General features: G+C 39.9%; 1 protein-coding gene across 3 annotated transcripts; it reads right to left on the reverse strand.

Annotated features, from left to right (window-relative positions):
• Positions 1 to 7,730: 7,730 nt before the first annotated feature.
• LOC114260819 (disease resistance protein At4g27190-like) lies at positions 7,731 to 37,116 on the reverse strand. 3 transcript variants are annotated; one of them, XR_014339815.1, is made up of 4 exons: positions 36,939 to 37,074; positions 29,555 to 32,777; positions 8,406 to 8,500; positions 7,731 to 8,028 (listed from the first exon to the last, which is right to left on the reverse strand). XR_014339815.1 is itself a non-coding variant. In XM_082886902.1 (4 exons), the coding sequence occupies exons 2-3, from the start codon at positions 32,721 to 32,723 to the stop codon at positions 8,453 to 8,455; spliced, it is 3,222 nt and encodes a 1,073-aa protein (XP_082743028.1). In that variant the 5' UTR covers positions 32,724 to 32,725; positions 36,939 to 37,116; the 3' UTR covers positions 7,731 to 8,028; positions 8,406 to 8,452. The 3 variants fall into 3 exon arrangements, 2 of the variants coding, with proteins under 2 accessions (XP_082743028.1, XP_082743027.1); XM_082886902.1 differs by having other exon boundaries at positions 29,550 to 32,725; positions 36,939 to 37,116; XM_082886901.1 differs by having other exon boundaries at positions 29,550 to 32,777; positions 36,939 to 37,076.
• Between the last annotated feature and the right edge of the window lie 34,973 nt (positions 37,117 to 72,089).

Consider the following 72,089-nt stretch of genomic DNA (forward strand, 5'->3'; position numbering starts at 1 on the left):
AAATGTGAAAGTTGTGATTTTTGGGAGTTGATATTCAAAATATGGTATGTAGTCTTGAAATGACCAAGTCATTGAGAATTGTACAAAGTGGGGAAATGTTGCCACTCATTCATGAATTTAATTGAACATGTGACTATTTTGTGGTAAATAACATTGAAGAAGGGAAGAGGGGAAATGTGATTGTTGTAATATTATTGTTAAGACATTGATAATTATTGCATTACATACTCATGAAATGAATATTATACATTTTGAATTGAACTTGGAAACATTTATATTGAGAAATGAATATTTGAAACGAAAACTACGGTTATGTCTATGGGGTAAATACGTTGGTAAGTCCGGATAGGTGGTGTAGATGAAATTGATAAGTTGGCGTGAGTGTCTGGGGTGAAAGACCGAAAACACGCGCGGAAGAGGTACCACTTCCCTTCCGGTTAGCAACCGGTAAAGTGGGGTTATTGGTAGTGCTTGTTGAGCCTACTTGCAGACACTAACCTAGGGACTACCTGAGTCGTATTTACCACTCCTATTGAATAAAATTGTAAATGTCAGAATTGTTAGGATTTCAAACTATGGTTGAACTTGGTGACTTTCAAAAGGCATGTAAATGAAATTTTCTTTAAATTTGGCATTGCATGGCATTTGCATTTAGTATCAGAAATTTTGCATAAATGTATATGCTTTGTTAAGGATTCTCTACTGGGCTTTATGCTCACCCCTATGGGTTTTAGTGCAAGAAAGGACGTGGTGAACCCACCAAATTACTTGAGAGCACAAGGCTCTTTGTTGTGATTGTAAACTTTTGTAAGCCAAGGGCTAAACATGTATGGGTCCGAGAAACCATTTTGTGTAACAAGGCTATTGCCTTGGAAGATGTAAGCCCTTAAGGGCATTTTAATTACTTGAGACTAGATGCTTCACATGCTATAGATTCATGTGTTTTTCATACCATTAAATGTATATTCGCATGTGAAACTTTTGTATAAACTCGTTCATTAATCATGTAAAGATGGAAGGATTATCGTCATTATTCAGTAAATGTTAGTTGATGTGGTTGATTTATGTTGGTTTATTTTTGGGGCATCACAAGTTCCAAAAAGGCTGAGTGTGGAAATAGGACTATACTTTCTTATTCTTTCATGGAACCATGCCTCACCCTTGTTTGCTCACATGGCAAGTAGAAGGCTGAAGCTATGGCTTATGGTGGGTTATCCCATTGAACCTGGTGGGAGCTTGTTAGAAGTTTTCTTGGTGAGGAAGAGGGAGATAGGAATTAGTAAAAGTAGCAAACTCAGATAGTAAACAAATTCCATGGCGTAGGGATAGAGAGAGAGAGTATGGTATATTGGTGGAGGACTATACTTATGTGGGGGATTTTGAGGTGATAATATATATATATATATAGAGAGAGAGAGAGAGAGAAAGATTGGCCCTTGTTGTCTTTGTAGTTACAATCTTGCTTTGTCATTTTCTTTTTGTAGATACTTGTTGTCTTTGTAGTTACAATCTCGCTTTGTCATTTTCTTTTTGTAGATACTTCTTGTCTTTGTAGTTACAATCTTGCTTGTCATTTTCTTTTTGTTTTCTTTAGTTGATGATGTTGATATGAATACACATAGTCAATATTTGTTGGCATATAAGCTATATAATGGAGTTGCTTGGACATTTCCATAGTGATTAAAGCATTGCCTTGTAAAAAGGACATGCAATGTTTGTATGGGTGGCAAATGACAATAATGACACATTATCTTTTTATTGTCCGACAAGACGACAATTGTTGTCGTATGAAATTTTTTCCCTCACATCATCTCCTCATTTCACATCATCACTTTTTCACCTCTCACTACTTTCCCTCTCCCCATCATTTCTCTTTCTCACCCTTTTTTACACCAATGATTTTGATAATATAGGAATTTATGATAAAATGATGTTGTTCATCTTGGTCTTGTAGATTTTTGACTAAAAATTAGATTTTTCAAATTTTTTTTTTTTTTTTGGGTGCTTAATACATCCTTAAGCAATTAAAACTTCTTTCTGGTTTTTGTTTTTGGAGTCTTTGAAATTTAGTAAGGCTTGTTTAGGTCATAGGATAAGAAATAGGTTTTTTTTCTCTTGAAAATGTGAAGTCCTTGGGACATTTTGTCAAGAAAAAAAAATTGTGAGTCTTAAGATTTGTACTTGGTTGTTTTATAATTCAATTCTCCATTCACTAACGGTGAATGATTATAAGTGGGTTTTCATTCTATACCGTTGGTCCAAAGTAGAAACTTCATCTGGATTTTGAAGTTTTAAAAAACCTTTCTTAGTTGTGGTCTAAATAGAAGAGAGAAAGACAAATGATGGGAGGTGTTAAGTTTTTTTGTAATTGGCAATCCCTTTTGACAAAACTCCTTTTAGTTGTAATTTTATTCGCTCTTTTATTTCAATGAGGCTATGAGTGTTTAGATGCGAATCCAACCCGAATTGTGCCTCTATACAGAGGAGTTTATGATGTTGAGGCTTTGATGTTTGTCTCTTCGCTAACTATGTATGGGGATCGAGCTGTTTAAGCAAAAAGCAAAAATACAATCGAAGTTGTTTGATCGCTCGAGTGAAGAAAATGATCATCCAGTACTTTTGCAGAGCGCCTGAACTTTTGGGAAGAAAGTTTTACCACTCGAGCGGTGAAAGTTACACTCGAGCGGTCAGCCTATATGTTTTGCGCCACCTTTACTCACACCGCTTGAGCGGTCTGCGCAATCCTGTTTTCTATAAAGTGCGCCGTTCGATTTTTTACAATTCAAGCCATCCAAATTTCCAGAGAGGAAGAAAAAACAAAGTGTTTTATGTTCAAGGGTGCTTTATGAGTGTTTTCTTGATGATTTAAGAGTGATCAATGGATCCATGAAATTGATATCAACATCATCAAGCTATTTGTTTGGTTTATTTCATTTACACAAGAAAGAGTTGTTCTTCGGTAGATTCCAGAGAATTTGAGCCTGAAGCATTGGTGGATTCCGGAGTGGCTCATCGTCGTGGATTCGACATCGACGTTGTGGATTTAACGTTGGGCAAGACAATTCTGAAGTGAAGACAGTGGTAGAAGAGGCACATTGGGGTCAATTCAATTCGGGCGTGGATTCGCTAGGTAATTGAGGATACACTTATGTAATTTTTCTTTGTCTTCTTAGTGGATTGTTTTGTCACTTTGGCCCATCATTTTTTTTGTCAAAATTGGAGGCGCTCCGATTGTGGTTTTTTTCCATGTTAAATCGTTGTGTCGATTTGTCTTTGATTGTTTGATTAGAATTGTTATTCGTTGTTTAAAATTGAAACATAATCACAAATCAATAACTCGGGGATTTTAGGTTTTTTAGGAGAGGAAAGAGAGAGAGAGAGAGAGAAACTGTTGAAAAGAAGAGATGATGAAGAGAGAACAAGTAGAGAGAGAGTAAAAGGTGAATGATGGTTGAGCTAAACCCTGGAGGAGTAACCAGTTAGAGGAAAGGGTCTTAATTTATATTGAACAGATGCATCACATACAAGTTAAAACAAAAAGTATCATAGTATCTCATCCTTCCCTAAAATGGAACTTTCATGATGGAGCAAGAACTAGCATGAAAATCAATCTAGACCTAAAGCAAACTCGAGGGCTCTTGCTATTGACAGGAATGAACCTACTTCTCGAGACTAGATATGCTACTTGTTGATTGCATTGAGTATGTCGTCGTTAGTTAGGCTTAGTTTACTTTGTAAAGAATGCAAACAAAAATAGGTGGTACTATTAAGATTAAGTGGTTGTACAATAGAATGTTGTTGGCCTTGACCTTAGCTAATTTTTCAAAGTTGAACAACCTCTTTATAGAATTTGAACACCATCCCATTTCAACCAAAAATACAACCCTATCAAAGATATGTATCCTTCTTCCTTATAAGTGGAAATCCAATCCCGTTGTGTCTTTTTTGCATGAAAAGCATCCAGTAGATAATATGTAAGTATAGATATATACTTTGTGCCTTTTTTTTGACCTTTTTTGAAAGTTCATAGTTTTTCCTCCTAAAATGCGGCATCACTTGTACTACTTTACTAAATCAAGAGAAGTGCTTTTTAATAGTAGAGCTACAAGAAATTTCTTTCTTTAACTTAACCGAGGATGGTTACCAATGGAATGATCGTGAGATTGGTGGAACGCAAATTCCAGACAAGTATCTAGTTGTTGTCATCTAGAGTAGTATAATATGCAAATTCATTGGCCATGGCTAACATTTAAGAATTACTAGTATGATAGTATTAGGTTGAATATGTAATACCAAATGCTCACATTTGTTTACCACGGGATTATTACATCAATACAAATTGCTCATGTTTGTACTACACTAGTTCATCAGGATTAATATATGAAATTTCATATAAGACCTCATTACATAAAAGTTGATTTTATTGTTTACATATTGCAAAGGTAAAATTGTCTTTTGCCACACATTCTCATGGGACAAATTCATCCCACGGTATTCCTAATTCGCCCATTTTTGGGAATTTATTGTTTAATGGGATTGTTTATCCACGACTTTTTTTTCCTTGTTTTTTTTTTTTTTTTTTTTTTTTTGGGTGTGCAGCTAAACATGAATTATGCGGAACTCGTCAAATTACCAATCTAATCCCAACTCCTACTAGGGTTACAAAATAAGACCTTAATGTTGGTAGATCCCAAGTACGTCTTTGCATTGCAAATAGGAATAGTGTTCAAGAGGGATTCTCTATTATGATTGGTTCAGGGTCTACGTCAAGTTTTGTTTTGGCATGATTCATGGTTCGGTGATAAATCTTTGAAATATGAGTTTCCTAGACTATTCTTGTTTTTGTCTCAGAAATCTGTTATGGTCAATGATGTTTTTTTGTTCGATGGAAGATTGAACAAGTGGTGTTTGCAATTCAGGAGGAGTTTATTTGTTTGGGAGAATATCCTTTTGGATAATTTAATGAATAAACTTAATTTGCTTTGCTTGACTCTTGATATGAAGGATAAGCTGCAATGAAAGTGGGATAAAAATAATGGAACCTATTCGATTAGATCTTTTTATAATGCCTATGAAAATTTATGTTGTGGTTTTGAGGTTTCTCCTCGCAAGATGCATCTCTTTTTTGGAATAATCTTCGCCCCATTCAAAGTCAAAATATTTTGTTGGCAAACTATTCTAGGTAAAGTAGCCTCTCAAAATTTTTTTAGCTAATAGGGGTAATCCAAAATGAGTTTTAAGCGCTTTGTCCAATGTGTTTGAGATTTGTCAAATCTGTATACCATCTTTTGATTCACTGTTAGTTCGCTTGGGAACGTTGGTCCTGTTGTATAAACTGGTGTGGGTGGTGTCTGTTGGGTCTACCCTGTCTCTCTCCTTGATCTTTTTATGTGGTGGTTTGATCTCCCTTTCAGAACCTTGAGAAATGACTTTGGGTGACCCTTTTCTACATGGTTATCTGGTTAGCTCAAAATGCTACTGTCTTTAACCACTCAGAACAGCATGTTCATGACGTTATTATTCACCTAGTAAACTTGTGTTTTGCTCTTTGGGCTAAAGCTTGTTCTGGTATTGTCAATTACCCAGTGTCTACTATTATCAGCTACCATAACGGGATCAGGAAACTCAAACTGAAGCTTCTTTCAAATCCGCCTTGACAAACATTGAAGCGATAAGATGGTTGAGGTGCGAAGGGGGCATGTCTCTTTTTTATTGTTCTTGTTGTTGCTACTGATATGTTCTTTGATGTTGCTAGTGGTGTAGGGTGGTTGTTTTGCTGGCTAGGGAGGATTTGCTGGCTAAGGTGGTCTTGCTTTCATGAACAATATTTCTACCGCTATGGGAAGCCTTAAGTTATAAGTCAGTGTTGTTGCTTTTTAAGGCTAAGGGTTGTTCTTGATTTGGGAGTTTTGGGGAAGTTTTTCTGTTGCTCTTTTGAGTTGTGCAAGAATGAGTTTTGTTTTTGTTCTCTCTCTCTCTCTCTCTCTCTCTCTCTCTCTATTTTTGTTTTTGTTTGTTTGTTTTTGTTTTTGTTTTTGTTTTTGTTTTTTTTTTTTTTTTTTTTGCACTTCCCTATGCTTTATTGATGTATTTCATTTCTTGATTTATATCAATAAAGTGATTTTTTTGCCGATAATACGAAAGAAAGTGGAAGGCCATTATCATGTGCTTTTGGATGCTTCTTTGTGAACAAAACATGGAGTGAGGTGGATGCTTGCTACAATATATATATATATATATATACATATTTAAATTGGTAGCAGGGTAATACAGGAAGGGGAAGCTACATAACAGTAAACTCAAATTTAGACATTACATTTGGTAACTCATCTATTGGGCTAACCCTTAATGTTGCTTGTACAATAACCATATATATTTTGGTGGGTGGCAAGGCAAGACATGGTGGGTTGTACACGATGCTGGAGTTAGGAGTTTGAAGATGGACAACAATTGTCATTTTTCATGCTATCAAAATTTGATGTGTTCCACATATAGCTTGTTTATGGATTTAGTACGTGTCTTTTTTTCTTTTCTTTTTTTAAAAAAAAAATTCTCAATTTTTTGTGTTCCACATATATCTTGTTTGTGGGAGCCCTTTGGAAGATTTCTTGGTTAGGAGAAGGAAGATAAGTAATAAAATTTGCAAGCTCAGATAGCTGACAAATTCCATGCTAAGGAGACTTAGTTGTTGCCTTTGTAGTTACAAGCATGCTCACTAGGGTTTAACAGTTTGGTTTTGTTGGAGTTGGATAAAATTTGGCATTGAACTAAATCTTTTGCTTTTATTGATTGAGAACTAAAACTGAGCACATTATGATTCAATTTGCTTGGATATTTCTATAGTAACTGAGAACTTCCTTCCAAATAAGGCCTGCAATGTTTTCCTTAGTTGATGATGTTGATATATATGAATAAATGTTTGTTTGTCAATATTGGTTGGACTTGGACATGTAAACCATAAACTATATAGGAGTTGCTTGGACATTACCCGAGTGACTAAAACACTTCTTTCCAAAAGGGGCAAGCAATAGATTTTTATTTCTAAATGGAGATCCTATGTCTTCGTAATGTGTGTCATTTTCTATTTCCTCCATATCATTGGTCCTCATATTCACTTGAGATAAATATAAGAATCAATTGCTAAGGATTCATTGCTAAAGAAACATTCTTTCCCATATGTTTTTATAATCATCCTATGTTTTTGAAATGTTGCATAAGATAGTTCAACTATCTTTATGGAGGAATAACTTGTTACAAACCTCATTACAAGGCATAAGACACAATGTTAGAGTAGTAAATTAGACTCGAGCAAAAACTTTGCTCAATGTTTAAGTTCATATTTGAGGGAGAGATTGTTGGAACTTCTTGAAGTAAAATGGTCCCATATCGGAAGAAAAGTAAAAGAAAGGTCCTAATATATGTCGGATGGATTCACCCCATATATTTTTAAACCTTTAAGTGAATGTGTGTTTGAAATAACGTGTATTGATTCTAAGTATGGACACTTTAGATTCCCTAACATAAATCTAAGTACGGACTCATTGGATTCCGTAATATAAACTGCCTTCGAATGATTTACAAGCATTCAAGCAACAATTTGAATGAATTACAAGCTCTTCTTCACAAATTCAAGCAACAATTCATTGTTGTACTCTAAATTATTGCTAGTCAATCACATTTCAGTAAAGAGCAAATTGCAATTTTTTTTTTACCATAAATACAAACAAGCATGAAAACAAACATATAATATAGTTAATTGAGATAAATAATTTTGGATACAATCTCCATTACAATGCAGAGAAAGTAAAATTGCACACACTAGGTACTTTTTTTTCCCCTTTATTCACTTTTCAAATCTTTAGCACACATTAGGTAAACATACATTTATTTAGAGTAGTAGTTTTGATATTGCAAAGCAAGGCAATTATTTAGAAACACAAATCATAGGAAGCGTATGCCCTTACACAATAAAATCCTAAAGTAGACATCACATATAGGGAGCAGCTCAGCATTCTTTATGGTTGGCAACTGCAAAAAGAAAATGAAAACTCAATAATAATCTAGCAGTATATTTCTATAAAGGATAGAGATATCTGTATTTTTCTACATATGTTTGCTTTTTTATTTTTTATTTTCAGAAACAAAAAAAAAATGAAAATTTCAAAAACACCATCGTCTTCATATTGTTTTCATTTTTTCACAAAAAATAGCTTTTGAAATTTTGGAAATAACTTTTTGTTGTTACCTAAAAAAGGGGATAGGTTTTAGAAAAAAAATTCTGAAAAAACTACTCAAAAAAAATTTCACAAAACATGTTTATTTTTCTGTAATAGAAAATTCCTTTTAGATAAGAATTGTATTGTTTTTTGATATAGCTTGAGGTAAATCATGAATTGTCCACTTACTCATGAGAGTTATTCCTCATAAATTCATAATCTAGTTCACAATCTAATTAGGATTCAACTTGGATTTCATCTTCAAGAGTACCAGTCTGTCTTGCCTAAAAAAAAAAAGAAAAGAAAAAAATTAGGAAAGATTATGATAGGAAACATTCATAATGCAACAAGAAAAGATGTGAGAAACCTGATAATATTGTCTATGTAGATGGAAAATAAGATATTTAAACAACCTATGCATGCTTTCATAGGCTAACAAATCTATCAAGCGTATGTTGAATGGGCCTCAAAGAAAATATGCAGATTGAAAGGCCAATTAATTTTATTTATTCCTTATGTAGTAAAATTTATATTGAAAACTCACAACATTTTCAGATTACCTATTGATTGAATAAAGATCTTACGCAATGCACAAGGACCAAAAATTTCTATGAGAGAGATAGCAAGTATAGGCATTCTTCCCCCTCTTTCATTTTTTTGGAGAATAACACTTTCTATCATCACTCCAAGTCATGACTTCTATCACTTTTTGATTGATTGTATATAATTTTTCTTTTTGGCTCTTAAGAAAAATAAAATATTTAATATAAATATACATGTAGTGTAGCACAATTGACTAAATGACAACTCAATCATCATTAGGCCATTAAGGCGATCACCTAAGGTCTCACTTTTGGAATTCGACAAATTGAAACCAAAAAAAAATAATCCCTTCAAAAATCTAATATAAAGTTTATTAAGAGGCATAAAAACAAAAGGAAAAAAAATCCGTTGTTAGCATTTTCTTTTTTATTTAAGGAAGGCATTATCTCAATCCACTAGGTCTCTTCCATCTTTATCTAAAGGCCTAAAAAAAAATTCATTGTCCAAAGGTCCTTATACTACAATTTGATAAATAAAAAAAACTCCCAAACAAAAATAGAACTATTCAAATGGTTCATTGTAGGGAGCATTACCATATGAGTAGCTGCTACAATATTTAATAATTTATTGTCTCATTTTTTTTTAGATAGTCAAAGGCATTCGATAATAAAGACATAAATGAACATTCATTGTAAAAGGCCAATAAAAAGTAAAATTTCTTTATCCATCAACTTAACTTAACACTTAAAAATAAAAGTAAAACTCTATGCACGGAAGAGGACAATATGTTAAATTTTAACTAAATAATAAAAGAAAACAATAAATTTTACATTAAAAAGTGTAATCTATATAAAAAATGTTATTTGAGTGTAATAAAAGGCCTCTCTATGCACAAAATTCATGCACAATAATATACCTAAAAAAATAATGTGGTTAAGATTCAACTCTTATGTAGTAGAGTCCACATGTTGAATGAATTTCGACCATCTATTAAAATTTTTGAGCATTTTTAAGTGTACAAATTTTGTGTATGTAGTATTGCTCTAAATATAATTCAAAATTACTAGTATCTCTAATTATCTACAAACTAAATTATCATGAATTTTCATCTTAAAATTTATTCCGAAGCTGAAGTGTATTATGTAAATTTAAAATTAGTTGGCTATGAATCATACAAACACAATGAATATATATATATATAGTCCATTGATTTACTAGTTTATTAGTCAAGGACCAAATTTAATTTAATTTATTTTATCTTTTTTAAGAAAAACATTGCCTCATAATGTAAGTAATTACCTAATATATCTATACTATCTATCTATCTATACTATATATATAGGCAAAATGTAGTTATTATGTCAAACGTCTCCAAATGTTTATTCTTTAATTCTCATAATTTTGGAATAAATAAATAAATATGTGGTATTTTCCTTCACCTCCCTTCTCACTATTTAGGTCTTCTCACTCTCTTCTCTAATTGTTATATAAAAGATAAAAATAAAAAATTAAATAATATCTTTCCTTTTTAAGTATAGATATGTATATAGAAACTAACACATCTATCCCTGTATCATGTAAATTTAAATTTTTTTTAAAAAAAAAAAAAAACCCACAAATCCCACAACTCTTATTCCTAACTATTATATTTAAAAAAAAAATCCAGATAATATCTTTGTGGGTGTCTATCTAAAATCTCAATCCAAAATTTTTCAATTTTTACATTTTAAAAAAAAATTAGAAAATGCCATACTCAATTTCTATAGATCATACTTCATTTTACATATATATATATATATATATATATATATATGAAAATGGTCAAAAATAATAAATAAACAACTAGATAAGTGTTAGCATTTATCAGATAAATGTTTGCTTTTTAAAAAAATAAATAATTGATTTGTATTTAAAAAATATGTGATGTTAAAATTTTAAATTTAAATTTTCTATGATATCTTTAGCTCCTTATCTCTATCCAAAAATTAAATTTGAATTTAAATACTAAACCTCCAAAATACATTAGCTTTAAATTAAGTTTTTATATGAATTTGAACATCCACTAACAAAACCCAACATTGGAAACAAACCTTCAGCAACATCCTTTTTTTTTCCCCACATAACGCAGTCGTGCTCGTAAAAATTTCTTTAAGTTATTAATATTTTATATCTCCTAACTCCAAATTCCACATAATTTTTTTTTCATCTATATTCTATTGTATATTTTAATGATAGATCTTTTTAAGCTATAGCGATCCCGGTTTTTCCTTCTTTGTTTATTGTATTCCGGACTCGGTTCCGTGAATGTGTTGTTGTCGTATTCTCTTTTCCATCCTTTACTCTTTGTATTTGAGCCTTGGGTTGTGTTCGGCAGGTTTGGAACAGGTTGGTTGTGTTTAGAAACCAAAAGTTGATGCCCAGATTCTGGCCTTCACGCTAGAGCGGGGCTTTTGACGCTCGAGCGGGCGTTTTGACGCTTGAGCGTGATTTTCCATCTCCCAGTATTTTTCTCTGCAGGTCATCGGACGCTCGAGCGGGGCTTTAGACGCTCGAACGGGGACCATCGTCTGCAAAACTTCTGGAAGTATGCATCCGGCACTCGAGCGGCACTGTTGACACTCGAGCGTAAGTCGGTGTCTGACGCTCGAGCGAGGAATCCCATGCTCGAGGGGACCTGTTTGTATATCAGTCCAAATTTCGACTTTTTGGATCACTTTTTCGGTGCCTTTTCTCTCTCTAACTTTTTTAAACCTCCATTTGAGAGCTCCTCTCTCTAGATTTCAACTTCTCTCTAAGGTTTGATCTAGTTTGAGTGATCTTCCACCCTTGTCCCTTTGTAAAAAGTGTGGGGTTTGGCTTGCTCTTCATTTTGATCTGAAAATCTTGAAGTTTGGAGCACTTTGGAAATTCTTCATCATCTCCATTTGGTCTCATCTTTTGAGGTAGGGATAACTATTCATCTTTATGAGCTTTGACATAGATTTTGGGCATTTTGTATAGATGGTTTGGTTTGGGTGTTAGGGTTTGAGATTTGGAACATAGAGAAAGAGGGGTTTTGTCATTTTAACCCATACATGTGTATTTTGGGTCTTAAAATGAGATTAGTGATACTTATTGTTGATATTTAGACCATTGGGTCAATATTGGAAAAAATTGGAGAAATGTCATATTTGACTTTTGTTGGGTCATTAGTGTAATTAATGACTTTCATTGTGAAATATGAAATTAGGATAAAAATGATGAAATTGGCTTAATATGAGATTGAATGGTGGAATTGGATTTATAAATCGCTCACTTTTGAAAATGTTGAAAATTTATCTGTTGATGCATTTATTATCTGTTTAGAAATAATTGCTTTGGGCTATCGGTGGAGGATAGTCTTGATTGTTGTAGACACTGCATGACGATTTGGTGAATTAAAACTAATCAGTTGAATATGTCATTGAATATGACGATTAGAATAATACATCAAATATGTGTATTGATTGATCATGTATATGATAATTGTTTATATACATTGTGTTGTGTGGGAGGAGATAGGGGATGTACTCCACGGTTTGGGAGGAGATAAGGGATGGACTCCTAAACCAGATATTATTTGGGAGGAGATAGGGGATGGACTCCATTGATACAGCGAATCTGTGTATCATTTATGAAGTATGGAAGTGTTTTATTATGAGTTGTTATCTCATGTGAATTGTGAAGTATGGAAGTGTTTTATTATGGGTTATAATCTCATTTAAATTGTTGATATTGGAAAGGTTTCTGACATGAGCTGTAGTCTCATGGGAATTGTTTGGCCAGGTTCTAAGCCATGCTTATAAATCGAAGTTGTTAAGTAAAGGAAAACGGAATGAAACATGGACATATCTGTCATGGAATTGGATTGTGTTGTATGTTGGTTTCTAATAATTGAACATTTATCAAATGCAAATGTTTTAGTTATTGCTCACACTATGTTTAGCATATCTCTACTGGGCATTGGCTCACCCTATATGGGACATCATTTTCAGGTTCGAGTGATATGCCACCTCCAAGGACGTAGCTTGGGAGGCTTGAGGCTGATAGCTCTTTTTGGTTGTTCTCTGTTGTATATTACATGTATATCAAGCCATGGGCTTATTTTGTGTAAAGAGTTAGAACTCTACTTTTGTTGAACCCAAGTGTTGACTTGGAAAGTTGTAAGCCTATAGGGCATTTACTTTTGTTGTCAACGTGTAAAATCTTTTGTAAGAATACTCTGTTGAATGGCATTATGTTTTACTCTCTTAAGTTTATGGATATAATGAATGCATGATTTATGGGTTTATTTTGAGGGCGTTACAACTTGGTATCAGAGCGTACCGAGTTTGAATACTTTGGGTACGTGGGAAGTGGTTTGTACCACAATGGGTTTGTCTCGCTTGTTAGAGACTTAGATGTAATGTTATGTGCTTATGTGATAACATGTTTATGTGACTATATGGGTATGGGATTTAGTTTCTAGGATGTTGATTGGATCCTTGGGTTTCTGTGAGTCCTATTAGAAAAGCACTTGATCAATGCTGTTCCTAACTGGAACTCTAACAACGCCTCGGGACTGTCATTATCCGAAAATAAAATTCGTGAGTGCTTATGTGATTGTGTGCTTACGTGGACTGAATTACTGTTGTCCAATGCATTAGGACGCGGGTGAGTTAGCTTCAGTACATTTTTGATTGTGCTAATGTTCTTCGTTACCTTTATTAGGATGTCAGGACGACGACGTAGTGGTAGTCGAGGTAGGCCTAGGAGGCAGGAGGTGCCTATACCGGATGAGATTCCGGAGCACCAGGAGGGTGTTGGTCAGGCCAATGTGGCCGAGCCAGTAGGTCAGCAGGCCATAGGAGCCTTAGCCCGCGAGATGGCAGGAGCTTTGAGGGAATCCATGGACATTCTCAGATCTGAGAATCAAGTCCAGGCCCATGTTGCTGAGGCAGGGCTTTCGTTTCTAAAGAGGGAGTTCTTCCGGTCTAACCCGGACGAGTTTGTGGGTGATCCAAAAGAGCCACTTAAGGCTGATGAGTGGCTTGAACAAATGACAAAGACGTTTGAGATGCTTGGCATCAAAGGCGGGGCTTTGAAGGTGACCTTGGCGTCTTTCCAGCTGAAGGGAGACATGGGTCAGTGGTGGAAGTTCGTACGAGGTCGTATTTGTGGCACATGGGAGGCCTATGTAGATGCTTTCCAGGAGAAGTTTCTGTCTCCAGTTGTTAGGGAGAAGTTGAGGGACCAGTTTTGTCAGCTCAAGCAGCTGAGTATGCTAGTGGCCGAGTTTGAGGCCGCATTTACCAGTTTGTCTAGGTTTGCACCTGAGCTTGTGGCGTCTGAGGAGCGCCGTTGTCTTGAGTTCGAGAAGAAGCTGAGGCAGAGCTTAAGACTAGAGTTGCTGGGTCCATGACTCGGGAGTATGGACACCTTGTGGATGCCGCGGCGCATCTTGAGATTATCATGCAGGAAGAGGAGGAGAGAATAAGGGGCTCTAAAAGGAGTCAGGATGACCAGGGGGATGGTAGGAGGCAGAGGGGTTCTAACCCTCAGCAGTCCCAGGGTGCTTTTGCGAGATCTACTTTTCCAGTGCCGAGTGCAGGTTCTGGGAGAGGCAGCCAGGGAGACATTACTCGTTACAAATGTGGTCAGTTGGGCCACAAGTCTCCAGCTTGCCCGCAGAGAGGAGGAGGGCAGAGAGCAGCTTCATCTTCAGCTCGACCTCAGAGTCAGAGTCAGGGCAGAGGCCAGCCACTCTCTTGTTACCAGTGTGGTCAGGTGGGGCACCTGAAGAGGTACTGCCCGCAGTTGAGTGGCACATCGTTGCGTCTGGTTCGAGGCAGACGTAGAGTTTTCAGCCAGCACAGTCAGTTCAGGCCTCGAGGGCCAATCAGGGAGCTTCATCATCCCAGTCTGTGCAGCAGTCTTTTGCTCCGAGAGGTGAGCAGGTAGACCAGAGACCTTCTAGGCACGTGTATGCTGTTACCGCGCAGGATCTTGTACCGGCTCCATCTGTTGTGAGAGGTACCTTTTTGTTTTGCAACTCGGTTGCCAATGTGTTGATTGATACGGGTACATCCCATTCCTTTATATCTGCTGCATTTGCATCTGTTTTGGGGTTGGAGTTGGCGCAGTTAGCATCTCCTATTTGTGTTGTATCACCTGTTGGGGGTGAGTTGATTTTGAAACAAGGGTGTCGGGGCTGTGATATAGAGGTCGCCGACCGCCGGCTTCCATTTTCTTTTGTAGTTATGGCTATGTCGGGTTTTGATGTGATTTTGGGTATGGACTGGTTATCGTCATACCGGGCTGTTATTGATTGTTACCGCCAGAGGGTCACTGTATGTACCTTGAGCGGGGATTGTTTCCATTTCTTGGGGTATCGGGTTGGTAGTGTGTTGCCACCAGTGTATGATCCGCGAGGGTGGAGTGAGCTTAGTGGTCTCCTCGCTAGCTTTACGAGTAGTGAGTGTGATGAGACCCAGACTGTATTGCCGAGAGTAGTTTGTGAGTACTCGGACGTCTTTCCTGAGGACCTTGTTAGTTTGCCACCATACCGAGAGGTGGAGTTTTCTATTGATTTAGTGCCTGGCACGGCGCTGATTTCTATGGCACCTTATCGTTTTGCCCCAGCCGAGTTGAGTAAGTCGAAGATTCAACTCCAAGAGTTGCTAGATAAGGGTTTTGTCCGCCCTAGTGTTTCACCGTGGGGAGCACCGACCCTCTTTGCTAAAAAGAAAGATGGTGCCTTGAGACTTTGTATCGATTACCAGAAATTGAATCGGGCTATGGTTAAGAATAAGTACTCTATGCCTCGTATTGATGATTTATTTGACCAGTTGAAAGGGTCCCGTTGTTTCTCTAAGATAGACTTGAGATTGGGTTACCATCAATTGAGGGTCAAGGAGGAGGATATCCCGGAGACGGTATTCCGTACGCGATATGGCCACTATGAGTTTCTGGTGATGCCTTTTAGGCTCACCAATGCACCGGCAGTGTTTATGGACTTGATGAACCGGATCTTCCGTGAATTCTTAGATCGTTTCATGGTCGTTTTTGTGGACGACATTCTGATTTATTCACCTTCTGAGGAGGAGCACGAGGAACACTTGAGAGTAGTGCTTGAGTTGCTTAGAGCCCATAAGTTGTATGCTAAGTTTGGAAAGTGCGAGTTCTGGCTAAAAGAAGTTAAGTTCTTAGGCCATGTAGTCTCCGGGGAAGGGGTGTCTGTTGATACATCCAAGATTGAAGCAGTGCAAGATTGGGCACAGCCCAAGAGTGTTTTTGAGATCCGCAATTTTCTGGGATTAGCTGGGTATTACAGTCGGTTTGTGAAGGATTTCTCCAGACTAGCTTCGCCATTGACTAGATTGACGCGGAAAGGGGTCAAATTTGTGTGGAGTGAGACTTATGAAAAGTTGTTCCAAGAGCTGAAAGTTAGACTTACCACCGCTCCGGTTTTGATTATTCCGGAGAGAGGTTTGGGTTATGCGGTTTATTGTGATGCCTCACGAGAGGGTTTGGGTTGTGTGTTGATGCAAGAGGGGAAAGTGGTAGCCTATGGCTCGCGGCAATTGAAAATACACGAGAGGAATTACCCTACCCATGACCTAGAGCTAACAGCTGTGATTTTTGCCTTGAAGATTTGGAGGCACTACCTTTATGGTGAGAAATTCGAGGTGTTCTTGGATCATAAGAGTCTGAAGTATCTGTTTACCCAGAGAGACTTGAACTTGAGGCAGAGGAGGTGGATGGAGTTTATTGAGGATTACGATTTTGAGTTACACTATCACCCGGGAAAGGCCAATGTTGTGGTCAATGCCCTTAGTAGGAAATCCATTAGTGATGTAGCATGTATAGCCATCCGGGAGTGGGAGATGTTGGGTGCACTTGGCGAGTTCGATTTGCTTACGGGCGAATCTGTTGAGGCTGCGGCCTTGTTTTCTGTGATTGCGCAGCCTACACTTGTGAGTCGAGTGTTAGAGGCACAGAGAGGTGACCTTGAGATAGAATCCCTCCGAGAGAAGATCTCCAGTGGAAAGGTTGAGAAGGGTTTGACTGTATATCCCGACCTGAGTGTGAGATACCGAGACCGTCGATTTGTGCCGGAGTCTTGCCGAGAGGAGGTACTCCGAGAGTTTCACCATTCACGCCTTGCGGTGCATCCAGGAGGCACTAAGAGGTATCGTGATTTGGGTCGCCAGTTTTGGTGGCGGGGGATGAAGAAAGATGTGGCAGTGTTTGTGTCTAAGTGCCTTACTTGTCAGCAAGTGAAGGCTGAGCATTAGAGGCCAGCGGGTTTGTTGCAACCCTTGCCTATTGCCGAGTGAAAGTGGGAGCATGTCACTATGGACTTCGTTGTAGGTCTTTCGAGGACTCAACGGGGTAGTGATGCTATTTGGGTGGTTGTAGACCGCTTGACTAAGTCGGCGCACTTTATCCCTATGCGTGTGAGAGATTCGGCAGATCATCTTGCGACTTGTATATTCAGGACATAGTGAGGTTGCACGGGGTCCCAGTGTCGATCGTCTCAGATAGAGATCCACGTTTTACTGCTAGGTTGTGGCAAAGTTTACAAAGTGCCTTGGGCACTAGATTGACCTTTAGCACGGCCTATCATCCTCAAACTGACGGGCAGTCCGAGCGTACTATTCAGATCCTTGAGGATATGCTTCGAGGTTGTGTCCTTGACTTTAGTGGGTCGTAGGAGAGGCACTTGCCCTTGGTGGAGTTTGCCTACAACAACAGTTTCCAATCGAGTATTGGTATGGCACCGTTTGAGGCCTTGTATGGCCGACCGTGTAGGTCTCCAGTGTGTTGGGCCGAGGTGGGCGATGCACCTTTGTTGGGCCCGGAGTTGGTGCGGGAAACGATGGAGAAAGTTGAGCTTATCCGTAGGAGGCTTGTTACAACCCAGAGTCGCCAAAAGTGTTATGCCAACCGTAAGAGGAGGCCTTTGGCATTTGAAGTGGGTGATCACGTCTTTCTGAAAATATCACCTAAGCGGGTTTTGATGAGATTTAGGAAGAGTGGGAAGTTGTCCCCTCGATTTATAGGTCCCTTTGAGATCCATAAAAGGATTGGCGAGGCTGCCTACCGTTTAGCTTTACCGCCGCAGTTGTCCGAGGTACATGACATGTTTCATGTTAGTATGCTTCGGAAGTACGAGCCGAATCCATCGCATGTGTTGGATTAGACCGACTTAGAGGTTGATGAGGATGCCTCGTATGAGGAGAGACCGGTACGGGTCTTGGATGGACGAGAACAAGTCTTGCGAGACAAGACCATTCCCTTGGTAAAGGTTTTGTGAAAACATCACGGAGTGGAGGAAGCCACTTGGGAACGTAAATTGGAGGTCCGAGAGAAATATCCGGATCTATTTGTGGATGTTTGAGCACATGTTGTATATTTTGCTGTATTAAGAAACTTTAAGAGCATTGAATATGTCTTAAGTTGTAGAACATTGTAAATGTTTCGGTTTATGGAAATATTATGGAACTTGCCTTGAGATGGAAGTTTATTTTAACATTGCATATGTTAATTCTGTTTTAGAAATGCAAATATACTGTTGGCATTGAATATGTAATTGAATATGTGTTGAAAATGGTAAATTTCAAGGGAAAGCATGTTAATAATGCATGTTGTAGGTATGTTGTAATTTGCCCCTTGAGAAGGGGTGGAACGACCGGTAATGGGTCAAATTGTTGAGTATTGAATTGTAATATTGTTGAGAATTGAGAAAACTTGTTTTTTTGAAAACTTGTATCTAATTTCGGGGATGAAATTCTTTAAGGGGGGAAGGTTATAGCGATCCTGATTTTCCCTTCTTTGTTTGTTATATTCCGGACTCGGTTCCGTGAATGTGTTGTTGTCGTATTCTCTTTTCCATCCTTTACTCTTTGTATTTGAGCCTTGTGTTGTGTTGGGCAGGTTTGGAACAGGTTGGTTGTGTTTAGAAACCAAAAGTTGATGCCCAGATTTTGGCCTTCACACTCGAGCAGGGCTTTTGACGCTCGAGCGGGCCCTTATTGTTGCTTCTCTGCTCGAGCGGGCATTTTGACGCTCGAGCATGATTTTCATCTCCCAGTATTTTTCTCTGTAGGTCATCGGACGCTTGAGCGAGGCTTTGGACGCTTGAGTGGCGACCATCGTCTGGAAAACTTCTGGAAGTATGCATTCGGGGCTCGAGCGGCGCTTTTGACGCTATAGCGTAAGTCTGTGTCTGACGCTTAAGCGGGGAATCCTACGCTCAAGCGGACCTGTTTGTATATCAATCCGAATTTTGACTTTTTGGATCACTTTTTCAGTGCCATTTCTCTCTCTAACTTTTCAAAACCTCCATTAGAGAGCTCCTCTCTCTAGATTTCAACTTCTCTCTAAGGTTTGATCTAGTTTGAGTGATCTTCCACCCTTGTCCCTTTGTAAAAAGTGTGGGGTTTGGCTTGCTCTTCATTTTGATCCGAAAATCTTGAAGTTTGGAGCACTTTGGAAATTCTTCATCATCTCCATTTGGTCTCATCTTTTGAGGTAGGGATAACTACTCATCTTTATGAGCTTTGACATAGATTTTGGGCATTTTGTATAAATGGTTTGATTTGGGTGTTAGGGTTTGAGATTTGGAACATTGAGAAAGAGGGATTTTGTCATTTTAACCCATACATGTGTATTTTGGGTCTTAAAATGAAATTAGTGATATTTATTATTGATATTTAGACCATTGGGTCAATATTGGAAAAAATGGGAGAAATGCCATATTTGACTTTTGTTGGGTCATTAGTGTAATTAATGACTTTCATTGTGAAATATGAAATTAGGATGAAAATGATGAAATTGGCTTAATATGAGATTGAATGGTGGAGTTGGATTTATAAATCGCTCACTTTTGAAAATGTTGAAAATTTATCTGTTGATGCATTTATTATCTGTTTAGAAATAATTGCTTTGGGCTATCGGTGGAAGATAGTCTTGATTGTTGTAGACACTGCATGACGATTAGGTGAATTAAAACTAATCGGTTGAATATGTCATTGAATATGACGGTTAGAATAATACATCAAATATGTGTATTGATTGATCATGTATGTGATAATTGTTTATATACATTGTGTTGTGTGGGAGGAGATAAGGGATGTACTCCACGGTTTGGGAGGAGATAGGGGATGGACTCCTAAACCGGATATTATTTGGGAAGAGATAGGGGATGGACTCCATTGATACAGTGAATCTGTGATTCATTTGTGAAGTATGGAAGTGTTTTATTACGAGTTGTTATCTCATGTGAATTGTGAAGTATGGAAGTGTTTTATTATGGGTTATAATCTCATTTAAATTGTTGATATTGGAAAGGTTTCTGACATGAGCTGTAGTCTCATGGGAATTGTTTGGCCAGGTTCTGAGCCATGGTTATAAATCGAAATTCTTAAGTAAAGGAAAACGGAATGAAACATGGACATATCTGTCATGGAATTGGATTGTGTTGTATGTTGGTTTCTAATAATTGAACATTTATCAAATGCTAATGTTTTAGTTATTGCTCACACTATGTTTAGCATATCTCTACTGGGCGTTGGCTCACCCTATATAGGACATCATTTTCAAGTTCAGGTGATATGCCATCTCCAAGGACGTAGCTTGGGAGGCTTGAGGATGATAGCTCTTTTTGGTTGTTCTCTTTTGTATATTACATGTATATCAAGCCATGGGCTTATTTTGTGTAAAGAGTTAGAACTCTACTTTTGTTGAACCCAAGTGTTAACTTGGAAAGTTGTAAGCCTATAGGGCATTTACTTTTGTTGTCAACATGTAAAATGTTCTGTAAAAATACTCTGTTGAATGGCATTATGTTTTGCTCTCTTAAGTTTATGGATATAATGAATGCATGATTTATGGGTTTATTTTGAGGGCGTTACAACTTGGTATCAGAGCGTACCGGGTTTGAATACTTTGGGTACGTGGAAAGTGGTTAGTACCACAATGGGTTTGTATCGCTTGTTAGAGACATAGATGTAGTGTTATGTGCTTATGTGATAACATGTTTATGTGACTATATGGGTATGGGATTTAGTTTCTAGGATGTTGATTGGATCCTTGGGTTTCTGCGAGTCCTATTGGAAAAGCACTTGATCAATGTTGTTTCTAACTGGAACTCTAACAACGCCTCGGGACTGTCATTATCCGGAAATAAAATTCGTGAGTGCTTATGTGATTATGTGCTTACGTGGACTGAATTACTGTTGTCCAATGCATTAGGACGCGGGTGAGTTAGCTTCGGCACATTTGTGATTGTGCTAATGTTCTTCGTTACCTTTATTAGGATGTCAGGACGAGGACGTAGTGGTAGTCGAGGTTGGCCTAAGAGGCAGGAGGTGCCTATACTGGATGAGATTCCAGAGCACCAGGACGGTGTTGGTCAGGCCAATGTGGCCGAGCCAGTAGGTCAGCAGGCCATGGGAGCCTTAGCCCACGAGATGGTAGGAGCTTTGAGGGAATCCATGGACATTCTCAGAGCTGAGAATCAAGTCTAGGCCCATGTTGCTGAGGCAGGGCCTTCGTTTCTAAAGAGGGAGTTCTTCCGGTCTAACCCGGACGAGTTTGTGGGTGATCCGAAAGAGCCACTTAAGGTTGATGAGTGGCTTGAACAGATGACGAAGACGTTTGAGATGCTTGGCATCGAAGGCGGGGCTTTGAAGGTGACCTTGGAGTCTTTCCAGCTGAAGGGAGACGCGGGTCAGTAGTGGAAGTTCGTGCGAGGTCGTATTGGTGGCACATGGGAGGCCTATGTAGATGCTTTCCAGGAGAAGTTTCTGTCTCCAGCTGTTAGGGATAAGTTGAGGGACCAGTTTTGTCAGCTCAAGCAGCTGAGTATGCCAGTGGCCGAGTTTGAGGCCGCATTTACTAGTTTGTCTAGGTTTACACCTGAGCTTGTGGCGTTTGAGGAGCGCCGTTGTCTTGAGTTCGAGAAGAAGCTGAGGCACGGGCTTAAGACTAGAGTCGCTGGGTCCATGACTCGGGAGTATGGACGCCATGTGGATGCCGCGGCGCATCTTGAGATTATCATGCAGGAAAAGGAGGAGAGAATGGGGGGCTCCAAGAGGAGTCAGGATGACCAGGGGGATGGTAGGAGGCAGAGGGGTTCTAACCCTCAGCAGTCCCAGGGTGCTTTTACGAGATCTACCTGTCCAGTGCCGAGTGCAGGTTTTGAGAGAGGCAGCCAGGGAGACATTACTTGTTACAAATGTGGTCAGCTGGGCCACAAGTCTCCAGCTTGCCCGTAGAGAGGAGGAGGGCAGAGAGCAGCTTCATCTTCGGCTCAACCTCAGAGCCAGAGTCAGGGCAAAGGCCAGCCGCTCTCTTGTTACCAGTGTGCTCAGGTGGGGCACCTGAAGAGGTACTGCCCGCAGTTGAGTAGCACATCTGTTGCGTCTGGTTCGAGGCAGACGCAGAGTTTTCAGCCAACACAGTCAGTTCAGGCCTCGAGGGCCAATCAGGGAGCTTCATCGTCCCAGTCTGTGCAGCAGTCTTTTGCTCCGAGAGGTGAGCAGGTAGACCAGAGACCTTCTGGGCGCATGTATGCTGTTACCGCGCAGGATCTTGTACCGGCTCCATCTGTTGTGAGAGGTACCTTTTTGTTTTGTAACTCGGTTTCCAATGTGTTGATTGATATGAGTGCATCCCATTCCTTTATATCTGCTGCATTTGCATCTATTTTGGCGTTGGAGTTGGCGTAGTTAGCATCTCCTGTTTGTGTTGTATCACCTGTTGGGGGTGAGTTGATTTTGAAACAAGGGTGTGGGGGCTGTGATATAGAGGTCGCCGACCGTCGGCTTCCATATTCTTTTGTAGTTATGGCTATGTCGGGTTTTGATGTGATTTTGGATATGGACTGGTTATCGTCATACCGGGTTGTTATTAATTGTTACCGCCAGAGGGTCACTGTACGTACCTTAAGCGGGGATTGTTTCCATTTCTTGGGGTATCGGGTTGGTAGTTTGTTGCCACCAGTGTATGATCCGCGAGGGCAGAGTGAGCTTAATGGTCTCCTCGCTAGCTTTACGAGTAGTGAGTGTGATGAGACCCAGACTGTATTGCCGAGAGTAGTTTGTGAATACTCGGATGTCTTTCCTGAGGACCTTGTTAGTTTGCCACCACACTGAGAGGTGGAGTTTTCTATTGATTTAGTGCCTGGCACGGCGTCGATTTCTATGGCACCTTATCGTTTTGCCCCAGCCGAGTTGAGTAAGTTGAAGATTCAACTCCAGGAGTTGCTAGATAAGGGTTTTGTCCGCCCTAGTGTTTCACCGTGGGGAGCACCGGCCCTCTTTGCTAAAAAGAAAGATGGTGCCTTGAGACTTTGTATCGATTACCGAAAATTGAATCGGGCTACGGTTAAGAATAAGTACCCTGTGCCTCGTATTGATGATTTATTTGACCAGTTGAAAGGGTCTTGTTGTTTCTCTAAGATAGACTTCAGATCGGGTTACCATCAGTTGAAGGTCAGGGAGGAGGGTATCCCGAAGACGACATTCTATACGCGATATGGCCACTATGAGTTTCTGGTGATGCCTTTTGGGCTCACCAATGCACCAGCAGTGTTTATAGACTTGATGAACCGGATCTTCTGGGAATTCTTAGATCGTTTCGTGGCCGTTTTTGTGGACAACATTCTGATTTATTCACCTTCTGAGGAGGAGCACGAGGAACACTTGAGAGTGGTGCTTGAGTTGCTTAGAGCCCATAAGCTGTATGCTAAGTTTGGGAAATGTGAGTTCTAGCTAAGAGAAGTTAAATTCTTAGGCCATGTAGTCTTCGGGGAAGGGGTGTCTGTTGATACATCCAAGATTGAGGTAGTGCAAGATTGGGCACAGCCCAAGAGTGTTTTTGAAATCCGCAGTTTTCTGAGATTAGCTGGGTATTACAGCCGGTTTGTGAAGGATTTCTCCATACTAGCTTCGCCATAGACTAGATTGACGCAGAAATGGGTCAAATTTGTGAGGAGTGAGACTTGTGAAAAGTCGTTCCAAGAGTTGAAAGTTAGACTTACCACCACTCCGGTTTTGATTATTCTGGAGAGAGGTTTGGGTTATGCGGTTTGTTATGATGCCTCACGAGAGGGTTTGGGTTGTGTGTTGATGCAAGAGGGGAAAGTGGTAGCCTATGGCTCGCGGCAATTGAAAATACACGAGAGGAATTACCCTACCAATGACCTAGAGCTAGCAACTGTGATTTTTGCCTTGAAGATTTGGAGGCACTACCTTTATGGTGATAAATTCGAGGTGTTTTCGGATCATAAGAGTCTGAAGTATCTGTTTACTCAGAGAGACTTCAACTTGAGGCAGAGGAGGTGGATGGAATTTATTGAGGATTATGATTTCGACTGGCACTATCACCTGGGAAAGGCCAATGTTGTGGCCGATGCCCTTAGTAGGAAATCCATTAGTGATATAGCTTGTATAGCCATCCAGGAGTGGGAGATGTTGGGTGCACTTGGCGAGTTCAATTTGCTTCTGGGCTAATCTGTTGAGGCTGCGGCCTTTTTTCTGTGATTGCGCAGCCTGCACTTGTGAGTCAAGTGTTAGAGGCACAGAGAGGTGACCTTGAGGTAGAATCCCTCAGAGAGAAGATCTCCAATGGAAAGGTTGAGAAGAGTTTGACTGTGTATCCCGACCTGAGTGTGAGATACCGAGACCGTCTGTTTGTGCCGGAGTCTTGCTGAGAGGAGGTACTCCGAGAGTTTCACCATTCACGCCTTGCGGTGCATCCAGGAGGCACTAAGAGGTATCGTGATTTGGGTCGCCAGTTTTGGTGGCGGGGGATGAAGAAAGATGTGGCAGTGTTTGTGTCTAAGTGCCTTACTTGTCAGCAAGTGAAGGCCGAGCATCAGAGGCCAGCGGGTTTGTTGCAACCCTTGCCTAATGCCGAGTGGAAGTGGGAGCATCTCACTATGGACTTCGTTGTAGGTCTTCCAAGGACTCAACGGGGTAGTGATGCTATTTGGGTGGTTGTAGACTGGTTGACTAAGTCGGCGCACTTTATCCCTATGCGCGTGAGAGATTCAGCAGATCATCTTGCGACTTGTATATTCAGGACATAGTGAGGTTGCACGGGGTCCCAGTGTCGATCGTCTCAGATAGAGATCCACGTTTTATATTCAGGACATAGTGAGGTTGCACGGGGTCCCAGTGTCGATCGTCTCAGATAGAGATCCACGTTTTACTGCTAGGTTGTGGCAAAGTTTGCAGAGTGCCTTGGGCACTAGATTGACCTTTAGCACGGCCTATCATCCTCAGACTGACGGGCAGTCCGAGCGTACTATTCAGATCCTTGAGGATATGCTTCGAGGTTGTGTCCTTGACTTTAGTGGGTCGTGGGAGAGGCACTTGCCCTTGGTGGAGTTTGCCTACAACAACAGTTTCCAATCGAGTATTGGTATGGCACCGTTTGAGGCCTTGTATGGCCGACCGTGTAGGTCTCCAGTGTGTTGGGCCGAGGTGGGCGATGCACCTTTGTTGGGCCCGGAGTTGGTGCGGGAAACGACGGAGAAAGTTGAGCTTATCCGTAGGAGGCTTGTTACAGCCCAGAGTCGCCAAAAGTGTTATGCCAACCGTAGGAGGAGGCCTTTGGCATTTGAGGTGGGTAATCACGTCTTTCTAAAAATATCACCTAAGCGGGGTTTGATGAGATTTGGGAAGAGTGGGAAGTTGTCCCCTCGATTTGTAGGTCCATTTGAGATCCTGGAGAGGATTGGCGAGCTTGCCTACCGTTTAGCTTTACCGCCGCAGTTGTCCGGGGTACATGACATGTTTCATGTTAGTATGCTTCGGAAGTACGAGCCGGATCCATCGCATGTGTTGGATTGGACCGACTTAGAGGTTGATGAGGATGCCTGTATGAGGAGAGACTGGTACGGGTCTTGGATAGACGAGAACAAGTCTTGCGAGGCAAGACCATTCCCTTGGTAAATGTTTTGTGGAAACATCACGGAGTGGAGGAAACCACTTGGGAACATAAATTAGAGGTCCGAGAGAAATATCCAGATCTATTTGTGGATGTTTGAGCACATGTTGTATATTTTGCTATATTGATAAACTTTAAGAGCATTGAATATGTCTTAAGTTGTAGAACATTGTAAATGTTTCGGTTTATGGAAATATTATGGAACTTGCCTTGAGATGGAAGTTTATTTTAACATTGCATATGTTAATTCTGTTTTAGAAATGCAAATATACTGTTGGCATTGAATATGTAATTGAATATGGGTTGAAAATGGTAAATTTCAAGGGAAAGCATGTTAATAATGCATGTTGTAGATATGTTGTAATTTGCCCCTTGAGAAGGAGTGGAATGACCGGTAATGGGTCAAATTGTTGAGTATTGAATTGTAATATTATTGAGAATTGAGAAAACTTGTTTTTTCGAAAACTTGTGTCTAATTTCGGTGACGAAATTCTTTAAGGGGGGAAGGTTATAGCGATCCCGGTTTTCCCTTCTTTGTTTATTGTATTCCGGACTCGGTTCCGTGAATGTGTTGTTGTCGTATTCTCTTTTCCATCATTTACTCTTTGTATTTGAACCTTGGGTTGTGTTGGGTAGGTTTGGAACAGGTTGGTTGTGTTTAGAAACCAAAAATTGATGCCCATATTTTGGCCTTCATGCTCAAGCAGGGCTTTTGACGCTCGAGCGGGCCCTTGTTGTTGCTTTTCTGCTCGAGTGGGCGTTTTGACGCTCGAGCGTGATTTTCCATCTCCCAGTATTTTTCTCTGCAGGTCATCGGACGCTTGAACGGGGCTTTGGACGCTCGAGCGGGGACCATCGCCTGCAAAACTTCTGGAAGTATGCATTCGGCGCTCAAGCGGCGCTTTTGACGCTCGAGCGTAAGTCTGTGTCTGACGCTCGAGCGGGGAATCCTACGCTCGAGCGGACCTGTTTGTATATCAGTCCGAATTTTGACTTTTTAAATCACTTTTTCGGTGCCTTTTCTCTCTCTAACTTTTTAAAACCTCCATTAGAGAGCTCCTCTCTCTAGATTTCAACTTCTCTCTAAGGTTTGATCTAGTTTGAGTGATCTTCCACCCTTGTTCCTTTGTAAAAAGTGTGGGGTTTGGCTTGCTCTTCATTTTGATCCGAAAATCTTGAAGTTTGGAGCACTTTGGAAATTCTTCATCATCTCCATTTAGTCTCATCTTTTGAGGTTGGGATAACTACTCATCTTTATGAGCTTTGACATAGATTTTTGGCATTTTGTATAAATGGTTTGATTTGGGTGTTAGGGTTTGAGATTTGGAACATTGAGAAAGAGGGGTTTTGTCATTTTAACCCATACATGTGTATTTTGGGTCTTAAAATGAAATTAGTGATATTTATTGTTGATATTTAGACCATTGGGTCAATATTGGGAAAAATTGGGGAAATGCCGTATTTGAGTTTTGTTGGGTTATTAGTGTAATTAATGACTTTCATTGTGAAATATGAAATTGGGATGAAAATGATGAAATTGGCTTAATATGAGATTGAATGGTGGAGTTGGATTTATAAATCGCTCACTTTTGAAAATGTTGAAAATTTATCTGTTGATGCATTTATTATCTGTTTAGAAATAATTGCCTTGGGCTATCGGTGGAGGATAGTCTTGATTGATGTAGACACTGCATGACGATTTGGTGAATTAAAACTAATCGGTTGAATATGCCATTGAATATAACGGTTAGAATAATACATCAAATATGTATATTGATTGATCATGTATATGATAATTGTTTATATACATTGTGTTGTGTGGGAGGAGATAGGGGATGTACTCCACGGTTTGGGAGGAGATAGGAGATGGACTCCTAAACCGGATATTATTTGGGAGGAGATAGGGGATGGACTCCATTGATACAGCGAATCTGTGTATCATTTGTGAAGTATGGAAATGTTTTATTATGAGTTGTTATCTCGTGTGAATTGTGAAATATGAAAGTGTTTTATTATGGGTTATAATCTCATTTAAATTGTTGATATTAGAAAGGTTTCTGATATGAGCTGCAGTCTCATGGGAATTGTTTGGCCAGGTTCTGAGCCATGGTTATAAATCGAATTTGTTAAGTAAAGGAAAACGGAATGAAACATGGACATTTTTGTCATGGTATTGGATTGTGTTGTATGTTGGTTTATAATAATTGAACATTTATCAAATGCTAATGTTTTAGTTATTGCTCATACTATGTTTAGCATATCTCTATTGGGCGTTGACTCACCCTATATGGGACATCATTTTCAGGTTCAGGTGATATGTCACCTCCATGGACGTAACTTGGGAGGCTTAAGGCTGATAGCTCTTTTTGGTTGTTCTTTTTTGTATATTACATGTATATCAAGCTATGGGCTTATTTTGTGTAAAGAGTTAGAACTCTACTTTTGTTGAACCCAAGTGTTGACTTGGAAAGTTGTAAGCCTATAGGGCATTTACTTTTGTTGTCAACATGTAATATCTTTTGTAAGAATACTCTATTGAATGGCATTATGTTTTACTCTCTTAAGTTTATGGATGTAACGAATGTATGATTTATGGGTTTATTTTTAGAGCATTACATAAGCAATATGTTCATCTTCATATAAATTTACATACGGTCTATATAGTTTTACATAAAATCTACTTAGGTCTATAAACATTTTCAGTTTTTATTGATCTAATTATTAGTTCTATATGATAACTTAAAAATTCATTTCAATTATTGATTGCAATTATTAAATTGATATGTGTTTTTTTCTATACTTTTTTTTTTTGTTTTTATTCTCACTTTTGTTTATTCTATTGTTTATGTGAGAACTTCATTAATAAATTGTATGATATAAAAATTATAAATATTTAGTTTGAATAATTATTCATTCATATATATATATATATATATATATTTGGATCGGCGAAAATTAGTTGTTAGATATTATTCATATTGTTTAGCTTAAGTATGAGATATTATGGCTCATTTTATTAAATGATTAATTTTATATTAAGATATGTTTCTTTTTAATCTTATTTCCTTTCAAAAAAAAAGACTTGAGACTCCTTATGGAAAAAAATTGATTAACTAATAGTATCAATTTGGTTTCTATTGAATCATCCTTTAATCATGTTTGCTGAATTTAAAAATTAAAACAACTATCTTATAGATATAAGTAACACAATTTAATGGGATTATACATGACTACAATTCAATTATATCAATTAGCTAAATTTAAAAAATTAAAATTAAAAACATCTATTACATGGCGTAGAATCTAATTGGGTTAAATATTTTGATTGTAACTTAATCATAACTATTTATTAAAAAAAAATTGAGCATTAAAAATACTTTTCTTATAGTACTACAAATAAAAAAAAAATAAAAACATCTAATTTTTTTTTAGATAAATTAATTGGCATATGCGATCATGATCAATTGGGTTAGATATTTGACTATATCTCAATTATAACTATTTGATTATAAAAAATGTAATAAATATAAAAAAAATTAAAAGTTTTCCATAATCATTAAACTATTTACCATGTCGCCCAATGTACACTAAAAAAATTTCACACCACAACTAAAATCACATCTCTTTTTCTCTTTCAAATTTAAATATTTTTAATAAAATATTAAAAATAAAGAAAAATATAAATCAAAATTGTACAATAAATAAATACATATATATATTTTTTTTAATAGGTTTTATTATTTTTAATTTATAAATAAGATTTTGACTCTTCTGTGCATAGCACAGGTTTTATGTTACATATATGTTAAATGTGGTAAAATAGAGAAGTACCTTACGTGGCTTTGAAATGATATGGGTTTGCACAAACTTATTCAAGTCCATCCCCTGCAGCGGTATTGCGGATCCATCCAACTCAACTTTCTTCAGTTTTGGTGTGTTGCCGGAAGTAGTGACAGCGAAAGTCTTCATTTTGGGGCACTCTCTCACTGCAAGTATTTCCAAAGATGGCCATTCAAAAGGAAAGTCGTCTCCTCCTGTGCAGAAACCACTTAGGTTTGGAAGACCTGAAAGGTAGAGGTCTTCGAGACTTTTGAACACCATCTTGTAGTCCACTCTCTCTTCGTGCCCTTCATTTTGCTTCGCAGCAACAATTTCCTCCATTTCTTCACAGTTACTTACCCAAAGGAGTTCAAGTTGATGAAGAGCTTGAGCTATGGAAGGTTGGAAGACATATTTCAGTTTGCCACATGATTCGACAGTCATTATTCTTAGGTTGCAGAGTTGCACATGTTGACGACTGGAGCAGTTCAAACTAGAAAGCAACTTCATGCCTTCTCCTTCAGAACCAAAATCAAATACTTGTTCCAATTTCTTGCAACTTACTACCCGAAGCTCCTCCAAATGTTGTAGCCTTTGAAGCAAATTGAATGGAAGAATAGTAGATAGTTCAGGACATTCGTAAACTTCCAAACTTCTGAGCATTGGGAAGCACACCCAGCTGGAAGTAGTAAGTGCACTCGCTGCACATATCCCTTTGAAACTATCCAAACCAAAGAGTTGCAATTGTTCCAGGTTGCAAAACAATTGCAGATCACGTGGTTGTGCCTGTGATGAAATCCCCCATCCCTCTGTGTTGATCAAGTATTCCAATTGAGGACATTCTTCAATGTACAGATGTGTAGCTCTCTCCGACACCATCTTTGGCCATTTACTCCAATTAACCATGGGTCCAACCAAATTTCCAAGCCTCAAAAATTTTTGGGAATATTTTTCAATCATCAAAGAACGACTCATTTCTCCAATAAAAATAGCAAAACTTTCTAGCACAGGAAAAACAAAGTCCATGGGTATATCCGCAATGTTAGGTATGGAAATGATTAGCACTTTTAGGCGAGGCAAAGATCTTGGTACAGCAACTACTTCTACTGTAGGGTCAGGGTCTTCTACTGCAGCATCAGGGTCTTCGATCCTCAAAGATTTGATGTCAAGCAAGCACAACTCCTCCAAATGGGATAATGGCGATACCATTGCGGCCATTGCAGCCGGAATCAGAAATTCATAACAGCTTGCAGTCATGTCCAACAATCTTAGATTAGTTAACTCCCTTATAGCATTTGGTACCTCAGAAAAGAAGGCACACCTGAGGCTAAGGACTTCAAGCGTCTTTAACTTTCCAAGAAATTTAGTGTCCCCAAACTTAATTCCGTCAAGAACTAATGTTCGAAGGCGCGTTTGGTTATTGAATGCATTAGGACTACAAATTGGACTACAAATTGGATTGTCAAAATCGTAGTCAAGTCGTTGGCTCAAATCTAAAACACCAAGTGTATTCATCCTTGAAAAGAATTCATGTGAACATGACCATGCATTTTTATTGTCTTGCAATAGTAATATTTGGAGCTTTGGACATTCCAAGACCTCAGGAAGGTTACTAATTTGATTTCTCATCAATGATATGGCAATGTATTGATCCAAACTATACATATTTGGCCAATCTTTCAAATTGCAACCAGCTCTTACACAATGATTTTTGGATCTAATAGCTATGGCAACATCACGTACAACATCATGCATTTTGATGCAATATTTTTTATTATCACTAGCTAATAACAAACAGGAAGCTATGAGATTGTTGATCACTGACTTTGCTCTGCCCCTAGCTTCTTGCACTGTATCAACATTTTTGAATACCCTCAACCCCATCCCATATCGTACCAAGTCTTCTATTAAGATGTTATGATCCTCGGGAAACAGAGAACAAAGCAAGAAGCAAGCCTTTGCTTCCTCATCATGCAGGTAATCATAGCTCAACCTAAGACTTTTGTACACTCGTTCATCAACACCTTCAATGTTTGTTGGCATTGATTTTCTCAATTCTCGAGCTGCCTCATTCCATAAATTAGGGTCATCTTTACCTTTCATTGCACTTCCAACCGTAACAAGTGCTATTGGCAGACCACCACATTCTTTACAAACCTCATTAGCGACAACATTCAACGCATTAGAGTCAACAACATCGCCAACATTCTTTTTGAACAAGTCCCATGAATCTTCTTCAGATAAAACACCAAGACAAACAATCTCTGTCGCCAACCTTTCCATTCCCATGGAATTGCATACTTGCTCCCGCCGTGTTGTGATTATGATTTTGCAACCCTGGTGATCATTGCCAAATGGAATGCCCACGGTTGCCAAATTAAGTTTGGCCCAAACATCATCCAATATAACAAGGATCTTCTTCACTTCCTTGAGTCTTGCACACAACATGCATGTTCGTTCAGTTTCACTTGGTTGATTAATTAAGCTGGTGAAGCCCAACATGCCAGCTATATCATCTTGAATCTTTTTAATGTCTTGGTTCTGAGACACCACAGCCATCACAACTTCATCAAAAAGCTTATTAGATTTTACTTTTTTGCCGATTTCTTTTACCAAAGTTGTCTTTCCAATGCCCCCAATACCATATATTCCAATGAAGTTGATCTTGTTGTCAATTAATGCCTCCATTACATTCGTCATTGTCAACTTTGTAGAAGCATAAGGCGTAAGCTGTTCAGAGGGTATGGACTCTATCCCCAAGGGACGTCCAGGCTTGGATAAGTTATTGAATTTGCCTTTTTTTCCCAGCTCTTTAGCCTCCTCTGCTTTATTTTTTGCTTCTTTACCTAGCCAACGCCATGTGACCAAATCAGGAAACCACCCATTCAAACATTTTTGGTTCACATTGGTAACACCTGGGAGAAACTCTTTAGCCTGTCGAATGAACCCATCAACTTTGTCAATCCAATTCTTGACAATTTGTAGAATTTCTTCTCTATTCCTTTCTGCTGCATCGATGCAATCGAGCACATCTTTTCTCTGAGCCTCTAAATTTAGAACTTGCTCTTGTAGATCTGCTATGTATTTCACTCGATGGAAGACATAACCGAATTGACGCCCAACTGGCTTCACCAATACTCCAACAACACTTCCTCCAATGGAAATCAGAGCACCAAGCACACTCATGTCTGATGACAAGCAAAGCAGTACTTTACGATGGTCCCCAATCGCTAAAGTTTTCTGAGTAGAATTTTAATGGAGAAATTATCCATCAGTGGTACTATTAGAAAATAAATAAATATCTAATTTTAATCATTAATGTTTATAAAATGTACCACTTATTTATAATTTTATTTTTAAATTAAATTAAAATTTCTCCTATTTTAATCACTAAAATCAATGACCTCCTAAGAAGTATAGACTCTGTACACAGTCAAGCTTCAACCATTAGTTACTAATTGATTGTCTTACATTCACACCCACAATTTCAATGTATGAAATTTTTTCTTCTAAATAATTCACAACCACACATCGAAGCTGATCCCATATAACAATAACGATTGCATAGACGCATAAATTAATATACACACAACTGTGTCCATGCAAAATATTATGGCTATTCTCATGGAGTACAATGCAACTTTAGTAGCTCATTATAAACAGAATAAACAATTAGGGGTTATTTGGGATGATCTAAATAAATATATTTTTTGACTTTTTATGAAATATGGATTAGATTTGAATTGGGTTTGAAGTGATGTGTTAGAGAAGTTATGTGACTTAAATAAGATGATGTGATTTAAATAGGATAACAACTTTTTAATTTTTTGACTTTTTTGAAACTTGCCAAACCAGCCCTTAGTGGACTACATTTATTAGTGTTTAGATATAATTTTAGATAGGAATTCTCAAAGAAAAGGTGAAATTAAAATATAAAAATAAAAATAGCTTATATTTTATTTGTATTTGTCTCATATTTTTTTTTTTTTTTTAATCTTTATCAAATTTATGATTCAAACATAGTCTTAACACTATTGAAAAGGAAAAGCTAGAAATTTATTCAATTTTTGTTGAGTTAATTACTTAAAAGTCCTATTTACAAATATTATGATAACTCAAGTCTTATTTAAGATTTTTTTGAACCAATAAGTCCTATTTAGTAAAATAAAAAATATTATCAGTTTTTCTCAATTTTTAAATTAAGAACATTATCAACTTTGCATAGTGATGTTTCAGATAATTATTTCACTAACTGATAAAAAAGCAGAGCATGAGATTAGACGTTTTTGCCTTTCTACTTAGTGGTTTGATTCAACTATCAATAAAATCGAGAACATTATTAGTTTTTTTTTTGCAATTTTAAAACTGAGAACATTATCAGTTTTTTCATTTTAAAAATTTTTTTCCTTCAATTTTACACATCAATGTTCCATCATCATGCTTCTTTATACACACAAAATTTTCAATTTTGCACAAAAAAAAATAATTTAGTTTTTTCAAAAAATATTTAAAAAAATTTTTTTTTTTTTTTTGCACATAATTTTTTTAAGTTTTTTTCAATTTGAAAATTGATATTTCAAAGTTTTAAAAATCAAAATAAATGTCAAATTACTATGTTTCTTTATAGATAATCATAAATAATGAACAATCATTATTTGAAAAATAATTCCGACTATTAAAAATTTAATGGGACTTGAAAGTTCAAAAAATCTTAGTTATAACTTAATGAAGTATAAGTTCATAAATTAGAATTTATATGAAATGCCCCATATTTATTTGGATAACTTACACTTTACCCCCTTTATGTTTGGCCACTTTTTTACTTTGACCCTTAAAATTAGCAGTTCATGTTTCAATTTTTTTTTTTTTTTTCTAATTTACTTCTAAAGCTAACTTCTGTTAAAAATTAAAAAAATAACATTTTGACAATCACATGGAATAATAATATTTTATTATATCTAACTCACACTAATAACACAAACTCAAACACTAATATAGGAGTGTTTTGGGAAGTTAGTAAAAAGTTAAATTTTTTGCTTTGTCTCTGTTTGGGAAGAGACTTTTTGGACTTTTTTTGGCTAAAATAGCCACAAAAAACAAAATAGACTATTTTAGCCACAACAAACAAAACATCACATCCAACTCATAATCATTACACTTTTCTCTCACAAAAAAAGTCAAAAAAGTCAAAAAAGTCAAAAAGCTTCCGTTTGGAAAGTGGGTTGGCTTTTTGGCTTTTTGGCTTTTTTGACTATTTTAGCCTAGGCTAAAAAGTTTGGTTTGGGAAGGGCTTTTTGGCTTTTTGACTTTTTTGGCTTTTTTTGTGAGAGAAGAATGTAATGATTGTGGGTTGGATGTGATATTTTGTTTTTTATGGCTAAAATAGCCTATTTTGTCTTTTGTGGCTAAAATAGCCAAAAAAGCCCCGTTTAGCTCTTGCCAAACGGAGCCAAAATCATTCTCAAACCAAGCTTTTTAGCCCAGACTAAAATAGCCAAAAAAAGTCAAAAAAACAAAAAGTCAACCCACTTCCCAAACCAACCCTAGTCTACTTTGTCTTTTTTAGTGTATTTTGTCTTTTGTGAATAAAAAATATGAAAAGTGATATGACCCAAAATGAGTAAAAAGCTAAAAGTTAGCTTTTTTGGTGTTTCTCAAAAGAACCCAAAATAATATATTTTGTATGTTATGCGACAACTATCGTGATATTTTGTATCTAATTTTGAACAAAAATTAATTTTAGAAACAAATTAAAAAAAAAAACTTGAAACATAAAGAATCAAAGTGAAAAAAAATAAATTTTTAAGAACCAAAGAAAAAAAAGTAAATAAATATAAAAGAGACAATGCCTAATTTACCCTTTTTGTTTAGATTGACATATTGAACAACATTGTAGGAAGCCAATTAGTCAGGGCAACGGCATCTCAAAAATTTGAAAACATTTTACATTGTACTATTATGCTGTGTTTGGTTTAGAGGTTTTGTGAGAGATTTGAAAAAAAAAATATGTGAAACTAAGCGAAATTTAAATATATTTTATTCGCATTTCACCTATCTTTTTTATTTCTCTTTCTAAATCCTTCTTTAAATCTTCCAAACAAATATAACATTAATGATTAAAATAATTCCAAAAAAATGGGTGCGCCTTGCATTTGTTGAGATGTATTTAACTTCTTATTAATTTAGATAGAAGATGTCTATTAAATTTGAAAAAAAGAAAAAAAGAAGCTATCACCGTCATATTAAGGGCTCAACAAAATGGTAATTTGGTACATAAAATTCTCCATTTCTTTCAACTTTTCTCTCCCTAATTAGGTGTGAATAATTCTTTCTTCTTACTTTTTGTATGTTTCTTAGGTTTTGCTCGTAATTTTCATTTTTGCTTATGTGTAATGAGTTTTCTTCATTATCTATGTTTATCTAGTATTAAAGTTGTTGGCATCTGCTACCTATAGATTGATTTGTCCTGTATTAATACTACTTTGTAGGTTAATTTGGAAAGATAGTTAAAAGTTAATTTTTTGATTTTTTTTTTTTGAATGTATAAAAAATATAAGAGGTGATATGACCAAAATGAATTAAAAAGCTGACTTTTAGCTTTTTTTACACTTCCTAAATTAGCCTTGTATTAACTGTATTTTTAACTATGAAATTTGTCAAGACTAAGGTCAAGTTTGAAAAGTTTAAAAGAAGTCAAAAAAATTATTTAAAAGTTATCACTATTAATCAAAAGTCAAAAATTACAGCTGCACAACTCTCAATCATATTTTTCCCTACACACTAATTTATACAATTTTTTAATACACATTTTTTCTATAAAAAGTCAAAAAATTAACCCAAACAATCATATTTTTTTCCTCAACTTTTTAGTTCAAAAAGATAAAAAGTGCATTTATTTAGGTCACCCCAAACAATCCCTAAACTGTTCGGTGAGATAGATTATAATTTTGTAAGGATTTGGATTTCTCTCAAATTTACTTGAGAGAATTTGAGGAACTTGTGGGATTCACTCAAATTTTATTTTAATAATTCGAGTGATTCATTTTGCAAAATTCTCAAATTTATATCATTCTTGAAAAAACTTAAATTGATCCGATAATCTGTTCTCCAAAAAATTAAAAGATGAATTACTCAGTGTATTATTTCAGAAAAAAAAAAAATCAAGTGATTATATTCATAAATTTTTTCACTAATCAATAAATATTTAACAAAAAACCATCGATATGTAATTTTTTCAAAATTAAAAGGTCTATTTTGAAAAACATATTAGAATCATGGTGGACTTAACGATGCAGTTACGTTCTTTCAAGTTTAGATATGAGTAGATGACTAACCCATTTGTAACTAGCTATGTTGAGAGAGAGAGAGAGAGAGAGAGAGAGAGAGAGAGAGAGAGAGTACCTGTGGATGGTGTGAGTGTGGAGTGAGTGTGTAGGGAGATTGGGGCAGCGGTAGGTTAGGCTGAGCGAGGTGAATTGATGGAAGGGAAGACCAGAGAGAGGAGATTTCTAATCTTCATACAAGGTACTTTTTTGCTACTGTCTACAGCCTACTTTCTAATCTTCATATAGCGTGATTTGGAAAGGATAGTTAAAAGTTTTACTTTTTATTTTTATTTGATTTTTTTAAAAAAAATGTATAAAAAATAATGTGATTTAAAATGAGTTAAAAATTTATTTTTAATGTTTTTTTTTAGGTTTTTCCAAATTAGCCCATAATGGGTTTGGAACTTCTATATAAGTCCTTTTTTTTTTTTAATTTTAGTAATATTTTTTAAAATTATATTACATTTTTTTATTTTTTCTGTCTGTTTTGTTTAAACGAATTAAAAAAAAATAAAAAAAAAATTAAAATAAGCAAAAAAAAACTTCACTATTTTTGTTTTTTTTTTTGTTTTTTTGTATTTTATCTTTTCTGCTTTTTTTTTTTTTGAAATTTTTTTCTAATTTTCCGATTCGTTTCATCTTGATAAATCTACAAGTCTAAATTTTTTTGAAAATTCTAAAAACAAAAATTTACTAAAGAATAAAATAATCTAAAATAAAAAAAAAAACTACCAAACAAACAAACCGTAATATAAGCTATAAATACCGGTGTTTGGTTTACCTTTTAAATTAACTTTAGGATTGAAAAATTAAAAAACATGTTTGGTTTACAATATTTCAAAATTGTTTTTTCGCTCCTCTCTCCTTCTCTTCTTTCTTTTTTTTTTTTTTTTTTTTTTTTTTTTATGCATCAATTATTTTTTCTCTCGTTTCTCTTCTCTCTTTGTTCTCATTCTCCCACCTTTTACACATTAATTAATCAATTTTCTGTTACACCTATCTATTTAACTAAAAAAAATACAAATTATCCCAAAATTATTTTCAAAATATATAACCAAAAAAATTTAAATTTTAGAAATTCTTTTCAAAATTTATCTTTCAAAATTAATTTTTAAAACCAAATTTAACGGAGCCTAACTTATTTTAATTTATTTTATCTTTTTATAGGTAAGTTATGTGAGATATAATGTGACCCAAAATAGATAAAAAGTTGAAAACTAACTTTTTATCAGCTTTCCAGAAGACTCCTTAGCCCTCATGTGAGATGTTGACTATTTTAAGTTAGTTTTTAAATTTTTTTTTATTATTTTAGTCAAAGAAAAAAAAAGTTATGTTTAGGATGATTTGTAATTTTTTTTTTTTAATTGAACAGATTATTGTGAGAAAAAAATAATTAATTGATATGTAAGATGTGATATTTAATTATATTAATTATTATTATTTTTGTACGATTAACTTTTATTAACTATTTTACATGATACCTCATTCATTAAAATAATTTAATTTTAATTTAATTTTAAAAAAATTACGTGATAATACACGCTCCTCTTAGACCACTCATTATAATTTTTATTTTTATTATTATTATTTTGTTAGAGATAAGAGTGACTTCGATTGGATAATTTGGAAAATGTTATAACTCTAAATTTTTTATCAAATAAATAATTAAATGTCTTTTTAAAAAATTATAAATTATATTTGACCATTTATTTAATAGAAAATTTGATATCTCTAATATTATTTAAAAAAATGTTTGGTAGCTCAAAATTTTATGACTCAAATCTGTCAAAATGACGTCGTTTTACACTCAAAATCTGTCAAAACGACGTCGTTTTGAGTGATTTGAGCCATTTGAGCCACAAAATTTTGAGCTACCTAGCATTGTTGTATTATTTAAGAGAAAAGTTAGGGATCATGAAAATTTTTTCATGAAAATGATCATGAAAGAGTTATGATCATTGGATTACCTTAATTAGTGTGTGGTGCTTTATTCTAAATGTAATCCAAAGGTGACAATTTTTCATGATTATTTTCATGAAAGATTTTTCATGATACCTAACATTGCTAATTATTTAATAATTTTTTCGCATTTTTTGTCCATAGTGCGCAGCAGCTGGCACATACTTTTTGACCCATAGGTCAGATTTGTCTGCAAAAGTCGTAAAGACGAGATGAAATATCAAATCAATGGTACAGCAAAAAATTTAGTGTATTTTAGAGATAAAAAAAATTATGATATAATTTTTTAGCAAAAATGCTAGAGACCCAAACAATTTTACCAAAAGTTTTACCAAACGTCTCATATGGGTGTGGGACCCACATGGGACCCACATTGTGTGGGTCCCACACCCATGTGAGACATTTGGTAAAACTTTTGGTAGAATATTTGGGGTCTCTAGCATCACTCATTTTTTAGAGTAGTTATTCATCCCACTAATTTTTGGATCAAAAAAATTACTTGATAATAAACGCTCCTCTTGGACCACTCATTATAATTTTTATTTGTATTATTATTATTTTGTTAGAGATAAGAGTGACTCCGATCGGATAATTTGGAAAATGTTATAACTCTAAATTTTTTATCAAATAAATAATTAAATGTCTTTCTAAAAAATTATAAATTATATTTAACTATTTATTTAATAGAAAATTTGATATCTCTAATATTATTTAATAATTTTTTCGCATTTTTTTGTCCATAGTGCGCAGCAGTTGGCACATACTTTTTGACCCATAGGTCAGATTTGTCTGCAAAAGTCGTAAAGACGAGATGAAATATCAAATCAATGGTACAGCAAAAAATTTAGTGTATTTTAGAGATAAAAAAAATTATGATATAACTTTTTAGAGTGGTAATTCATCCCACTAATTTTTGGATCAAAAAAATTACTTGATAATAAACGCTCCTCCTGGACCACTCATTATAATTTTTTTTTTTATTATTATTATTTTGTTAGAGATAAGAGTGACTCCGATTGGATAATTTGGAAAATGTTATAACTCTAAATTTTTTATCAAATAAATAATTAAATGTTTTTCTAAAAAATTATAAATTATATTTGACTATTTATTTAATAAAAAATTTGATATTTCTAATATTATTTAATAATTTTTTCGCATTTTTTTGTCCATAGTGCGCAGCAGCTGGCACATACTTTTTGACCCATAGGTCAGATTTGTCTGCAAAAGTCGTAAAGACGAGATGAAATATCAAATCAATGGTACAGCAAAAAATTTAGTGTATTTTAGAGATAAAAAAAATTATGATATAACTTTTTAGAGTGGTAATTCATCCCACTAATTTTTGGATCAAAAAAATTACTTGATAATAAATGCTCCTCTTGGACCACTCATTATAATTTTTATTTTTATTATTATTATTTTGTTAGAGATAAGAGTGACTCCGATTGGATAATTTGGAAAATGTTATAACTCTAAATTTTTTATCAAATAAATAATTAAATGTTTTTCTAAAAAATTATAAATTATATTTGACTATTTATTTAATAAAAAATTTGATATTTCTAATATTATTTAATAATTTTTTCGCATTTTTTGTCCATAGTGCGCAGCAGCTGGCACATACTTTTTGACCCATAGGTCAGATTTGTCTGCAAAAGTCGTAAAGACGAGATGAAATATCAAATCAATGGTACAGCAAAAAATTTAGTGTATTTTAGAGATAAAAAAAATTATGATATAACTTTTTAGAGTGGTAATTCATCCCACTAATTTTTGGATCAAAAAAATTACTTGATAATAAACGCTCCTCTTGGACCACTCATTATAATTTTTATTTTTATTATTATTATTTTGTTAGAGATAAGAGTGACTCCGATTGGATAATTTGGAAAATGTTATAACTCTAAATTTTTTATCAAATAAATAATTAAATGTTTTTCTAAAAAATTATAAATTATATTTGACTATTTATTTAATAAAAAATTTGATATTTCTAATATTATTTAATAATTTTTTCGCATTTTTTGTCCATAGTGCGCAGCAGCTGGCACATACTTTTTGACCCATAGGTCAGATTTGTCTGCAAAAGTCGTAAAGACGAGATGAAATATCAAATCAATGGTACAGCAAAAAATTTAGTGTATTTTAGAGATAAAAAAAATTATGATATAACTTTTTAGAGTGGTAATTCATCCCACTAATTTTTGGATCAAAAAAATTACTTGATAATAAACGCTCCTCTTGGACTGTGGGGACATATTTTGTGAATACCAACACGTGGCATGGTGACGCCGACGTGTCAGCCGAGGTGCCACGTGCCCTGGTAGTTAAGCCGAGGTAATCTCGGAGAAGCCGAGGTCATCTCCGAAGATGTCGGAATCCGAAGATAAGGGACAAGAGTCCTGAAGCAAAGAGGGGACTTAATTAAGATAAGGATAAACCTCTTAGGGAGTTTATCTTTATCTCCTAAAGAGTCCAGAGTAAGTACTAAGATTGGGGTACGTAGAAGTCATATTTCTAGTTGGACTTGGATTAAGTATATTATAAAAGAGAGGCACCCCCGTGGGTCTAAGGTATGTAATTCATACTTTGAGTATTCAGTTTAATACTTGATTATCCTTGAGAAACATACTGACTTGATCGTCGGAGTGCCCCCGGGTGGAAGAACCACCGCCGGAGCTTTTCCTTTCTGTTACAGGTTGCTGGAGCCATCTATTCTGCCGGTGCTTTGCTGCTGATCACTAAACGGGCAGTGTGGTCAGATTTTTACCCACACAATTTGGCGCCGTCTGTGGGAACGAAGGAAGAATAGATGGCCACTAACGGACAACAGGAAAATATTGGGGATGACGCTCCCACTGGGAATGGCAGACCAATTGGCCTCAACATTGAAGGAGACAACCACGATTCAGAAGCCCGTGGCCAGGACCATAGGGAAAACGACGTAAACCTGGAAGGCGACACGTCAAAAAGAACAAACCAAGGAACGTACTACAATGAAGATAACCTCCAGATATGGAGGGACAGGTGCCTACGGAGGGATGAGGAAGTAAAAGAGTTGGCGGACAAGTTGGCAGACCTTCAGTCAGTCGTCAACTTCATGATGCAGAATAATGTTATGCAGCCACCATACCCGCTGCAAGATACGCCGATGCCAGCGAACAACACACAGAAGGAGGTAAGAAAAACAATCCCCGAGGTCCCTCAGCATACCAGAAGCGGAAGACATTCACACCGACCTTCCAGGGAAGTCGGACGGGAAAAGCCAAGGCAAGAGGAGTCCCGACGGACACACCACATGAAGAATCCAGACCCCAAAGAACATCGACATGTTCAGGGGCAAATACTCCACTTTGACACAACCCATGAAGAAAGACCCAAACGGACCCACCTCGAGGCCGAAAGCAGTGTGCCAAAAAGATTAAAATCCAGAGACAGCCGAGCTCCAGGGAGGAGCAAGGAAGACCTAAGGGACTACCTCAAGAGGAGGCAACAGAATGGAGAAGCCGAGGTAAACTCCCCAGTGAAACCAAAGACAGCCTTCTCGGCGGAACTGGACAAATTTGAACCACCCAAAAGATTCAGTATGCCGAGGTTTCAAATCTATGACGGTAAATCAGATCCGAACTTTCATGTTGGGTTGTACCTAAATTCAATGGCACTATATAGCGGAAACGAGCCGTTGCTCTGCAAAGTATTCCCCTCGTCCTTTGGGGAAATTGCATCTGATTGGTTCCACAAGTTACCAAAAGGAAGTATAAAGACATGGGAAGGCTTGGCCGAGATGTTTGTGGCCAGATTCGTGACCAACAAGCTGCAACCCCTGAGGGTTGATGCTTTGATGGCTCTACGAATCACCAAAGAAGAAGGCCTCAGGGCCTATGCGAAGAGGTACTACGAGGTGTTCAACCGAATACCTGAATGCAACCAGGAAGTAGCAGTCGTGTCTTTCAAGAACGGCCTGAAAGATGACTGCCCACTACGGAAGTCTTTGGCAAAAACATTGCCAAAAAGCATGGAAGAACTCATGGCTAGAATTGAGAAATACGCCAGGGCCGAGGAAGATACGTCGGGAAACAAAGAGGTGAAGCAAGAAAAGGGAAACGGCTCGCCAAAGCGAGGCCGAGTCAACAATGGACCCACCAGGCAAGAAATAGAATTAAGAAATAAACAGGCGGTAACCACGGTATTCCGGATCCCAATCCATAAAATCTTGGATCGGATTCGAAATCAACCATATTTCAGGGTTCCGGAAAGAGCACCAGGGGAATACATGGGAAGAAACGTCGGCAGACGTTGCGCCTACCACAATGAAGAAGGACATCTAACTCAAGGTTGCAGAGCCTTAAAAGCACACTTGGAGGACCTAGTAAGGCAAGGCCTCCTGAGGGACCTGGTCGATGAGGCCAGAACAAGGGAAGAACAGGCAAGGTTGCCTCAAGCACCAGCAGCACCCCCTCCCCCAGCACAGCTACCACAGGCAGGAGAACCAAGGGTGGTCAATGTGATCCACTCAAGGGTCAACGAAAACGAAGTCAGAGGAGAAACCCAGAGGGTAAGACATTTACAGCATATCTACCAAGTTGGGGACAAGAGACATCGGCCAGAAGAATGCCAAGGGCCAATGATAGCCTTTACCGAAGCCGACCTAGAATTGGTCCAACATCCGCATAATGATGCCTTGGTAGTATCCCTCCAGGTTGGGGAGTGCCAAGTAAAACGCATCCTAATAGACCAAGGCAGCTCCTGTGATATCATGTACGTCAGATGTTACAAAGAGCTAGGACTTCACCCCGATGACCTAGAGCAATCCAGCGGCCCGATGGTCGGCTTTAATGGAACGCCGACATGGCCACTAGGTGCAACAAGCTTGGAGGTACAAGCCGGCACTAAGAAGATCAGGACAGAATTCCTGGTCATTGACACACCCTCACCATACAACATCATCCTTGGAAGACCGTGGTTGCATGCAATGAGGGTAGTTCCCTCGACGTTGCATCAACTACTCCGGTTCCCAACAGAGCATGGGATTGAAGAAGTCAGAGGGGACCAACTACAAGCCAAAAATTGCTCCATGGCAGCAATAAAATCTACCTGTAGTATACGGGAGCCAAAGAAAGCAGAAGTTGAAGATGAGGACATAGAAGTCCTGGAAGATGTTGGGAAAGAACCAGCCGAGAAAAGTGAAGAGGCGCTAAAGAAAATCCTCGTCCAGGAGGGCGACGAAGAACGATTTTTTCTTCTCGGCTCCGGCTTAGCCAGAGAAGAGGAAAAGGAACTGGAAGATTTTTTAAGGGCAAACATAGAGGCGTTCGCCTGGACACCCTATGAAATGCCTGGCATTAACCCCGAGGTCACTTGCCACAGTCTGAACGTCGACAGATCGGCAAAACCAGTGATTCAACGAGCCAGAAGGCCGACGTTATTGCACGTCGAAGCACTGGAAGAGGAGGTAGACAGACTCCTTGAAGCCAGGGCCATCCGAGAAGTTCAGTACCCGACATGGCTGTCCAACACAGTAGTAGTAAAAAAGAAGAATGGCAAGTGGAGGGTTTGTGTAGATTTTACCAGCCTCAACAAGGCTTGCCCAAAAGACAGCTTTCCTCTACCCAAAATCGACCAACTGGTAGACGCCACCTCGGGACATGAAAGGATGAGTTTTTTAGATGCGTACAGAGGGTACCACCAGATTGCTATGTACCCTCCAGATGAGGAGAAAACCGCGTTCATCACCCCGAAAGGCCTGTACTGTTACAGGGTAATGCCTTTCGGGCTGAAAAACGCAGGAGCAACCTATCAGAGGTTAGTGACAAAGATGTTTAAACACCTGATTGGCAAAACGGTGGAAGTTTACATCGATGACATGGTCGTAAAGACCAAGAAATCAGAAGGTCATCTTGCCGACCTAAAAGAAGTCTTTGACATACTCAAACGATATCGGCTCCGACTCAACGCCTCGAAGTGTGCCTTCGGAGTTGGGTCAGGTAAATTTCTAGGGTACCTGGTAACAAGAAAGGGCATTGAAGCCAGCCCAGACCAAATCAAGGCCATCCTGGAACTACAGAGTCCAACATCGGCAAAGCAAGTTCAAGTGCTCACTGGAAGGGCCGCAGCCCTGAACCGATTCATCAGCAGAAGCTCAGACAAGTGCAGACCCTTCTTTACCCTGGTGAAAAAAGCCACAGACTTCCTGTGGACGGAAGAATGTGAAGCTGCCTTAGCCGACCTGAAAAAGTACCTGACCACAACCCCAGTCCTTTCTAACCCAGTCCCAGGGGAGGAATTATTTTTATACTTAGCAGTCTCTGAGCACGCAGTCAGTGCAGTGCTAATCCGAGAGGAAAAAGGGGAGCAGAAGGCTGTCTATTATGTAAGCAAGACTTTGGCTAACGCGGAAACAAGGTACCTTCCACTGGAAAAATTAATGCTAGCCTTGGTAATGGCCTCAAAGAAATTGAGCCATTACTTTCAGGCACACAAGATTGTGATTCTAACAGAGTACCCATTGAAGTCCTTATTACATCAAGGAGACTTAACAGGAAGGATAGCAAAATGGGCAGTAACACTGGGCCAGTTTGACCTAGAATTCAGGCCAAGAACAGCAATAAAAGGCCAAGTTTTGGCCGACTTCGTCGCAGAACTCACACCTGAAGCCATCACACCTCAGGCTCCGTCGAGCCGAGATAAGCATCACCCCGACAAACAAAAAGAAACCCAGTCAAAGACAAAACAGCAAGAGAAAGAAAAGCTCAGACCATGCAGCATCTACATCGGCGATTCATTCAGACTATTTGTCGATGGAAGTTCAAACCGCCAGGGAGCAGGAGCAGGAGTACTGCTGATATCTCCAGATGGAGAAATTGTAGAACAGTCCATCCGGCTGGGGTTCAAAGCCTCCAATAATGAAGCGGAATATGAGGCATTAATTGCAGGACTAAAGCTAGCAGCAGCAGCAGAGGCAGACGAGGTAATTGTTTTTTGTGATTCACAATTAATTGTTAACCAGTCAACAGGAGAATTTGCAGCCAGAGACGAAAGAATGTCGGCATATGCAAAGGAAGTCATCCGACTGGCGGCCCTATTCCAGAACTGCAGATTACTCCAAGTAAGCCGAGATGACAACACCCACGCCGACGCGTTAGCCAACCTGGCCAGCTCAATTCAAACTGGAAAAACAAGGACAATTATGATCGACTACATGTCGGCCCTGAGCATAGATAAACAGAACATCGAACAAGAAGCAATGTGCTTGGGCTTTGGACCAAGTTGGATGGATGCAATCATTGCATTCCTAAAAGAGGGGAAGTTGCCAGCAGACCATAAAGAAGCACATAAAATTAGGCTGAAATCGGCCAGATTCAGTCTAACAGCGGAAGGCCATCTCTACAGGAGGTCCTTCACTGGACCACTTTTAAGGTGCGTACACCCTTTACAGGTTGAAGATTTTCTTTATGAGATTCATGAAGGAATTTGTGGAAGCCATACTGGGGGCAGATCGTTAGCCCATAGGGCCATTACCCAAGGGTATTGGTGGCCCTACATGCAAAAGGATGCCGAAGCCTATGTAAAGAAGTGTGAGCAATGTCAAAAGTTTGCACCTCTGATACATCAGCCAGCTGCCGACCTAAACCCAGTATCCAGCCCTTGGCCGTTTGCCCAATGGGGCATGAATCTGGTTGGACAACTTCCCCAGGCAACTGGGCAGAGAAAATACTTGTTGGTAGCAACAGACTACTTCACAAAATGGATAGAGGCAGAACCTCTTGCCAAAATCCGAGATGTGGATGTCAAGAATTTTATTTGGAAAAACATAATCACCAGATTTGGGATTCCAAGAGCTATAGTTGCCGACAACGGAACACAATTCGACAGCAAACTCATCAAAAACTTTTGTGCAAAATTCAAGATCAAGAATTATTTCTCAACACCAAGTTTTCCTCAAAGCAATGGGCAAGCAGAGGCGTCCAACAAAGTAATCCTGGATGGAATAAAGAAGAGGCTCCAGGCAGCAAAAGGAAAGTGGGTGGACGAGCTACCCAACGTACTTTGGGCATATCGGACTACGCCGAGAAGATCAACAGGAGAATCCCCCTTTGCCATGGCCTATGGCACAGAAGCAGTCATCCCATTAGAGATCGGCATCCCAGGGATCAGAACCCAGGGAGTAGAGAATGGCACCAATGACATACTCTTAGCCCGAGACCTGGATTTACTAGAAGAACGAAGAGAGAAGGCTGCAATTCAGCTTGCAGTATACCAGCAACAGCTGGCCAGAGCTTACAACAAGAAAGTTAATCCAAGGGATTTTCAAGTCGGCGACTTAGTCCTAAGAAAAGTCGTCGGGAACAAGAAGGATCCCAGGGAGGGCAAGCTTGGCCCAAACTGGGAAGGACCCTACAGAGTTACTTCAGTATTAGGCAATGGAGCATATCGGCTTGAAGACAACGAGGGCAAAGCATTGCCCAGACCTTGGAATACTTGTAATTTGAAATTTTTCTATCATTAGGAAAACATCATTGTTTGGCCGATGTTATCAATAAAATCTTTTCAAAATCCTTTCAACATGATCGATTGATAAAGTTATGCATGGATGTTTTTGAAGACATATCAAACTCGAAGTTAAGCCGATGTTATTCCTTGATCCACTTGTTGAAATTTGTAGCAATTTACAAGTTGGAATCAAGCTGATTCCTTATCTTCACTTGTTGAAATTTGTAACAATTTACAAGTTGAAGATAAGCCGATGTTATTCCTTGATCCACTTGTTGAAATTTGTAGCAATTTACAAGTTGGAATCAAGCTGATTCCTTATCTTCACTTGTTGAAATTTGTAGCAATTTACAAGTTGAAGATAAGCCGATGTTATTCCTTGATCCACTTGTTGAAATTTGTAGCAATTTACAAGTTGGAATCAAGCTGATTCCTTATCTTCACTTGTTGAAATTTGTAGCAATTTACAAGTTGAAGATAAGCCGATGTTATTCCTTGATCCACTTGTTGAAATTTGTAGCAATTTACAAGTTGGAATCAAGCTGATTCCTTATCTTCACTTGTTGAAATTTGTAGCAATTTACAAGTTGAAGATAAGCCGATGTTATTCCTTGATCCACTTGTTGAAATTTGTAGCAATTTACAAGTTGGAATCAAGCTGATTCCTTATCTTCACTTATTGAAATTTGTAGCAATTTACAAGTTGAAGATAAGCCGATGTTATTCCTTAATTCACTTGTTGAAATTTGTAGCAATTTACAAGTTGGAGTTAAGCTGATTCCTTATCTTCACTTGTTGAAATTTGTAGCAATTTACAAGTTGAAGATAAGCCGATGTTATTTCTTAATTCACTTGTTGAAATTTGTAGCAATTTACAAGTTGGAGTTAAGCTGATTCCTTATCTTCACTTGTTGAAATTTGTAGTAATTTACAAGTCGAAGATAGGCCGAGGTTATTGCTTAAGTTTTCATAGCAATATGTGGGTTGTTTAAACCCTAGAGAAGATGCTTAACACTTGTTGAAATTTGTAGCAATTTACAAGTTTATGTTAAGCCGACGTATGATCACCCACTAAGGTATACAGAAAATTAACGGGCTGAAGCAAAGGTTAAGTATATTGTTTAGACGCTTGTTGAAATTTGTAGCAATTTACAAGTAGATTAGAACGAAATCATTATTTAAATACTTGTTGAAAACTTGAAAAAAAAAAAGATGGCAAAAGTATACATTGAGTAGTATATGTTTTGTGCTTATCAAAATTTATACAAGGTTTGCAGGTCAGTATCTTGCCGAAGTAAAAGCTTTGCAGTTATACCCGAGGTATGTAACCCCGAGAAGATTGCACAAAGAAAGCAGAAAGCAAGCAAAAATTTCTAAGTATAGAACTACGCAGAAGCAAACAACAGAACATCATAAGATTGAAATATCCATAGCAAGAACAGTTGCAATTACATACTGAAAAAGGCACATCGGCCATAAGAAGGAATATACATTGTCCGGGAATTGAAAGAAAAAACCAAGTCCAAAATCCAGGAAAGAAAGAAGGGAAAATCAAGACTCTTGAACATCAGCAGCAGCAGGAACTGGAACCTCGGATGATTCAGCTGGAATATCCTCGGCCACCTTCTCCGCTTGTATTTCGGCATCTATTTCTGCCAAAGTTGTGTCAAGACTTCTTTCAGTCAGAAGGAGTTCAGATGATAGACACCCTGGAACAGACTCCTTGGACAGGAAGTCAGCATCATCACCCCCCTCATCTTGAGTTAAGTCCATAACCAGTTCAGCGGGAGGAGGGGACTTGACTTCGGCAGCATTCTTGGGTTTTCTCACCAAGGCCTCACCATCATCTTTTTCTTCATCTTCCTCCTCGGCCTCGGACTCTGACTCACCTTCAGGAGGAGGTGGAGGAAATGGTAACAGATTAGCATCGGCCTGACGCAAGGGCGAGTCAGCAGGAAGGTCAAGCTTCTTTATCAAGGACATCCAACCAAGGGAAAATCCCCTGTTGCATGCCTGCCTAACTTGAAGCTTGTAGGCTTCTGCAACGTCGGCCATACCTTGGGCATAGGCCTTTTCATCGGCCTCTTTGATTTCGGCCTCCTTGGTAGCCAGCGCTTGTTGAAGTTCTTTTTGTGCTTGGACCTTCTGAGCCTCGGCCTCCCTTTTCTCGGCTTCAGCTACTTTTTTAACGGCTTCAGCAGCTTCGGCCTTTTCAAGAGCTAAGGTTTGGTTCTTCGTTGCAGCCTCGGCTTGATCCTCTAGTTTTTTCATTTTTACTTCAAGGGCCCTTAATTCTCTCTTCATTGAAGTTGCTTCCCTCTTCATATCAACCAATTTTTGACGATTCTCAAAGGATTGCATTGAAAATGAATGGGCATGTTGGATAGCCTAAAAAAAAAAAAAAAAAAACAGAAGTATCAGAAAATTTTCTCAGAAAGAAAAAGAAGGAAGAAACATAAATACAAACAGAAATACTTACTTGAGCAGAGTGTTGGAGCATAAGAGCATAATTTTCATACTCACTAAAACTGGCATTTCGCTCCAAGTCATTCGGTAGGAGGAGAGCAGTGCTAAGAGCGACAGCAACATTAATATCGTCAGCACTCTCGCTAGCCATAATGGGCCTGTCCTCCAGAGATAGATCAGGGGCCCATGGGACGTCAGGCTTCTTTGAAGCCGAGGTCGTCGCAGACGATGACCTTGGCCGCTTTGTTTGTGTAGGCCCTGAGGGTTGACCCTCAGCAGATCTCTTGGTGGAGACAGAGGCTGATTTCTTGCTCTCTGCCAGCTTTGAGATAGGCACAGTATCTTCAGCTTCGGCATCTGTAGCCTTGGCCTTAGGCTGAGCCCTTTTTACTCTCTTTTGTTTGGGTGGGAGCATTGTTTGCGTTGGTGCGGCTTCGGCGTCAGTTGGAATGTCGGCAAGAAGATCTTGGACGATAGGCTTTGAACGAACCATTTTGGCTGTTTTTACAAGCTTTCTTCGGCGTCTACGTTCTGGAATTGGTATTAAGTAGGGGGCCGAAGATGATGGAAGGTCGGCTGGGGCAGATGTGGATTCTTGATCCGTTCGGGATGTAGAAGCAGTTAAGGTTGTGGCTGTGGGTGGAGAAAGACTGTTCTTCCTTTTTCTTGGGATGTCGGGTAAGGTGGATTTGTATGTAGGGATGAAGTTTAGTAATACTGGGGCTTTTCGTTTATGGATTGGGAGGCCAAGAAGTGTTTTCAGATCTGTTCCTGGGAAGAAGGATTGGCGAAAATTTTTCGGTGGCTGATGAAGATCTGCAAAGAAATAGACGTCAGAAATAAAGTATTAAAATCTTAAGTAAAAACAACTAAGTGTTGACTCAGGGCTCTTACTCTTGCCCTCTGTAAGTGTTCGAGGAAGAGGGTAGAGGTGGACATCTTCATCTGGGCCAAATTCCCAATTTCCAGAGGCAATAAGAAAATCATCTCCAGCCCCCTTGTTGGAGTCTGGAAGGTCGGCTATAATCTTGTACTGAGTGGATCTCGGCTTAAGGTAATAGACAAAACCCCTATCTTTCAGATCGAGAGGACACATGGTATAACAATATTGAAGGTCGGCTAGGGTAATTCTAAGGTTTTCTTGCCTAGCTAAGGCAATAATACCGTTAATTACCCTATAGGAGTTGATAGTAAGTTGCATAGGGTTCAGCTTATAGAAATGGAGAACTTGACGGAAGAGGGGATCGAGTGGAAGCCGAAGTCCACATTCGGTAAAAGCAACTATTGGAAAGGGCATTGTATGATCTGTGGGCACGATGGTATCATTATCCCCAGCCAATTTAAGATGAACATCGGCTGGGATAGAGAATTCTTGTCTAAAGTATTCAAGTTTTGTTGGGGTATTCACTCTATGCCTCCACATACCCATTATGTCGGCTTAGACTAAGAGGAATATGTCTTAAAAGATGGGCATTTTTTAAGTTTCCCTAAAGATTAAGGGTTCTACAGACAAATCCCAAATCTACGAACTATGAAAATAAAGATCGAGGGCACAGATCTGGGACAGATACAAAAAAGAAGAAAACAAAGACGAAGTTTCAGATTCAAGAACAGAGGTATAGTTCTCAGAAGCAATAGAAATACAGAAAAAATCAAGAAACAGTGGCAAAGAGAATGATGAAAAAGCATAGAAGCTCAAAGTATAGCCACAAATTCAAGAGACAAATAAATCCCAGACCTCGAACAAAATCAGTAATGGCAGTAGACAGACAAAAGCACATAAAGAGAATTGAAGAATTAAAAGAAAGGGTCTTACCAGAACAAATGAAGCCAAGGCAGTGCTCACCGAACCCAGAAACCAGTTGCAACAACAAAGAGGGCTATTGCAAGAATGAAGGATCAAAAGCAGTTCCAGAAGAAAGTTTGAAGCAATGGCGGATTCGAAGAAGAAAAAGCTTTCAGAAAGAGAGAGAACGAGAAGCCAGAATGAAAAAAGTGAAGGAAAAGAAGAGGCAAAAAAGAGTTTTGTCAAAAATTTGAAACGGCGGCAAAAATAGGGCAATTATTGCGCCTAGAGCAACGCACGCGTCAGACGGCGCAGACGAACGAACAGACAGCTTCAGGCGCGTCACTGACACGCTCCAATAAAGACGAAACACGTAAAAGAAACAGTTGGATATGCATGACAGCTCATGCGCGTAGGGGAATACGACCGAAGCCTCGTTCTCCGAAGAGAACACGTCGGCTGAAAGAAGATAATCTTGACAAAACAGTTTTTTTGAGCCATTGCTCAGAAAAGAAGTGACAAAATTTCGGAATAGATTCCATCACCACAGAATGCCGAGGTAATGGAACCTAGGGGGCAGTTGTGGGGACATATTTTGTGAATACCAACACGTGGCATGGTGACGCCGACGTGTCAGCCGAGGTGCCACGTGCCCTGGTAGTTAAGCCGAGGTAATCTCGGAGAAGCCGAGGTCATCTCCGAAGATGTCGGAATCCGAAGATAAGGGACAAGAGTCCTGAAGCAAAGAGGGGACTTAATTAAGATAAGGATAAACCTCTTAGGGAGTTTATCTTTATCTCCTAAAGAGTCCAGAGTAAGTACTAAGATTGGGGTACGTAGAAGTCATATTTCTAGTTGGACTTGGATTAAGTATATTATAAAAGAGAGGCACCCCCGTGGGTCTAAGGTATGTAATTCATACTTTGAGTATTCAGTTTAATACTTGATTATCCTTGAGAAACATACTGACTTGATCGTCGGAGTGCCCCCGGGTGGAAGAACCACCGCCGGAGCTTTTCCTTTCTGTTACAGGTTGCTGGAGCCATCTATTCTGCCGGTGCTTTGCTGCTGATCACTAAACGGGCAGTGTGGTCAGATTTTTACCCACACATGGACCACTCATTATAATTTTTATTTTTATTATTATTATTTTGTTAGAGATAAGAGTGACTCCGATTGGATAATTTGGAAAATGTTATAACTCTAAATTTTTTATCAAATAAATAATTAAATGTTTTTCTAAAAAATTATAAATTATATTTGACTATTTATTTAATAAAAAATTTGATATTTCTAATATTATTTAATAATTTTTTCGCATTTTTTGTCCATAGTGCGCAGCAGCTGGCACATACTTTTTGACCCATAGGTCAGATTTGTCTGCAAAAGTCGTAAAGACGAGATGAAATATCAAATCAATGGTACAGCAAAAAATTTAGTGTATTTTAGAGATAAAAATAATTATGATATAACTTTTTAGAGTTGTAATTTATCTTACTAATTTTTGAATCATTAATAATTCTAATGAGCTTAAAAAAAAAAAAAAAAAACAAACTCAAGCCAAAACATCACATCACTTTTGTGGGAGCCATTGTGTCACATCATTAGTGATGCTCTAAAGCTCTCAATTTAATGCTCTAAAACATTATTCGACTTTTTAATATACAAGGAAAATTTACAGTGGGGGGTGTTTGTTTAGTAGAAGGTTGAATTTTGGGGTGCTTTGGTAAGGAAGTAAAAAATTAGTTTTTAGCTTTTTATTCATTTTAAGTCACATTACTTTTCATAAAGATGTAAGAAAAATCGAAATAATCGACCAAACTGATTGAACCAAACCAAATCAGCTATATTTGGCCTGTGTTTGGCAAGTGGGTTTGCAGGCTTTTTTGGCTATTTTAGCCACAAAAAACAAAATAGGCTATTTTAGCCATAACAAACAAAACATCACATCCAACCCATAATCATTACATTCTTCTCTCACAAAAAAATTCAAAAAAGCCAAAAAGCCCTTCCCAAACCAAGCTTTTAAGCCCAGGCTAAAATAGCCAAAAAAGCCAAAAAGTCAAAAAGCCAACCCACTTCCCAAACGGAGGCTTGGTCTGTTTTTTAACAAGAATCGATTTGTGCGGTTTTTAAATTTGAATTTTTTCGATTTTTGGTTCGGTATCGATTTAAGCACCTTGTGCACTAATCTAATAATATAATGATATTAATAAGTATAATAAATTATTAACCTTAATTAATTAATCTTATTATTTTTTTAGCCTAAGTTTGTAAACTCTTATTATATATAATCGTAACTCTAACTCATTTATTCTTGAAACCTTAGTACTTTTGAAAAAAAAATTTGTTTTTATTTTTGTTAATTTAGGAATTGAAAAAATGTGTTAAATGGATGAATTGGATATGTTTGAAATAGTTGACAAATAACTAATTTAATGTTTTTATATAGATTAATGATTATATTTAAAAGGGATTTTTTTTGATAAATCTCATTTAGAAGTGTTTTAACTCAAGAAGTCCATGAAGGAATTTTTTAACCCATTTAGGCCTCGTTTGGGAACCTTTCATTTTAGCCAAACAGCTAAAAAGTTACTAAATTAGCCAAAAAATCAACGACTCATACCAAAAAGTCAAAGATTCTCTTTTCTCTCTACTTTTTGCACATCTTTTCGTAAAAAGTTAAAAAGTCATCCCAAACATACTAGTTTTTTTTAGCTCATATTTTAACCAAATAGTCAAAAAGTTACTAAATTAGCATGTTCCCAAACGAGGCCTTAGTCCCATGTATGTATAGTTTTATTCCATAAAGTCATTTTTCTTGATTTACACTATTTTCTTGGACACTTATGCCCTTATATTTAATTTTGATACCCTTATAAAAAAATTTTGAACGGTTAGCAATTTTCTGATGTGAACATTCATATTTTAAAAATCACATTGGTAGGAATGTGAAATTGGCCCGTGGACGGCTCGAAACCCGCCCGCGAGCCGGGGCGAGCCCGGCCCGTTGACAATGTGAATATTCACATTGACATGTTAATATTCACATTAATAGGAGTGTAAAATTGGCCCGCGTCCCGTGGCTGCGCGAAACCTGCCGGCGGCCCATGGGCAGCCCAGAGTAGGCCCGATCCGGCCCGTTGACAATATAAATATTCACATTGACATGTTAACATTCACATTGATAAGAGTATAAAATTGGTCCACGGCTCATGGGCGGCCAAAAGCCCCCCCGCGGCCCGGGCGCGAGCCCGGCCCGACCCGTTGACAATGTGAATATTCACATTGACATGTTAACATTCACATTGATAAGAGTGTAAAATTAGCTCGCGCCCCGTGGCTGCCCAAAACCTGCCCACGGCCCGTGGGCGGCACGGGGCGGGCCCGGCCCAGCCTGTTAACAATATGAATATTCACTTTGACATGTTAACATTCATATTGATAAGAGTATAAAATTGGCCAGCGGCCCAGGGTGGTCCCGACCCGGCCCTTTGATAATGTGAATATTCACATTGACATGTGTAGACGCGCCCGCGTGAGGCCTTCGTACTACAGTTCGGACTCGATTTTTGTCACGGTTCTTAATCTGAACCAAAGAGTCCAAATCCGGAAAATCGTTTTGAGAAAACAGATTTTTAGAAAAGAAGTGCCAAACATGGACTGCTTTACCAGATACAGAGTCGCCACCTAAATATTTTATTTTGGGAGAATTTAGGAAATCCTGACTCGGTGCCAAAGGCCACGTGTCCGTCATCACCAAAGTTGCCTCGCCTCAGGAACTTGGGTACGATTGGGAAAGGTCAGCTATGAGCACCCCCGCTCGCCCGATCAAAGATCGGCCTCTACTAACCATGATATCTTGTTTTGAAAAACATTATGTGCTCTTATTCCGATTATTAGCCTAGAATTACTATGTTATGCGCACAGTAAACAAGTATAGACCAAATCGCCTAAATTGGAACAAAACATTTCATATTTGTTTTGAAAATGGTTTGCTACTCGCAAGTAGGCTAAAATGTAGATTTTGCCACCCTCAAGTGGGCTTTAGAAAATATGGTTTTGCCACTATCTAGTGGACTTAAAAAACTCACAGTTTTAGTGCACTATTCCAATTTAGGTAATTCAACCCCCATCCACAGGCATTCAAGCAGTTATAACACGTAAGCACATAGCCTCATGGTAAGCATGCTGTCATGGCAAACACTCACACTCATGCAAGATGCTAAAGCATAAAAGCTTACCTAGTACTCCGAGCCAAAACAAAAGCTAGTTAGTAATCAATACATGATCCTAGCTCATGTTAAGATGGATAATGCAACACATACAAGATGCAACTACAATAGGCTCGGCTATTCTAAGATGACATGTGATGATGCTACAACTAACATGTATTCAACTTTGGAATTAAAATACAAATGCAGTTAGTATGATGCGCCGAGCCCGGTGCATGTAAGACGAATGTATGGATGCACGCATGCATAGCATAAGGTATGCTAATTTAAATATGACCTAATACTAACCATCAAAAGCAGGTAAGTAAAAGGGAGAAAGAAGTGGGGATTGGAAGACATGCACACATGCACCCACACTTATTACAAATTCGCCCTCACTCGGAGGGACCGAAAGAATAATACAGTCCGAATAATGAATCCACTATCCTAGCTATTTAATTATTACAGACCCTTAATTAATTAACGAATTAATTACGAAATAAACTAAATGTGAAGCTGAAGGAGACTGCCGCAGCTCTGCCTTGGAATACGCGAATGATGCATGCTTGACTCGCCCTGCTCGGAAACTCGCTGCCATAGCACTGTTGCCTCTGTTTACACTGCCTCACCCCTCTGAAAATTCTAAAAGTCCCCAGAACTGCTCCTTGAGTGTTGTGGAATGTTACCGGCCGAAAAAATATGATACCGGCCATGATAATACTCTCATCGGCTAAATATTGTGCTCTCGGCCGAACATTCTTTGCCGGTCGGTACTCAACATTGCCGGCCGGCCAAGTCTTCCTGCTGAAACCTGCAGTTGAGAGTAGCAGAGGGCAAGCAGTGTATGGCATGGAATTTTCAAGCAAATGTATGCATGGACACACTCCCTATCATGAAATGAACTCCAGGGAGCATGGCCCTCGACCCTCGGGCCATCAATTGTGCATTTCGATGCATGATGGCCTAAGAGGCCAAGTTTGCAACTTGATGTAAATGCACGCAACAAACAAATGGGTGCCAATACCCTATCATATTGAGATCAAGGACATCGGCGACCGAGGATTTGAGACGTGTTACGTCACCTTGAGTACGAACACTCCTCAATCTTCGCGCTTGGTTTGACATCCCAAACCAAGCATTGTAATGTTGCCAATTATGCAAAATAAGAATGCAAACTGATGAGCCTAAGACTAAGGCATGAAAGGCAGCTTTCAAGGGCACTCACAAGATGACAAACATGGATGCTAGGCTAACACATTAAGCTCTGAAAATGCATAGAGGAAGATGTCAAATCAACCATGTCATGCAAGCAAGGCATGCAACAATGATCCAAACTTGAAGCCAACCAAGAGGGGTCAAACCATGGCCATGTTAACCAAACCCCAATGGACCAAAATGACCTAAAACAGTCCTAGAGGACTCCAAAACAGGGCTGGAACATGCATGGGATAGGGCCAAAAGCATGCTACGGAATGGGCATCAAAACAAAGGCATTTAAGGTCACCAAAATGGCATTACTCTATACCTCCCCCCCACCAAGCATGGCATGGACTTTCCAACCAAAAATAGAGTTTTAATGCATCAAAATACACCCTAAAACCTACATGAATGGCTGCCCAAGGACTCAAACACATAGGCATGCACAAGGACTCAAACATGGAGCATAAGACCACATCTCTTCAAAGCATTGAAAGGATAACAAATGCAAGTATGTAAGCACAAAACATGGTCTGAAATGACATAATAAGTGAGTCCAAATCACTGAAATAGCCAAGGTAATGCATGCCAATGACTCACACATCCGATACCAACATGTTAGAATGCAAAGAGACTATACAAAGCATGAAAGGCATGACCAAATCAACACCCAACAGACCTCAAGCATGGCAAAATATGACCAAAAAACTTCACAAAGCTAGGCAAAAAAATGCAAGCATGATGGTCTAATGGCAAGATGCATTTCTAGGCAAAATGGGGGAATACAAAGCAAGTGTATTATGCATGCAAAGGGTCAACAAACTAACATGGGACAGAGGTATAATATGACCAAAACACCCAAAAACCTATGAAATGGAGCCAAAGACAACTAGGCATGCATGCTACCTCTATAAGCCTTAAACACAAGCAAAAGAGACACAAGGGGAGAGGGGTGTCCCTCCCCTATGCAAGACCTCAAAACCTCTTCTTCACCACTGAAAATCCATTGGATTTCAGTGGTGAGAGGGCCAATACACAAAAGGTTCAAAGCTTAATCAAAGAGGGGACAAAAGGGGCCAAACAAGGCCTAAGAGGGAGAGGTCGACCCCCAACACCAAAATGACCTTAATGAAAGATCTTAAGCATGAAAATACAAGACTTTTTTCAGTTATACACAAAGTCTAAAACAGTAAGTAAGATAGGCTAAAGGCTAGTGCAAGATTGGGGAATATAAAGTAAGTAATGTTACCCTTGAAGAACAGCAAGCTCAGGCCCCTTCTTGTGATCAAAACTAGCCCAAAACCTCAAGAACAAACTCTCAAAACCTCCAAAGTCGAAGTATGGTGTAATAGTGTGTGTCTTAGAGCAATAATAAGAACAAAAACACACCTTTAGGCTTCCAAACACACACAAAAGAAGAGAGAGAGGGAGATATAGAGAGAGAAAGTGTATATCAGATATACATATGTATTTTGCTCTGGTTTTTGCTGAACCAAAACAAAGGAGAGAGGAGGCTTCTTATATAGACCATCCAAAGACCAAGCTTCCAAGGGAAGCTAGTTAAAAGGGTCAAGGCTTCCTAAAGAAGCCAAGGCAAAAGGGCCAAGGCTTCCTCAGGAAGCTGGGACAGGTGTCCAAGCTTCTTGAGGAAGCTAAGACAAAGGTCCAAGCTTCCTCAAGAAGCTAGACCAAAAGGGGGCAAAAGGGGCAAAACAGCCACACTCGTGCACGGGGGCAGGGTCCATGCATTCCAGCTGGCACAGCTGGCATGCATTATGCCTGTAAAAGGCAAAAAGGTGGTACCGGCCAGCAAAAGAGGCCATCGACCAAACAGATGGTCAGCCGACCACACCAAATGCCGACCGCCCAATGGTGTATTTCACCAATGGCCAGTAGCAAGAAGACACGGCCGGTGGCCTCAAGCTAGGGCCGGTGTGTGTCACGGGTAGCTAACAAGCTACTCTCTACCCTTAGGTACAAAACGCACAAGTCCTTGGTGCAAAACCAAGCACAGAATAAGCAAGTCGAGAGATCCTAAGGCAAGACGTGCAGCCGAGACCTCCGGGAACTCGAAACAAACACGGACATGGATGATCACCGAGTGTTTAAGCGGTGACGTCCAAGTCTTGAGGACGGTCAAAAATGGGGTGTCTACAACATGTTAACATTCACATTGATAAGAGTGTAAAATTAGCCCACAGCCCGTGCGCGGCCCGAAGCCCGACCGTAGCTCGACCCATGACATTGTGAATATTCACATTGACATGTTAACATTAACATTGATAGGAGTGTAAAATTTGCCCGCTGCCCGAAGCTTGCCCGCGGCCCGGGGTAGGCCCGGCCCGGCCCGTTGACAATGTGAATATTCACATTGACATGTTAACATGCACATTGATAGGAATGTAGAATTAGCCCACGGCCCGTGGGCTGCCCGAAGCCTGCCCACGGCCCGGAGTAGGCTCGTTTGGGTCGGGGCCCAAGCCGGTGGGTCGAGCCTCGAGTTAAGCCGATGGGCCTAGGCCTAGCCTTAGGCTTGGGTCGGGCTTGGGCGGGCCTAGCCAATTTTTTTTAATTCTTTTTAATTTTTTTCTACCAAAATTTTATTATTTTTCACAAAAAATGACACTAGGCCTCTGCGCGGGTCAGGCTTCGAACCGAGCCTTGAATGGGCCTTAACCGAGTCGATGGCCTGGGCCGGGCCGAGCTTCAAAGTGATGGTCCAGGCCCTAGCCTAGGGTCTCGGACTAGGCTCGAGCCCGCGCCCAAACGAGCCTTTCCCGAGCCGCAGGAGGGCTTCGGGCAGCCTACGTTCTTTTTGACTATTCCATTAAGTCCTATTTGAGGTAAGAAGACTAAAATACCATTTTCATCTACTTATATTCTATTTAGTCTACATTATTTTCTTATGTTTCAATAAGTCTTATGGGAGACATAATTACCAAAATACTCATAATGTGAATGTTCACATCGTCAATGCGAATGTTCATATCATCAATGCGTAGAGGCCCAAGCCGGCCCATATCAAGTCTCGTGGGTGTCCGAAAAAATCCGGGCCGCCCCGGCCCATGGGCCAAAAAATTAGGCCCAGGCCCTAGCCTTGGCACAAGGGTATTCGGGCTTTGGATGGGCCAATGGATCGAGCCTCGGGCCGGGCCGGTGGGCCTGAGCCTAGCCTCGAGCTTAGGTCGGGCTTGGGCGGGCCTGGTCATTTTTTTTTAATTCTTTTTAATTTTTTCTACCAAAAATTTATTATTTTTCACAAAAAAAGACATTGCGTCTCGGGCGGGCTGGGCCTCGGACCGAGCCTTAAATAGGCCTTAAGCGGCTAATGGTCCGGGCCAGGCTTCAAAGTGATGGCCTAGGCCCTAGCCTAGGCCCTAGCCTAGGGTCTCGGACATGCTCGGGCCCGGATCCAAACGAGCCTGCCCCGGGCCGTGGGCGAGCTTCGGGCAGCCCACAGGCCGCGGGCCAATTCTACATTCTTATCAATGTGCATGTTAATATGTCAATGTGAATATTCACATTGTCAACGGGCCAGGCCTACCCCGGGCCGCAGGCAAGTTTCGGGCAGTGGGCAAATTTTACACACCTATCAATGTTAATGTTAACATGTCAATGTGAATATTCACATTGTCACGGGTCGGGCTAAGCCCGCCTCGGGCTGCAGTCGGGCTTCGGGCTGCCCATGAGCTGCGGGCCAATTTTACACTCTTATCAATGTGAATGTTAACATGTCAATGTGAAGATTCACATTGTCAACGAGCCAGGTCGGGCCCACCCTAGGCTGCTAGCCAATTATATACTCTTATCAATGTGAATGTTAATATGTCAATGCGAATATTCACATTATCAATAGGCCGGGCCAGGCCCGCCCCGCCCAAGCCCGCCCAGCGGCCGTGGGGGGTTTCGGGCAGCCACGAGGCGCGGACTAATTTTACACTTCTATCAATGTGAATGTTAATATGTCAACGTGAATATTCACATTGTTAACGGGTCGGGGCGAGCCCACCCCGGGCCGCGGGAGGGCTTTTGGCCGCCCATGGGCCATTGACCAATTTTGTACTCTTATCAATGTGAATGTTAACATATCAATGTGAATATTCACATTGTCAACAGGCCGGACGCCCCGGACCGGCCATGGGCCGCTCCTTGTTTGAGGGGAGCTGCATGGCAATGGACAGTCGCCCCTTGTTTGAACGGCACTGCAGCTCATTGAATGGCAACGGAAAGTTGCCCCTTGTCTGAATGGCCCCACAGCGCATTGTAGTCAGTTCTCAGAGTGACGAACACAACCAAATTCTCGAATACAGAGAAAGCGAAGATGATCAAAACCATTACATGGGCACAATCGATTTTGAGTGTTTTACGGCTGGACTTCAGAATGAAGTTGCCTACGTATCCCAAAGATGGGAATCAAGCCTTACGTAGTTCAGGGTTAAGGTACACTCGAGAATTAACCTCTCCTTTTACGCTCTAACTTTTGCCAAGGCCGCCCTTTCTGGGTTTTCAACCTTGCGAGCTTTGTTTTTCTTTTCTTTTCTTTTCATTTCTTTCTTTCTTTTTTTTTTTTCTTTTCATTTCTTTTTTTTTCATTTCTCTTTTGTTCTTTGCATTTTTCTTCTTTTTTGTTCTTTTCTTCTTTTCTTGCTCTAACTTTTGCCTGGGTCGCCCTTCTGGATTTTCGGCCCAACGAGCCTCTCAAGGGTAAAAGTGTAGCTTTGTCCATGTCAAATGGTTTTGAGATCCTGAAGTCATCTGAATCCAGGAGAATGGCTGCTGTTTGCTGACGATGCAGGAGTCCATCCAATGGGGGTTGAATTGCCCCTAGTGTTGTGGATAGGAACTCAATTGTCCTTCAGCAAAAACTGTCTTCTTTCTTCCCTTCTGGGATTTGGCATTCTTGTCGATCTTCTTTGATTTGCGGAATGATCTATCTTTGGCTCTTCGAGCACATTTGAAATTCTTTTGCCCCTAGTTCAAAGGGGTGCTTATGATCTAACTTCGCAAGCTTCTTTTGACGACATTTGATCTTCTTGATCTGACTTTCCTGGCCTCTTGTTCGAGGGCTGCTTCAAATCTGGCCACACAGGCCTCACATTATGGTTGACCGTTGAACATTCTGAATGCAAGTTCAAGGTTTGAAAGCAAGGGATCGAGTCTCGAGGCTGAGAGCGATCCTAGGTTGCACAATCTCAAGAACGATTCTACACAGGTCTTCGCAGGACCGCGCAAAATATTTTTTGAAATCTTTTAAGAAAGCGACCAGTCGCTCGCGCTGAAGACAGTGTAGAACCAATCTGGATCAAGCTAGGATCCTTCCCAGTACTCACACTAACAAGCATAATCTCAATCATTAAGGGCTTAGCATGCCTATCTTTCTCTCAATTGATCAAATTTTGCAAAACCCGAGGAATTCTTTCCACTTTGTTTTCACCGCAGTGTTCAAAAAGTTTTGAAAAACTTAGGTCAATGCAATGATTTAAAAGCACAGAAGAAGTAGGTGAAATGCATCGCTGTTTCACTCAAATCTTCTGGCACAACTGGCGCAAGGCGAAAGCAAACACAAGAGTATGAAAATCACTGTTATTCCATTCAGATCTGTTGGCACAACTGGCTCACTAGCAGAAATAGACTCAAAAGAAAGCGAAAAGACAAACACAAAACAAAATGGTGATGCCCGAGGTAACACCCCCGAAATCACCTGACCTTATACAACAGGACTGACTCGATACAACAAGACAGACCTGAAACAAAAAGGACTGACTCAGTACAAAAGGACTGACTCAAAATAAAACAACACGACTAGCCCAATACCCAAGTCAGAACGTAAAATAACCAGCATTCACAAAATGCTCGAACAGTGCATGCATTACACCAGATCTGGAGTAAATCGAGCGCCACCCGCAGCTGGTTCATCCCCTGATCACATATTCACATTATCCCCCAAGTTCACTGACCCGATGCCTATAAACTTTGCAGGACCCGGTGCGATGATGACCTTGTTGTCAATTAGATCTTGTATTTCATGGCGAAGACGGTAACAACTATCAGTACCGTGGCCGACTTGTTGATGGAAGGCACAGTACTTGGCCGAATCATGGGAGAGGGGGAGTTTATCTGGCAGTGGCTGCAGCTCTAGGGGTTTCAGATCCCCCTTTCTAATCAGGACCCTCAAGGCCGCTAATAGAGACATGTACAGTGGGGTGAACACCCTCTGGCCCCGAGGTGGGTGTTTTGAGGTTTGTGGAGTTTTGCTGGATGCACTAGCAAAGGGATTGATAGGCGCTGACTGGGTTTGCTGATCTCTTTTGAGTGGAGGATTAGAGCTAGTAGGATTGTCTCTGGTATGATGACCCTTCTCCCGGCTTGCCCCTTGATTCAAACTCCCCCTAAGTTGAGTAGCGAAAGTGTCATCTACGATTTTTGCAACAACTGCGAGGACTTGCTCTTTGTTCAGCCCTTCAGCTTTCAAAGCCTCCACAGCCCACTGAAGGTGTTCATGGGGACCAATGCCTGCCCCTACCTTATTCTTACCACCTGCCTCCACTTTGCCAAGGGTTTGGCTTTCTTCAAATGCAGCCAGTCCCAAGATTGGGGAGCATTTTGACATGAACTCCCTGGTAGGCGATGTGGTTGATGATGGCACCAAAATTCCAAAGGTTAAATCTGCCACTGTTCTCTGAAGATCTTCAATCACGCTCCCCAGCTCAGAAGTAGTGGGTTCACGGGTTTGAGATGATTGGGGTTCAAGTGCATCCATCGTGCTTAAGCCCATGCTTTCCGGGATAAATATCTCGGGTTTGAGTATATGGGTCGGGGTGTATATACTGGGGTTGTAGGTGGGTGGCAGTGTATGGCTGAGGTTGAGATGTGGATGAGGTACTTGGTCCTTGGGGTTTTGAGGTGGAACTATTGTCCGGTTGTCAATGAGATTCTGGATCTCATGACGAAGGCGGTAGCAACCATCGGTGCCATGGCCGCGCTGTTGATGATATGCACAGTATTTGCTGGGGTTATGTCTGGCAGGGAGTGGATTTGGCAAAGGTTGAGGATTAAGGGGTTTGAGATGCCCTCTTTCCATCAGAACTTTGAATGCGCTGGTTAGGCTCATATGGAGGGGGGTGAAAAATCAACCTTGAGCTCGGGCTGGGCTGGCTATTTGTAGGTTGGCCTTGGCAAAAGGGTCGGTTATGGCGACTGTGTTAACTTTAGCAGGTTTGGAAATAGTGCTACCACCAGCATTGGTACTCTCGACTTGGAGCCTTACGGCAACCTCGGTGGACCCATCCTCAATGTCGTGAATGGAGTTAAAGCCCTGTGCCCTTTTGAATTGCTTCTCAAGGTTCACAATTTTCACTGCAGTCGGATTGAATTCATTAACATCAGAGAGACGAAGCCTCTCAGTAGGCTGCACCAGGGTTGTGGAAACTCGAGCTTGAGTCAACCGTTCTCGGGGATCTGGACCCTGCAAATCTTCAGCTGGTAGAAGTGGGTCAAAGTTTGGCTGGGGTCCCGAAGCTGGATACGAAACAGATGCCCCAGATGGGCGTTGCGTTTTAGCACTGGTCTTATCCTGCATTGCAGTTCCCTGATTTAACGCTGCTATCATGGCCACAAATTCTTCCGAACCCTGTGCCATCACGGGTCTGCTGATGATGTGACTGGTGACTGTCGGATCAGATGAACAAATGAACCCTGTTTGGCCCTCCTTTGCCTTACCTCAGCGAAGGAACACTGATTTGCCCTTGAACTGAATTTCCGACCTGACAAAGTCTATCAACATGGATCCAATGTACCTGGGGGATATCGGAGCCTTCTGAAGCTATGGTTCTAGGACTACCCTAGCAAAAAGGGAAAACAAAGAGCATCTCAGCCTGATTTCACGATAACCCATATGAGCAGAGCTGAATGACTGTACTCGTTACTGATTTCTGCCCCAAAATTCTGCCTCAAATCTGATACCCTCGGGTAAAACTGATTCCCTAAATAGTGATACCCGCAGGCCTGATACTCAGATTTGCAGACTGTTACATGCATTCCTGTAGAGGCACACTCTAAAAGCACATAACAAGCAAATGAGAGCCAAAACACCCCTATGTTGGGGTAGGGTTTCCCTGTCCTATTTTGTCAGGAGCTAGGGTTTCACTACGCACGCAGCGGTTTCAAACAACCTATATTGGGTAAGCAACCTGTCCTAGTTTGGAATGCTCACTACGGATTCCGAATATGCACTAGGTCGAATGGTCAAAAGGGTGCCCCGGTAAAACCGGGGTTTGTGTTCCCATATTGGCAGAGCCCACAACCAGTCAGCCTTATGGTCATGCCTTGACAAGACAAGCCTCCGGCAAACCGTTCAGGAATAGCAGATGGCAAACACGGCGTCCTAGGCGCACCAATGCAAATGCAATGCAAAGAAACACATAAGTGTAGTCAAAACCAGATATCATGAGTTCGAGTCAAGTTCTCTAAGTCCCCAGCGGAGTCGCCAGAAACTGTAGACATCCCCGAACGCCCCCGGGAGGGTTGAGGTCCCGTTCCGCTCGATATTGGGCTCACTACAGTTCAGGACTCTAAAATTGTCACAGTTCGTAATTTGAACCAAAGAGTCCAAATCCGGCAAATCGTTTTGAGAAAACAGATTTTTTGAAAGAAGTACCAAACATGGACTGCTTTGCCAGATACAGAGTCGGCACCTAAATATTTTATTTTGGGGGAAATTTAGGAAACCCTGACTCATTGCCTAAGGCCACGTGTCCGTCATCACCAAAGTTGCCTCGGCTCGGGAACTTGGGTACGATTGGGGAAGGTCACTTCGTGAGCACCCCCGCTCGCCCGATCAAAGATCGGCCTCTACTAACCATGATATCTATTTTTGAAAAACATTGTGTGTTCTTATTTCGGTTATTAGCCTAGATTACTATGTGATGCGTACAGCATACAAGTATAGACTGGATCGCCTGAATTGGAACAAAGCATTTCATGTTTGTTTGTTTGAAAATGGTTTGATGGTGCTACCCGCAAGTAGGCTAAGACGTAAATTTTCCACCCTCGGGTGGGCTTAGAAAACATGATTTTGCCACTATCTAGTGGGCTTAAAACACACATTTGATGAATTGTTCCAATTTAAATAACCCAACCTTCACCCACAGGTATTCAGCCAGTTATATCACATAAGCATATAGCCTCATGGTAAGCATGTTATCAGGGCAATCACTCACACGCATGCAAGGATGCTAAAGCATAAAACTTACGGAGTACTCCAAGCCAAAACAGAAGCTGATTAGAAATCCATGCATGATCCTAACTATACAGAAATGTCTAATGCAACACATGCAAAAATGCAACTATAGCAGGCTCGGCTATTCTAAACATGGCATATGAAATGCTACAGCTAACATGTATTCAACTTGAAATTGAAAATACAATGCAGTTAGTATGATGCGCCGAGCCCGGTGCATGCAAAACAGATGAATGAATGCAAACATGCTATCATACTGTATGCTAATTGAAATATGCCCTAATATAACCATCATAAGCTGGTAAATAAAAGGGAGAAAGACGTGGGGTTGGAAGACATACATCACACACACGCACACTTATTACAGTTGTGCCCTCGCTCGGAGGGTCCGAATAAATAATATACAGTCCCGAATGAATATTACAGTCCAAATACGTACAAAACCCTAATTAATTAACAAATTAAATTAGGAAAGCAATAAATTGGCATGCAAGCCAGGGACTGCCTCAACTCTGCTCCGGATGATGGATGATGCATGCTCGGGTTGCCTTGTGCGGAGAATCCCTTGTGATGCCCCGGTTTGCCTCTGTTTGCAATTGTTCTTGGAATGCGTGCCAAGCTTCGGAAGGCTGTCGATTTCTAATTTGCTGCAACAGAGAGCAACAAAGGGGCATGGCAAAGTATTTTCACATATGTATGCATGACTACTCTTCGGGGAGTGTAGTCCTCGATCCTCGTGCCACTAATCACGCATGTCGATGCATGATGGCCGGGGAGTCGAATTGCATGACTCAATATGGAATGAATGCACATGAAAACACAACAGGGCCTAGACTCCATCATGGATAATCCGGAGTGTCGGCAATCAGGAATTGAGACACGTTCCGTCACTCGGAGTACGAAACGTCCCTCGTTTCCCGTGCTCGGGCTAACTCCTATCCCCAACACGATGCAATATGCATGACATGCATGAAATGCAACTAAGATACAACCTATCATGCACAATGCTAGGAAATGGCATACACGATGCACGAGATAACATGGCATACACAATGCGCTAACATACGGCCTAGCATACACAATGCTATGAAATGAAATGGGATACACAATGCAATATGGGCTTACACCAATGTGAGTGGACCTCAGTCGCACTCGCATAGGAAGCCATACGATGAAAATGAGACAACTCGAAATGCGTTCCCACGTGCACGCGAACCGAGGATCGACCCTAAGGCACCAAATGCCACTCTAACAAGACATGGAAAGGCATGGAATATGGCATACTAGCATGCAAATTTGAGTAGCAAAATATGATGCAAAACGGCCCCAGAACATGGAAACATGGCACCCGATACATGGAATGAGACCCGAAACATGAAATTAGGTACATGGAATGACCTATGGCTATGCAAAGCATGCATTATTCGAACATGAAGTGTGAAGACAGAATTAAGACAGTCCCAAGAAAAGCATATTTACAGTTTTAAGCAAGGTCAAAAAGTGAACACAAATAGGGCTAAGTTAACACGCAAAAATGACCCCAAAAGAGAGATAATGAAGCAAGTAGCATCTTCTGGCCCTAAATGGCCAAGAGCCCTTCAACAAAGTTGAAGAGGGGCTCAAAATGAATCACTTTACAGTTTGCAATAAGCCACGAAAACAAACACAAGTATGGCTAAACTATTGTGCAAAAAATGGGCCAAAAGGGAGACAAAGAAGCAAGTGATGGTTGCTGGCCTCAAATAGAGGAGGGCCTTTCAACAAAGTTGAAGAGGGTCCCAAAAAATGGTGTTTTACAGTTAGTGACCAAACCCAAAACAGTGCACATGTAAGCTTAAAATACTATGTAAAATAAGGCCTAAAAAGAGGTTTAAACACAAAGAGCAAAAGGGAGCTTCAAAAATCAAAAGTCCCTTGATAAAACATGAATAGGGGGTCAAAATAAGGCTATTTACAGTTCAGACCAGAGCCCAAAAATACAAGCACAAGAGGCTAAAAAAACACGCAAAAATAAGGCCAAAAGAGGGATAAAGAGGCAAGTGACAAAAGGAAGCTTCAAATAGTGAAGAGAACTTCAACAATGTTGAAGAAAGACTCAAAATAAGCCACTTTACAGTTTATAACCAAGCTCAATACAGTTTAAAAATAGGCCTAAAATACTATGCAAGAAAGAGGCATACAAGAGAGGTAAAGAAGCAAGTGTAAAAAGGAAGTCTCAAACAGGGAGAGGCCCTTAAACAAACATGAAAAGGAGCTCAAAATAATGCTATTTTAAGTTAGGGTCAAAGCCCAAATATGCAAGAAAGAGGAGCTAATATATTGAGCAAAAATAGGGCCAAAGAGAGGGATAGAAGACTTACCCTTGAAGACCAAAGCTTCAACAACTCTTGGACCAAGTTTGGGAGCCCTTGACCTCTGGACATGGCCTTGAAGCTGCTGGAATGGAGTGTGGATTGGTTGGCTTGGAGATAGAGTAGAATGGATGTAGGATTTGAGATGTTTTGAGGGTTGGAGTGTAGAGAGAGAGAGATACAATATAGGAGGCTTAAACCAAACTTTCTAACCCCTCAAATGGGAGCTGGAGGGCCTGGATATATAGGCAAAAGAGGGGGGAAAAAGGGGGGAGAATGGAATTCAAATTTCCCCCCAAAAGTTGGCCCCCCCCGGATACAAAATCTGGGGGGAAACAGAGGGCATTTTTGTAAAGTACTTGGAGAGAGGATCATGGCCGGCCGGTTTCCTAGGGTTTAGGTGGCCGGTCAGCCTTCCCCATGGCCGGTCGGCCAGGGGTCAAAAGGGTTAATGAAGGTTAATGGCCGGCCATGCCAAAAAGAGGGTCTCTCATGTGTGCACAACACAACCATGTGGTCAAAAACTGAAGAGGATGAAGCAAGAGAGAGAAAAGGCCACTTTTAGGAGGGGTTCAAAAGGGTCACACATAATTACTGGCCGGCCATATGATATTGGTGGCCTCCTAGGTGTGTGCAACACAAATATGTGGTTTGGGGCAAGAAAAAGTGGCCTTAGGGTGGTCAACATTGGCTTTCAAGTGGGAAAAACGGGCGATGGAGGGCGATGGAGGAATAAAACATGGTCGTCAGAACAATTGCTGGCCTCCCACCCTTCTACGACCTTACTAACAATGAAACAGAGGTCCCTGCCAAAAATGAACTCAAACCGATGCAAAATGGAGGTTCGGGGGCCGAAACGCGCAGCCCGAGGCCCCGAAAACTGACTGTTAGGCACCGGAAGTGGTGTTCAACCACGAAGTTGGTTTTTTGGACCGCAATTTCCTTCAAAAGGGAGTAAATAAGATGCATGCCAAAAATCGGAGCAAACGGAGGTGGTTAAGCGGTCCCGAACCGAGGCACACGGCCAACGGCTCCGAAAAATCAGAAACCGGGCTCCAAATGGGAAAAATGGCCTACGACCACGAAACGTAGCCTACGGCCACTGAGAGATGATCTATAAGACCTCTCCCTCCCTTCGGGAAGAAAAAAATAGAGAAAAGGGACCCTGGTTCGTAAACCGAGACAAGACACGAAAGAGCCCGGAAGTCCGGAGGCAAGGCTCGCAGCCGAGACTCTGAAACCTCAGAACGAGCACAATATGCAACATCACCAAGTGCTCAATCGGTGACGTCTGAGTCTTAAGGTCGGTCAAAAATGGGGTGTCTACAAGCATCTGGCCGGAATGGCCACCGCGCTTAACCGATTTATAAGCCGGTCATCAGATCGCTGCCGCCCTTTCTTTCAAGCTCTGAAATCAAAGTTCTCATGGGATGAAGAATGTGACCGGGCTTTGGCTGAACTCAAGCAGTATTTGTCTTCAGCGCCCCTGTTGGTCACACAGAAGCCTAGCGAAGAACTCTACCTTTATCTGGCCGTTTCTCAGCAAGCAGTCAGTGCGGTGCTTGTCCGGTCAGAAGGAATCAAGCACCTCCCCATCTTCTACGTCAACAAAACCTTGCTACCGGCAGAGTCGAGGTACTTGCTGCTGGAAAAACTTGCACTGGCATTGATGATGGCCTCTAGGAAGGTGGCGCACAATTTCCATGCTCATACCATCATCGTTTTGACCGAGTTCCCTCTCAAAGCTTTGTTTGAACGGGCGGATTTCTCCGGTCGAATTCTCAAGCGGGCGGTCGAACTGGGACAGTTCGACGTCAAGTTTCAGCCACGCACTGCCATAAAAGCCCAGACATTGGCAGACTTCGTTGTCGAATTCTCACCTGGAACTCATCTGGTATGCCCAGTGGATATTGCCGCGGCAGATGAGGAGGTGAATGTAGGCCAGACCGCAATAACACAGCTAGGCGATGACGGCGATGCGGAACTTGCGCGCCCCGCCGAAGAACCTTCGGTGATTCGCCTACGGACCTTCGGTGATTCGCCTATGGACTTAGGCATTACGGATCAACTTGTTGAGTCCAGCGCCGAATCGCCGAGGGAGGCTGAAGTGGAACCGCCCAGCACAGAACATGAAGCCGAAGAGCCGAACAACAGTGATCCCATCAACCTTCAAGCCTCTTAGGACCCCTCAGACTGTTGAAAACTCTTTGTTGGCGAAATGTGGAAACTTTTTGTTGATGGAGCCTCGAACCGTCACGGTGCCGGGCTAGGTATAGTTCTGATTTCGCCAGATGGGCTGACTGTCGAACATTCTCTCACCGTTGGATTCCCTGCCTCAAACAACGAGGCTGATTATGAAGCGCTTTTGGCCGGACTCAAGAGCGCGCTTCAGATGCACGCATCCGAGCTAATGGTTTACAGTGATTCCCAGCTTGTGGTTAACCAAGTTTCTGGGGTTTACGAGGCAAAGGATGACAGAATGATGAAGTACCAGGCTCTGGTCAGAGACCACATCAAGTGATTCCAGGCAATAAGGGTCTAACAGATTGGCCGAGAAGAAAACGGCCGAGCAGATGAATTGGCCGGCCTTGCTTCCATGGTCGATAGCACATCTCCCAACCCTCTCCTGATTGAATTCCTTCCGCGGCCCAGCATTGAGGAAACCGGGCAGACAGAAGTACTCTGCACCGAGTTAGGTCCATCATGGATGGACCCTATTATCCTCTTTCTCAGAGACCGGACCCTCCCAGCTGAGAAAAAGGAAGCACATAAAGTCCGGGTGATGTCAGAGCGGTTTTGGCTCTCTCCGTCAGGCGCTCTATACAAGAAGTCTTTTACCGGTCCTTATCTAAAGTGTGTGCACCCGAGCAGCGTGGACGCTTTCCTGTATGAAATTCACGAAGGCATCTGTGGCAGTCACATAGGGGGCAGATCTTTGGCCTACCGAGCTATTTCGCAAGGATACTGGTGGCCGTGCATGCAAGCCGACGCGCAGAAGTATGTTCACAAGTGTGAGAAGTGCCAGAAGTTTGCCCACCAAATTCACTAACCGGCCAGAGAACTTCTTCCCCTCACCAGCCCTTAGCCCTTTGCTATGTAGGGGCTCGATATAGTGGGACCAATCCCAACTACACCAGGCAACCGGAAGTTCTTCATCGCGGCCACAGACTACTTCACCAAATGGGTTGAAGCAGAGCCTTTGGCAACAATCAAGGAGAAAGACGTCAAGCGGTTTGTCTGGTAGAACGTGGTAACACGGTTTGGCGTCCAAAAAATTCTGATCTCTGATAACGGCACGTAATTTGACGGTCGCCTATTCAGAGGATTTTGTGAAGATCTAAAGATTGAATTCTACAACTTTACCCCGGCTTACCCACAGTCTAATGGTCAAGCCGAAGCATCAAACAAGACCATCCTTGATGGGTTGAAGAAGAGGCTTGAGAAAGCCAAGGGAAAATGGGCCGAGGAACTTCCTAACGTCCTTTGGGCATACCGAACAACCCCGCGACGATCCACCGGGGAA

Source organism: Camellia sinensis, chromosome 9 (genome assembly GCF_055761805.1).
Source record: "Camellia sinensis isolate YWXY chromosome 9, ASM5576180v1, whole genome shotgun sequence".
Lineage (NCBI taxonomy): Eukaryota > Viridiplantae > Streptophyta > Magnoliopsida > Ericales > Theaceae > Camellia > Camellia sinensis.

Bases quoted from the DNA above. Each gene is read 5' to 3' on its own strand.
- LOC114260819 (XM_082886902.1), bottom strand. From the start codon at position 32,723: ATGAGTGTGCTTGGTGCTCTGATTTCCATTGGAGGAAGTGTTGTTGGA. The intron at 8,501-29,549 runs GTACTTCTCTAT...TTTTTTTTTTAG, and splicing joins TCATTTCAAAGCCACGTAAG to GCAAGACAGACTGGTACTCT.